The sequence below is a fragment of the Amphibalanus amphitrite genome, unplaced genomic scaffold (genome assembly GCF_019059575.1).
Source record: "Amphibalanus amphitrite isolate SeventyFive unplaced genomic scaffold, NRLGWU_Aamphi_draft 001403F_arrow, whole genome shotgun sequence".
Lineage (NCBI taxonomy): Eukaryota > Metazoa > Arthropoda > Thecostraca > Balanomorpha > Balanidae > Amphibalanus > Amphibalanus amphitrite.
Genome location: NW_024882896.1, coordinates 1 through 72089, shown reverse-complemented (window position 1 = coordinate 72089; position 72089 = coordinate 1). Strand labels below are relative to the sequence as shown.

At 49.4% G+C, this 72089-nt stretch overlaps 2 protein-coding genes across 3 annotated transcripts; both read right to left on the bottom strand.

Moving 5' to 3' along the window:
- Positions 1–40609: 40609 nt before the first annotated feature.
- Positions 40610–66791, bottom strand: LOC122372811. 2 transcript variants are annotated; one of them, XM_043350405.1, is made up of 4 exons: positions 66678–66791; positions 43897–43931; positions 43258–43500; positions 40610–41435 (listed from the first exon to the last, which is right to left on the bottom strand). In XM_043350405.1, exons 1-4 carry the CDS (start codon positions 66679–66681, stop codon positions 41355–41357), a joined length of 363 nt encoding a protein of 120 aa, XP_043206340.1. In that variant the 5' UTR covers positions 66682–66791; the 3' UTR covers positions 40610–41354. The 2 variants fall into 2 exon arrangements, with proteins under 2 accessions (XP_043206340.1, XP_043206341.1); XM_043350406.1 differs by lacking the exon at positions 40610–41435 and adding an exon at positions 42052–42121 and having other exon boundaries at positions 66678–66744.
- A 2828-nt stretch (positions 66792–69619) lies between these two features.
- Positions 69620–72083, bottom strand: LOC122372812 (hepatocyte growth factor-regulated tyrosine kinase substrate-like). The gene is made up of 2 exons (XM_043350408.1): positions 71713–72083; positions 69620–71509 (listed from the first exon to the last, which is right to left on the bottom strand). The coding sequence occupies exons 1-2, from the start codon at positions 71917–71919 to the stop codon at positions 70850–70852; spliced, it is 867 nt and encodes a 288-aa protein (XP_043206343.1). The 5' UTR covers positions 71920–72083; the 3' UTR covers positions 69620–70849.
- Between the last annotated feature and the right edge of the window lie 6 nt (positions 72084–72089).

Here is a 72089-nt window from a genome sequence, read left to right as displayed (position 1 = left end):
TTGTTGTTAGAAGCATACTAAGCATCATTTATGCTGTAAACAATATAAATTGGGCTTATTTAATACTCGAAATTCAACAATTCATATTTTGAAGTAATTTTATCCTGCCCTTCAATTCCCTCTTTAAGCGACAAATAGGGGAGGATTTGGTAGCGTAGCGCCTTTCCAAAAGCTGCTACGCTACCATATCCAGTGGTTCTCAAACTATCACATCACAAAAGCGGCGTGCTGATTGGCCGGCAGTTCCGAATCGTCCGACTGGTGGTCCCCGACTCGACAAGCGCACGTGCGCCGACTGAGGATTTTTAAATGCCAGTTAATGGTAACGCCGCATCCTTGCTCAAACGCGTATCCGCGGTTGGCCTCTAGAGCCGCGCCGGCCGGCACTGTCGAGCGGTGTTCCGACCTGACCTCGCCGGAGGGTTCGTGACGTCACCAGCGGGCCGCCGTGAGCGGGACGGCTGGGGTCCACTCAACGCGGCCCGGGCGAGTGAAGCGGACCAGCAGCGGTCGCTGCCGAGCACGTTTTCTTGCAGTGCAGTGATTATCAACGTCGGAGGTGACGGGACGACGGATAGAATCTGCTGCCGTCACAGGTATCGTGCGTGCTTCACCTATCGCACCGCTACGGGTGTCTGGAGCGAGGAAACGGCTGATGGACTCTGCTGCCATAAAGGTACCGTCCCCGGCTGGCCGATCCGCCGGCCCGACCGTTAGTGTTGCTATGCTGTGAGTCAACCTGGCGACCCGGTTGACTGCAGCGTGTTGAACAGCTGCAGATGCTACGATCGAGCATGAGGTACTCATATGTATCGTGGGATGCCCCTTAACGCACCGACTTGCGAACCGCACGAACGCTGCTACACGATGACTACACGATCAGGATGGTACCGCCTTTAGGCAGAGCCAAGGGTCCAGAGCACCGCGGTGGCAAGCGTCATCCTTTATTACGAGCGAGCGCGAAACGAGTCTTTCATCATGACGAAAATCTCAGTATGAGTGATCCGGCTGGCCCGGCCCGGCCTGTAACGATTCTGAGAGGCCTATCTCGGCAGCCGCTGGGGCGATTGACATGCGGTAATAATGTCAGGAAGTTGCGTTTGGGTCCCCCACTGCACGTGCAAATGCAAAGAACAAGTGTCAGATTTGTTCCCATTACAATAACTCGGAATCACCGGCGCGGTCTCGCTTAAACTTGGCATGTAGGTAGGCAGTAGGCACCCACCAGGCAATGTTTTCCCATGGGTTCCGGACCGGTCGGTAGGGTGCCGCTTCCAGATCTCTGGAACACGGCTGAGCTGATTGCCAACAAATTTGGCACACTGCTAGTGACTGGTTAGTAGGGTGCAGTGCACAAGCCAGTTGGAAGTACCCGCTCGCCATTCCGCACGTGCAGGGCTCACTCTCTCATACGCTCGTTATTCGCCCAAAAAGGCGTTTTTGGTGATAATGGGCTAAGTTGTACCTATCTCGGCCGGCACTTCGTCTGCCGTATCACTAATGATCACACGGTATTCACAGCAGCAATCGTCTATCTCGATAGTTCGGTTGCTGAATCGGTGCGTGTTTCAGTAAGTGACGGTGGTTCCTTACTCGTCGGTAATGCCGCTCGGGAGACCTTTAGTCCGTAAATGATCCCATGTGCATAATCCTGCTTTCGGGCAGCTTTTGGACGGCGAACGCGATCGCGACTACCCGGACAGCAGAGGCGATGCTGGAAGTTGGATCCATTTTCCAGTTCGGCGTCTTAGATGGCTAGGCCAACGCGTCTTAGCTGCTTGAACGCTTAGGCCGAGTGTCGCCCGCACGGGTCAGTCGGATGTCTCGCATCGTACTTTCGCGCGTGTAGGGCTTAATGTACGTTCGCTCGTTGTCATTCAAATCGGCTGTTTACTGGCTTGGTATCTTGCGCTTCTAAGAGTACATGAAAGTATTTATAGTCACCGTGGCCGTAATGATGTCAAGTCTCATTCTCGTCAACGCGGATAGCCGGCTGAATACGGCCTGGCCACCCAACCGCTGCCGTTCCAAATCGCCGTCCGTATTGTGACTGCTATACTAACGTTTCCATCACCGTCCGGGCGTACTTAATCGTTTCCCACAGTCTGGCTCCCGACCCATGCCGTTTAGCGACAAGACTATGATCGTTTCACCGTCTGGGTGAGCTCAATCGTTGTCGTCTCATCAGGCTATGCCACGGGGCGCATGGTCTTGCGACGCGGCCGCTTACGTTTCCGATCGACCGCTTCGACGTGTTTAATGTAGTCTAGTTTAGTTTATTGATAAAACATCTACGGGCATGGTCACACAATGACGGACACAGTCTTAATTAAAGATGGTAGGCATGGTACGGATAAAATCATGGGCTAAGGCAAACCAAGGTTTATAAGTACAATAAAGGTGACACAGATATGGTTATATGTGTTGTGACACAGGTATAAAAAGGAAGATTTAATTATACGACGGACCAGGTGACGTTCGAGTGGATACGCAGCTACCCGGTTTCGTCAATCTGCACAGCAACTGAGGCGGTCTGCTAGCCCCAATGCTAAGTTTCTAGCGCCCGCAAAAACGCTTATCGCTTAGTCAGTCTGGCTGTTCGACTGGTAAGCTCTGTCCATCCGATTGTTAGCGTTTTCGACCACCGCCTCTGGCGGCGTCTCGTTGTCCTCGGTAGTCCAGCTATGCCACGGGATGGCCGAACCAGCGCGGGCTGGCGGCTCGGCGGCGCTGCCGGAAGCGGGTTTTGTCTGAGTGCGTGGACGGAGGTGACAACAATGGATTCAGCAGCAATCCCCATGCTGCCATAACAGGTGCCGTTTCCGTCAGGGTATTCCGGACGTACCGTGAGTATCAGACTGGCTACTCCGCTTCGCAGTCCTGGCGAACCGGCTGTCGACGTTTTCTAACCGACCAGAATGTATATCCGACCGACAGCACTGCGCCCCAATTGTGAGTCTTGTCAGACCGGCTACTCAGCATTGCAGTCCTAGCGAACCGGCTGCCGACGTTTCTTACAGACCACACTGTTTATCCGACAGACAGAACTGTCTCAATCGTGAGTCTATCAGACTGGCTACCCAGCATTGCAGTCCTGGCGAACCGGCTGCCGACGTTTCTTACCGACCACATTGTATATCCGACCGACAGCATTGCGCCTCAATCGCGATTATCAGACCGGCTACTCAGCATTGCAGTCCTAGCGAACCGGCTGCCGACGTTTCTTACAGACCACACTGGTTCCGACCGACAGAACTGCGCCTCAATCATGAGTATCAGACTGGCTACCCAGCATTGCAGTCCTGGCGAACCGGCTGCCGACGTTTCTTACCGACCACATTGTATATCCGACCGACAGAACTGTGCCTCAATCATGAGTATCAGACTGGCTTAACAGCATTGCAGTCCTGGCGACCCGGCTGCCGACGTTTCTTACTGACCGCCTTGTATATCCGACCGACAGAACTGCGCCTCAATCGTGAGTATCAGACTGGCTACTCAGTATTGCAGTCCTGGCGACCCGGCTGCCGACGTTTTACCGACCACACTGTTTTTCCGACCGACAGAACTGCGCCTCAATCATGAGCATCAGACTGGCTACCCAGCATTGCAGTCTTGGCGAACCGGCTGCCGACGTTTCTTACCGACCACATTGTATATCCGACCGACAGGACTGCGCATCGATCGTGAGTCGATCAGACTGGCTACTCAGTATTGTAGTCCTGGCGAACCGGCTGCCGACGTTTTCTTACCGACCACATGTGTATCCGACCGACAGAACTGCGCCTCAGTCGTGAGTCTATCAGAATGGCTACCCAGCATTGCAGTCCTGGCGAACCGGCTGCTGATGTTTCCGATCGAACCCATTGCGTACGACCGGCCGCACTGTGTGTCAACTAGTACGGTCAGCCGTTGGGGTGGTGGCTGTCTTGTAAGCCGTTATGACCGATCGTAGACGGTCACGTGCTCGTTCCTGTAACCGCATTTGGCTCAGACCTCCATCGTTCATCTTCCCGATGGACCGGCAGCACCAGACTGCCATTTCCATGATGCTGGTCGAACAGAGTGGTCCAGTCAGCTGCGCTGCAGTGACTGGCGATAGATCGTGGCCCGTCCCTACAGGCGTTTATCAGTAGAGCCGGTAGTGGCGACATCTCGTTCTCTACGATGCGTTCCGACCGCCTGCCCTTCATATACTTAATCGCTCCGTTAGTCTGGCTATGTGGCTGATTACGCTCTCGGATGGCCTGACTGCACGTTCCCGGAGCGTACATGCATGTTTTCTGGGTGTTCACAATGTATGTGCAGGTGTCCCGACGCATACGCAACAATGTGATCCAGCTGCCGCGTCCACAAATGCGTGGCTGCTGTTTTGATAGTGCCTAATAGTTTTACCACCCAAATACTAGCATTTTGTCTCGACCGCCCGTGCTGATAGTTGGATGCTCCGACGACTAATATTATGGACCGACCGCCGAGTCCGACCGATAATCCGCCACTACCTAGCGTTATATACAGCTTACGATACCTGTGTGCAACTGCGCGGGGGATGTTTAACCATCCAATGCAGTCCAGATCTCTTACTGACTACCGTTTCTTTAGTCGCTGTTGTCAGTCCGGCTCCAACTAGCCCAGTCCGGCACCGAGACCTGGCTACTCTTCCGACCAATCCCATGGAGTGTTTCACAGACTGTTTCATCGGTCTCGACAGGCGGAATCTTCGACTCAACAGTTTGGCTATTTGACTGCTAATGTTGGCCTGACCGACGTGTTTACTCGCTCAGTATTTTAGCCTTCCGGCTGCTATACGATCCCCGCCGACCGCGGAGTGCGTCAAACTGTCCCCCCTGGCTCTCCGTGTGGTCGCAGCCTGGTTTGCCCACTTCTGTTCTGTTTCCAACAGACCAGAACAAATATGCATTAATCGTTCATGCAGTCTGGCTCTGCTACTATCACGTGTAGGCCGCCCACATTGTGCGTTTCATTGGTTTCAGACGTTTGAGAACAACGACTGACGACGCCGTCGATCGACTACGGTGTGATCAACTGTATCATTGTCCGGCTCGCAGCGGCTTGTGCTTCCCCCTATGATTATTTTACGATCGATCGTGGTGGATTCACAGTTGCCGGCACCCTGCATCCATCTCACTGCAGTCTGGCTCATCATCGACCACTGATGCCGGTGTACCTTAACCGGTCTTCAACGCCTGAACCTCTGACTGCCCACAGTTTTGCATTTGTCTGCTCGTGCCTGACACCTGCACGGCTTCGAATCGTCGGCTCGTCTGTCTGCAATCTAGTAACCCACTGCACCGTTATTGACCGATCGTTGTGTGTTGCACTGTTCTCGGCAAGCTGGTTTCGACCGATCGCAGTGTAGCCAGCCGACTTCTAGGCCGGCCGACCGTAACTGGTGTTAATTCAGCCTATGCAGTTGTGTGCTCTTGACTGACGAACAGTCTGCTCTCCGACTGCTAACGTTCCCGACTAACCACAATGGGTGGTGACCGTTCCCGGCCGCCCAGCTCTTCAACTTAAAACAGTCTGACCATTCCACAGCCACCGCAGCGGAGTAACACAAATCGACGCGCCACTACGATGCCATCTGCTTGTACCCGCGCGGCAATGTGACATGCGTATCTATGACAGAAATGTTCCCGACTCTCGTCACGCGGCGACTCGCGTTGGTTCCACCTCCTGCAACTGAGCACTCAGGTTTGATGGCCAATATCCGGCGTGGTTTCTTCTACCATGTTTCGTCGTGAAACAGGCGGCCCCAATCGGGTCCGAAGAAGAATGTGAAACGGACGAAATGGCTTATACGGTACGTACCATTGGCTTATAACATACGCGTTTATATGCCTACATATATACCCGCGCACAGTCTCGCAAACATTCTGTCCTGTCGGGTGTCATTGGCGCCTGGAAGGTGAATAGGATATAAGGGAGAGAGAGACGGCCGGCCGATAAACAGCCAACACATGAGTATGCTATGGAGCATACGATGCCGAAGCGTTACGGGATTAACTAAAGATAACGCCAGTTATATGCCAGTTAATGGTAACGCCGCATCCTTGCTCAAACGCGTATCCGCGGTTGGCCTCTAGAGCCGCGCCGGCCGGCACTGTCGAGCGGTGTTCCGACCTGACCTCGCCGGAGGGTTCGTGACGTCACCAGCGGGCCGCCGTGAGCGGGACGGCTGGGGTCCACTCAACGCGGCCCGGGCGAGTGAAGCGGACCAGCAGCGGTCGCTGCCGAGCACGTTTCCTCCACCCACCCCTCCAACCATCTGCGTTGGTTTTACTTACCTTCATTTCCTTACCTCGTCGACCGTCTCCTCTCTCTCTTAACGATCGCCTGGAAGGTGAATAGGATATAAGGGAGAGAGAGACGGCCGGCCGATAAACAGCCAACACATGAGTATGCTATGGAGCATACGATGCCGAAGCGTTACGGGATTAACTAAAGATAACGCCAGTTATGTGGCATTAACGCATAAACGGCAGAAAGTCAAGGCGGAAATTCGACAGGTGCGGTGTTCTGATATTGCCGTGGATGTGATTACACCTACTTGAATAATAGCTCAGCCGTTTAAAGTATGTTAAATGCCAGATAGTTTTCTGATTTTTCTTGCTTTGAGCTTTCATGTGCTATCACTTTTACCTCAGTGTCTAGTCTGGAAGCTATTTGGGAGAGCCCTAAAGTTTAGTTTAGTTTAAGTTTAGATTAATGGACTGTCATTAGACTAGGTCTATTCTTGCGTCCATTTCATTGTCTTGTATCAAGTCTTCATCTTGGGTCTTCAATGACTCGAGCATATGCAGACGAGAGGGAGCGTGGGATACTAAGCACTAAGCCAGGGTATAGAATGCTTGTTTGCGCAGGGGTGTGGGAGCCGGTTTTCTAGCATCTATGTACTTTTCACATTACACATTTAACGTCATATAATTAGCAATCTTGATGATGACCAGATCATGACCATTGACCAGTATTAGTAGCATGGGGGAGTCTCAGAGGCAAAAAGGTGATCTAGCTGATTTTTAAACAAGTTTGTTGATGCAGCTTTGACTGTTTCTTCTGGCAAGCCATTCCAAACATTCACTACTCTGTTGCTGAAAAATTTGGTCCTGAACGAGCGTGCTGACCTCCTCTTCTTCAATTTGAAGCAATGACCCCTCGTTCTATCTTGAGTAGCAACTTCAAAGAACTGGTCTGGATCTACATCTGCTTTTCCCGTCAGGATTTTGAAAGTTTCTATAAGATCACCCCTCAGCATCCTTTCTTTAAAACTTGGAATCTTAAGCTTCTTCAGACGTTCTGAGTATGGCATGGTATTAACTCCTCTGACAAGTTTTGTTGCCCGACGTTGTACTTTCTCAAGTGTTTCAATGTCTTTGGCTGTGTATGGTCCTGCAGCTTGAATGCAATATTCCAAATGTGGTCGGATATACGTTGTGTACAGTATCTTGAAATTGGTTACATCAATTCTGTCAAATGTCATCTTCAGCAGCCTAAGAGCCATCATCCCCTTGTTTGCTGCTTTTTGGCAATGCAATGAGGGCTTTAAACTGTCACTTATGTATACTCCCAAATCCCTCTCTATGCTTGTTTTTTCAATGTCCTTCCTTTCTCCATTCTTTTCTTCCATAAAGTATTTTGTTTTTGTGTTCCTAGATCCACAGTGCATTACCTTGCATTTTGAGAGGTTGAAGGAGAGAAGCCACTCTCTGGACCATTCATTAATGGTTGTTATATCACTCTGAAGAGTTACTGAATCAGTTTTTCCTGTTATCTTCTTGAATATCTTAGTGTCATCTGCAAACATTTTTATCTCGCTTGACACCAGATTCGGTAGTTCATTCACATATAATATGAACAGAATTGGCCCCAAAACTGAACCCTGGGGTACTCCACTGTCCACTTCACACCAACTAGAATGTCCTGATCTGACAACTACTTGCTGTTTGCGGCCACATATAAATGAGCTAATCCATTCATTGACACTCCCTTGTATTCCATATCTCTTGAGTTTCATCAGAAGTCTTCTGTGAGGCACGCTATCGAAAGCCTTTTGAAAGTCAAGATATACAATATCCATACAGTTTCCTTCATCTACACTCCTTGTCCATTGTTCAAGAGCTTCCAATAAATTTGTTTGGCATGACTTGTTTGATCTGAACCCATGCTGGTGTTTGGAGAGCAGGTCATTTCTATGAAGATGGGCTGCTATTTGTCTTTTCACTATTTTTTCCATAACCTTGCAAGCTTGACTTGTCAAACTGATTGGTCTGTAATTGTTTGGTTTTGTCTTTGGACCTTTCTTGTGGATTGGGATTATCTTGGCTCTTTTCCAGTCTTCAGGTAAGTTACCTTCCTCCAGTGTCTTGTTAAACAATGTTAACAATGGAAAGGCTAAAGTTGCAGCACACTTTTTCAGCACGATGCTTGGTATATTGTCAGGACCCATTGCTTTATTTTCCTTCAGTTGTTCAAGCTCTTCCCTCACTTCTTTGAAGGTAATGTGAATATCTTGTAGTGGCTCGTCATACTGTTGTTCAGGGAAAGAGGGAAGTGTGTCGTCGGGTTCCTTCACAAACACTGATTTGAAGAAGGATTGCAGAACTTCTGCTGCCTCACTATCTGATTCTGTCTGAGAGTCACCTAGCTCAAGAACTTGAATGACAGGTTTCACCCTTTGCTGTGTTCTTACATATCTATGAAGTTTCTTTGGGTCTAGTTTAAGATTTTTTACTAGATCATGTTCATAAGCATGCCTTGCGGTCCTGATGACACTCGATGTTCTATTTCTTTGAGAGGCATACTTCTTATAGTCATCTATAGACTTTGTTTTACAATATTGTTTCCATGAGGCATGCTTCTTTTTAATCTCTCTGGTGAGTTTATTGCTCCACCATGGTGCAGAGGGTTTGGTCTTCTTGTGGTTCTTAATGGGTACAAATGAGTCGATAGCTGTTACTATGGCTTTCTTAATTTCTTGCCACATGTCTTCTACTCCTGCATAATTGAGAAAGCTCCAATCTGTTAAGTTCAATGCTTCACTCATGCCGTCGAAATTGGCTTTCTGATAATTGTATCGTTTCTCTGAGCTTGTCTCTGCCATTTCACTTACAGAGGCTCGAAATGTGAAGTCCCACAACAACACTGCATGGTCGCTTTTACCAAGCGGTTCACAAATGTCTATGCTTTCTATCATGCTTTGGTCATTTGTGAAGACTAGGTCCAAAAGGGATGGGGCTTGTCCTTCCCTAAAGCGTGTTGGACTTTTCACATGCTGGTACAGGTACAAGTCTTGTACTGTTTCTAGAAACCTTGAAGGATCAGAGTTTTCTGTACCATCATATGTTCCAATCTCCCAATTAATTCCACCATAGTTAAAATCACCCATGATCATAACATTTCTGCAAGAAATTCCGACGTCTTGAGTTTTCCTGAACAAATCATTTAACATATCATTTTGCTCCCTTGAGTTTCTTGGAGCTCTGTAACAGACGCCCACAAGTAACTTTTCATATCTTGCTAAACGTAAGGAGCACCAAACTGCTTCACCAAAGGGATGCTCATTCAACTCCTTACATTCCACCACTTCAAATTTTTCATGAACTAAAATTAATATACCACCTCCAGACTGACCTAATGGCCTGTCCTTACGGAATGCCGGATGGTACCCTTGTACAGCGAATTCCACCTTCTCCCAAATTTCAGTGATGCCCACAATATCAGGCTGAATTATATCAATTCTCCCTTGAAGTTCACTATGCTTGTTACTCAAACAATCTGCATTTGTGTACAGACACTTCAATTTACTGAACCTTTCTCTAGGCCTGCTTGGATCACACTCTGCTTGCCCATGGTGCCTCCTCCTTTCGGATGATTGTTCCTCGAAAAATGCAATGTGTATCTTTCCCTTTTTGTTCCAGTTCCTTTCGCAAGTTTCGCTGTTTTTCCCTCTCATCTCGTGGAAGATCTTTTGTGATGTATGTGTTGACAAAGCCAAGTTCCTTCAGTTCAAACCTTTTTCTGTACATAACCTCTACTTGTTCACTTCGTTCAAGTGTAACCAGCAAGAGCCGAGGCTTCAAGTCTGCTCCTTCATACCTTCCTAGTCTTGTGACACGTACTACTTTCACAGGGTTGTTCTCCCTTAGCAGAGTTGAAATCATGGTTGTCACCACTTTTGTGTCTTCTTCCTTCCTCTGTTCTGGGTTCTTTGCTTTGCTTTCTGTAATGTTGTGTATGATGTTCATTTCCTTTGCAGGTGTACTTGATCTGACCTTTCTCGGGTTTACTTTTGACTTTCATTCCTTGAGAGCTCACAATGGAATCTCCTTTTTCACTTGCATCACACTTTTTTCCTTTTTTGGTCCTTGATCTTGCTTTCCTCACTACTTTCCAATCTCCTTTTCTTTCTTCATCGCTGCTACCAATGGTGTTGTCATTGTGAAAAATGGAGTCTTTTGGAATTTTATTAGTTGAGATTTTAACCCCTCTTTCCATAGTAACCTTACCTCTAAGTCTTCTCAGTGTTATCTTTGATAGCTTGAATTACTTTGAACTCACCAAATCTACCATAAGATCAATTTGTAAGATTATTTGTTCAATATATACTTAATTCTGATTTGTGGATGCGCCACAATTGTGTCCAGTTTTCTATTCTCTCAGTTATGCCTTCTCATATTTTAAACTCTTTCAAAATTACACCACATAGATCAATCAGCCAAAGGGAATCCAAGAAAATCAGGTCTTCACTCCCTCTAAGTCCTAAATTAGAAAATACTGGCAATATAACCAAGAGCCAATAGACAAGTTGTAAACAGCCTGGTTGCCATGACAACACATTGTTACTTACACATAAAGGTAAGTAACAATTGCAAACTGCTTCTAGAATGACTTAGTTGCGCCATATTTGTAGTGAAGCGAGGTAAAGGAGACAGAGGATTCCTTTATAAGGGACATTTAAGAGACAAATAGGGGAAGATTAAGGGAACCCTATGTAAACACGGTTATTGTCTTCTCAGAGCCTCGGAAGGCACAGAAAACAGCTGAGCCGAATCGGCACGTCTTAACTACACCGCTGAACAACGTCGGACTAACACTGGTACATCCTACTGACATCCGAGGGGTGTTCACGGGCACCGCACACTGCTGCGTGCGCTGTGTGCGGTGCGTCCAGCAGGCGTGGGGGTAGGGGATGGGTAGGCGGTTCTGACGTCACGGCTGCGTGCGGTGGACGGTCCGCTGTGGCCAGTCCCGACCGGCCACAGCGATCGCTGTGTGCGGTGACGGAAGGCTGACGTAGGGACGCAGTGGGCGGAGCTTGGAGGCTGTGTGCGGTCCGACCGCACACAGGGCCCGTGAACAGCCCTCGGACCGGCCGGACCCCTATCATCGTGTGAGAGCCGGGCCTCGAGGAGGGTGCGAGAACCTACACACATAAAAATATTAACACCGTTAGCGGTGTAATTGCACAGTACATATCTGAGCACTTGAGGAAAGTTAATTTAGTCCCTTCCCCGCTTAAATTACTCGCGCTTCTAAATGAACACCACGAAGAAGGTAATAGAACACTGTTAGGAGGGTTGGGTGTTTTGCTACATGTAGTAAAACACCCAACCCTCCTAACAGTGTTCTATTACCTTCTTCCTGGTGTTCATTTAGAAGCGCGAGTAATTTAAGCGGGGAAGGGACTAAATTAACTTTCCTCAAGTGCTCAGATATGTACTGTGCAATTACACCGCTAACGGTGTCAAATTTTTATGTGTGTGTAGAACGGTCGTCAAGTTAGATGTAAATGAATCTTAATCTATAATCTTAAGATTCGGAATCAGGCGAGCCCCTACGATTTCGACCAAACTTGGTCAGTGGATAGTACGTAACGTCCAGGTTACGATGAACCCAAAATCTGAGCTCGGCCCGCCATATTTACGAAGTTACGGAAGTAAGTTTGAATTTCAATGTCATTTGGGCGAGCCCCTGCGGTCTCCGTCAAAATTGGTATACGGATATACTACATCCTCCTTATTACAAATATCATAAAAGTTAAACTCGGCCCGCCATATTTAAGTTACTAACAAAGTTACGGATTTTCAAGGTCATTCGGTGAGCCCCTCCGATTTTCGTCAAAATTTGTATGCGGATACATTACATGCTTCTCATTACGAATATCATAAAAATTAAGCTCGGCCCGCACTATTTCAAAAATTGCAGGTGTTTGAATTTCAGTGAGTTTCAAACCTCAGTAACTTTTGAAATAGTGCGGGCCGAGCTTAGCTGCGAAGTCCGCAGCTTACGCTATGTTATGTTTGCGCGTTACCTATGCGTGTCAAATAAAGCGATAATGTTGTTACGGGTTCCTTGGACTTTATTTAAACTACAAGGTAGCAATGCAAACGATCTGTTTCTCCCTAGGCCGGCAACCCGCCGCCACCAAGGCCGTCACGAGAAGCACCATCAGCGCCTCTGGCGGCTGGCCAACGAACTACGATCAGCTGATCACAGAACTAAGCAGGTCCACCGGGCCGGCGCGTGGCGGCCGATCGGCAACCGCGGCAGGCGAGCCACAACAATGTGTTGCCACGAATCGCATAGCACAAAATCATAAAATCAGGTCATCATATAGAATAGGTATGGAACGCATGTAAAAACACATCCGTGCTGTATTCAGCCTGACATGTACACACCTGAAACTCAAAGAGGCCCTTTGGGGGGGGGGGGCTGGAGAATCACTGCCTTGAAGTCAGCCACAACGATTCCCCAGAGTTCACGCCTGACCGCTGCGTAGCACGCCGCGGTCAGGTGCATCCCGTCACTGTCGTATGCATCAGACGATAGTGACGGGGCCGACACGGACACGGGAGAGGGACGACCCGGGACCCAGCCCGACACCCACGGTTCGTTCACCGTAGGGGCAGCGGCGGCGGCGGCAGCGGCAACAGCAGCAGCAGCAGCAGCGGTGGCAGCGGCAGTTGTAGCGGCGGAGACGGCGACGGCCGCGGCCTTTACCGCCTTCCCGGTGGCCCTGGTAACGTCCGCGGCGTCCCCTGCCACGCGCACGACCCGGGCTGTCGTCGTGTTTTCCGAAGCATTTAAAAGCGCTTCCGCCACCTCTTCTGCTGAAGTGGCCGCCACTGTGGCAGAGATGTGAGCCGCCTCGGCGGCAGCGAGACTGTCCTTAGCGCCGCGGCGTGTATGGCCGCAGAGGCATCTGGGCCGCCACCGCCGCCACCGACCTCCACCTCCATCGGTGGAGCGGCTGGACCCGCGGCCGACTCCGGCTGCGCCGCCACATCACCGGCAGGTCGTTCGCCCGGGCGCTGAGTGCCGCCGGCAGGGCCACCCGCGTTGCCATCCGCCAAGGTGGCGACGCACAATCACCTCTGTATCGAGGAACAGGGCCCCGTTGTTTTTAGCGACCAGTCGGAGGGACTCCGACAGTTCGCGGCAGGCCATGAGGCCCGCCCTCGACGCGTCCTCCAGGGGGATCACACTTTCGATCACCGGGCGGATGCCCGGGATCTGAAGTTGTAGCGCCCTGACGAATGTCTCCGTGCTGCCGATGACGGTGGCGGCGGCGGTCGGGGCGTTACGGGACGGAGGCACCGGAGACGGATCCCGATCCTCCTGGCGACGCCGACGCCTGGCCTGTCCGTCCGGCCTCGGGAGCAGCGCCGGCCCGCCAACGCTGACGACGGCGTAGGCGGGCCAGACACTCGCCGTCTTCAGCCGGACGGCGGCGGCCATCATCTCCATTCGTCGGCGGAGTCGCCGCCCATGCCGCCGGCGGTATAGCCTTGCACGTAATGCAAAGCGACGGTGTGCCGCCCGAGCATAGCCCCGAGCTCCAGGTCTCGGCCCAGGGGGAACGCTCGCGCGGCAACGTGGCTGTTCTCAAACAAGGCCACCCTTGTTTCAAAGTACATCCGCGGCGGCAGCGACTGGTCCCGCCGGCCGCGCGCCCGCTCCGGTATCCGCCTGGGACTATCATTGCGGGCGCGGCTGCGGCTGCGACTCAGTGAGCGGCTCCGTCGACGGCTGTAGTCGCGCCGCCACGGCCGGTCACGATAGCCCTATGCAAAGGGACGAAGTTACCCAACTGTATGTGACAACGAACAACCTTAAGGCAAAAACGAACAATAAAGTGATACACATGGAAAATGCCGCTTTCCTAATATCAGCCTGTTAGAAGGTGGCTTCCTTACATTTAGTTACAATGCGCAAAACAGATTTTACGTTCAATTTATTAGTTATTTTAACCCTCGCCGGCACAGGCCATTTCGAGTCCTTCGACGGCACGTACGACCCCCCCCCCCCCTCGCGTTTGGCCCCTGATCGAGCTAGAGCTTCGCGGAAAAAAGAGCGTGTTGCCCGTCACGACAGGAAGCCAATGTTCGCGGAAAAAAGAGCGTGTTGCCAGTCACGACAGGAAGCCAATGATACCCAATTTTAAGGTCCTAGGTCATCGGTTGACCTTCCAGGTCAGGTCAATGACCCAAAAATCGGGAAAATCGGGACCTGTTAGAAAGTCGTAAAGTGTGGCTGCTAAGGGGTTTCCTATTTGAATTTTTATCTGTGTCGCTTACTATTTTGACAACTTTGATGCTTAGGCGAATTATTTGCAGTGACTTTGTCTTTATGGCTTGAAAAAGATTAATATCGAAACACATGTGCAGCCAACTTAAAGTAATATAACCCAAAAACGTTTCCATTGTTTTCCAATTAAAATTCAAAAAAAAACATTCCAGCCTCACCTAACCCCACCTACTAACCTAAAGCCTACCATCCTTCAACCTACCAATATTAAAAATCATACAGGATAATTGTTAGATGTTAGCTCCACATTGGTCCACTCAGAAGCCTTAGAAATGGTATCTGCTCAAGGCTCAATCCATCACAATAACACATCACAAAATCGCAAAGAAACTGAATGAGTCAATGCGGTGGCTCAGCTCAAACGCTCTCCTCACATTTCACATAGTTGCCCGCCACCAGTTATTCACTCAAAGCGGAATTAACCACGATTGGCACTGCCCACTAGGATCGGGTCCCCATGTTCTTCGCATCTGCCAATTAGCACTGGAGGCCTCTTATACGGCCTTGACTGGAGGATGCCATCCCGTTTCGGCCGTATATGTTACCGACGCACTTATCCATCGCACGAATGCGCACGGCTTCGTCATTGACGGCGATCACTAGTTAAAGGGACTATCCCACCTTTAACATGGGGTTTGAGTTGAGATAGCCAAGTTTGCGGCGAGGTTCAGAAACCACTATCTATCTAGGTTGCAACCCCCGCGGCCTCTTGGTGTTAAAGAAATTCGTTCCCTTCATATGAAAATGGGCCTTGTACAAGGCCCTATCTTCAACATGGAGCGACCGTTAGTGTGACGTCACCTCGTTTAGTCATTCTGATTTAAATGGGTTTGTTCGTTGAAAAATCGCTTAAAACTTGGTCTGAACTTTGTTGTGGGGCCTACAGAGTAAAAAGAATCAGCTTTATGACAGTAATGTGGCCTGGGGAAGGAGGTAATTTTGGGCTGTGACGTCACATATTTGAAAGTTTGTGTTTGGAATATGGGAAGCCTAAGATGTTTAATGAAAAATAAATGCCAGAACCGTGTTCCTGGTCATCCAATCTATTAAGTCGGGCACAATTTAACTGGTTTTATCAACATTTTAGAAGGTGGGATAGTCCCTTTAAAAGCTAGTCCAGGGGGCGGCAGGAAAATCTGGCAATCCCCGGCGTGACGTAACGTCGGGGATGACCGACGGCACCTTGCACTGAAAGATACGGCAGAACGGCCATTTTTGAAAAATGATTAAAAATACTTTTGTGCTGGTATGACATAAAACGCTTATCAGCATGTTCCTCATCATGTGATAAAGCCATATCCGTGGTCGAAAATAGCCGAGCCCCTCCCATTTTCCAACCATCGACCTTTAAGCAAAGGATGTAATACATATCCGTACATATGCGTCTTTATGGAAATCGGTAGTGTGGCGATTGGCGACGCGCGCGACATCTGTTCGGGGACTGTAGCGACACCTGGTGGCTGCTTTTCTGCTGTATGTAGGCATTTGGGTTTTGCCAGATATGGTTCCTGCTGCTACACCATTATGTTGACCCAATACCAGAAAGTTATTTTGCTAGTAAAAGGCAAACAAATTGAAAGTTAATTTATGAAATTGCTTATATATGATAACGAGATAATAATAAAGAAATTTTGATTGAATAATTATTTAAATTTTCAACAGTTAAACTATATTCTGGTAGGTTTAGTAGAAATTAGTCCGTGCAACCTTGTATTTAGGGCCTTGGGCTAGTCTTAGTTGGCTCAAAAGCATATAGTTGATACTAAGGTGGGATTGCTTGAAACAGAAATGGCGCAGCGGTGATATTGCCCCAAACGTGTTCGTGAGCGTGATTCACGTGATGCCAGGGAATCTTGAAAAGTACACAAGAATGCCGATTGGTTCATTGAGATCATGAGTGGTATACTCGCCTACAACGTGCAAGGCTGCGGCAATGCGCGCATGCGCAGAAACTTTGGCCTTATCGAGGGGCCTTTGGAACATCGGGCAGCGCTGAAAACTTATTGAACCTGTTCTGGCCTTCGCATGGAATAACGCTAAAATTCATCAGAAACGGAGACACTCAAGACAATCCGACATGTCGAAAAAGAATAATCAGGTTGTAATGAAAGTTTTTGTCTACCTTACCCCACCAATGGTTAAGCGTTTTCTCTCGTGTTATACGAGAGGCTCGTTTGAAAGTCTATTTAACATGGGAACCCAGTGTGATAGGTAGTAGTTTTAGAGCGCCCATCTAGTCTAGTGCTACCAGCTGTTTCAGGTTACCCCTGGTCAAGGCCGTATATAGGAGGTAGAATTGTTAACACCGGTCACCTTGAATAGATGGTTGTCTGCCAGTTTTCGCCAATATTTATCTTCGAGGATTTTAGCCTCTAAGGCAGTTTGATTTAAGTCTTCGGGCTTCTTTCGACCCTACTAGAATCGCACATCACGCAATCGATATATAAACACCATTAACAACTTACTTCCATGAGTTGGCGAAGGCGGAGCTGTGTATAAGCCTTCCGCTCTGACTTCATGTCGCGGTACACCTTTTCGACTACCGAGGTTGATTGACACCGCATCTCGGCGATGTCCATCTCGGTTCTGTCTTCCAGGAGACCGCAGGCTCGCATCTCGTTTGCCTGGAATGCATAGTTTGACATCAATATTCTTGTGGACAGATGTCTGATTAGTACCCTGGTTGGTAAGGGTGGCGTACGTAGAGTACGTAGAGCAAGCACCTACCGGCCGAGGCCGTTTCATCTCCGATGCGTCACGGTTGGGGTGCTGCACCGCACGTATGGACGTGCAAGGGCCGTCCACACATAAACCGATTAAGATCAAAGTTTGTACGCTGTTAGGGACAGGCTTGATGGGTTAGCCGCACAAGTCACATGGGGTCTCATTTAACACTTACCCAGACGGCCGAGTGGATCCGGATTCTGTTCCCTCGGATCTTCGTGGCCAGGGCTTCCGTAATCCACTGAGGCCGTCTCGATTCCAGTGCCCCCCCCCCCCCCGTCTTATAAACGTCGAGCTTAGGTAGGACGTCATCGTTAGCTTCGTCTGTGAACAATGTTATTTCATTATATTTGAGCCAGCCCAGTGAAATTTCTCTCGCTAGTTTGAATGTCTTCTCGCTAGTGAAATGTCTTCCAATGAAACCGGAGAACTTTGTAAGCACGGGCACGGTGCACGTAAAATTCATATGGATTGACCTTGGCCACGCCGTTGACAAGCTCACCGTGCATGCACACTAGGGTGTCCCAAATTTCACGAAGTTTTCCAATTCACTTAGGATACACCGGGTTCCCGTTCCTTTGTTGCACATCAATGTTTCTTAAATCGACGAAGCCTTGAAACCCCATAACGTCATTTGTCTCCCGAGCCGTCCCTACTTGGCAGCTTAGAATCGTAAGCCCCTGCTCTGTCACCTCCCTCGGGGGTCCTTCCTCGCCATTGTCAGAGAACCTTTTGTCAGTCTCTAGCTTTGCCCACTAGTAAACCTTCGACTTCGAAGAACTCCTGCTGTCAGATACTTCCGATTGCGTTTTCAGTCAACTTCGTCTCAACCGCTGGTTGTCGGGGCAGTCAGGGTCTGGTCCACGCTTTTTCTCGAGATGCTCCAGAAGGTTCCGTTTGATTGGCGCTCCGGCAACGGCTGGTTCGACTGGGGCGGATGGGATGACTATCAAGACCTTGTCCTTGTCGAGATGTGCTATTCCACATGCACAAAATCCTTTGGATGTTGGCATTCACGCGTATTTATAAATTGCAACCGTGCTCCGCCGTGGGATATTTTACTTCCGCCGTAAGAATTTCATTTTGGATGTTTTACCCGACAGTGGGCAGAGCATGGTTTGTCGATCACATTTGTAGTTACTAAGCAAGGATTGTAGGTTAGTGTGTGTTTGTGGAGGGAGGTGTAACTAAATTTTAAATGTAGAATTTCTCAATATATTCACGGTTGAGTTAGCACAAATTAGCACCAAAATAGGTCAAGGTAATCAGAAAATCCATTTTTGTATTTAACAGAAACAGCTGCTTTTCGCACAAATGGCTCTCACAGCGACTCGAGAACAAAGCGTCAACACCACGGCGAATCTCTGTTGCAAATTGTATATACGCATATTCAGGACGGTCCCATCTTCATTATTTGCGTCGGCGCGGCGCATGTTCATGTGCTAAATATAGTCTGGATTTGGAATGTGAGCGAAATCTCTCAGGTTAAGGCAGATGCCGGGCTGATACACGGTGAGCAATCATACGGGCCGCGAAGTTTAATAAACCCGGGTCACGGGTGGCAGGGTTACTTAATATAGTTACTTAATATAGCGTTACTTAATATAGCGTTATTTCTATACACACGGGGAACAAATGAACAGTTCGCAGGCTCTGTTCCAGAAATCCCCAGGGCTATGAAACCCCTACAAACGCGCTTTGCCCCGCCAGTCCCAAAGTGACCTATTACCGGCCAAGAGCGCGCCGCACGGCTACACACGATGCCAGGGAGTGCGGGGCCGCAGAACGGCGGCGGTCAGAGGCACTGTATCCGTGCTCGGCCGTCCGTGAAGCCTTTGTGGGCCGACCGGAGGGAACGCGACCCCTTCGGCCTACCCCGCAGCACGTCTGAACGCCGCCGAGCGGTGGCGGTGGGCTGGACGCCGATGTGGGTGCCGTACCGACCCCGGACCGGCGCGGCACCGTGGAGCAGGGAGAGCTTGCCGGCGGTGGTGGAGTCATGCCGGCGGCGCATAAACGTTGAGACCGCTGGCCCAGGCATCCTGGTCGGGACGATCGCGGAGTTGGTGGAGCACTTCATTCTCGAAGGCCACCAGCTGCTCCTCCATAGCCGCCCGCGCCTGGCTCGCGGAGGGCGCGAAGTGGATCCTTCGCCATGGGGCGTCCGAGGCGCAGCATCATCGTTGACGGCCTCGCACCCGCTGTGCGCAGCAGGGCCGGCGGGCGGGGCTGGGCCAGTCCCGGGCTTTCCCGCAAGAGGCTCAAACCACCCTGCAGGCCAGGCCCGGTGACCAGTGGCAACTGTCATCAGGGCCAGCCTGCCCGATTCGGCCAGGGGAGCATTGGGCAGCTCGTCGCCCCTCTGCTCCAGCACCGCCAGGAGATGTTTGCACAGCACTCTCTCCCATCGGCTGCTGGCGCAGGAGCAGGAGGCGATGACGGCGTCCACCACGTACGGCGTCTCGTGGGCCTGCTGGGACGACTGCACCTCGTAGATATCATCGGATATCTGTGAAATAAGTTACAGATGGGCTCATTGACGAACAGGATGAGGTATGCTGAAGGATGGCTCGTACAAAACACCACGGTGACTATAAATACGGTGATCTCATCTGGATTTGGTCACGTGATCATTTTCGAGCGCAGCGCACGTGCAGTTGTGGCGAGGGCACTTCCAGAAATTCTGGATCCATGCGATTTTGGAGCCAATGTAAAGTCTATGGGAAAATGGGTCATTTTTATTTGTTTTTCTTATCACACCTAAACTTTCAAGTTTTTCTCAAAGATTCACCTTGATTCATGTGTAGAATTGATTGGTCTTTAATATGGTATCAATTTTAGATTTTTATCGGATAATTTCAAAAATTACTTACCATTTAAACTACCAAAAGAGGTGATTGCGGCTAAGCATTGTGACAGCCATATCATGTCATTGGGAAATTACGCTTTCTTGTGCATCTTCATTTTAACTGTTCTCGAAGTTAGTACCTACTGGATGATTTATGCGTGGAATTTGTTGAACTTTTGTCTTGTGTCACTGTTAATGCCTTTATGAAATAATCATTTAAGTAATTTCGCCCCGGCCGACATGGACGCCGTTGTGAGCCGGTTTTGGCGTCGGGGAGAGGGAGAGAGAGAGAGAGAGAGAGAGAGAGAGAGAGAGAGAGAGAGAGAGAGAGAGAGAGAGACGGAGACGGAGACGGAGACGGAGAGAGAGAGACGAGACGAGACGGAGACGGAGACGGAGACGGAGACGGAGACGGAGACGGAGACGGAGAGAGAGAGAGAGAGAGGAGAGAGAGAGAGAGAGAGAGAGAGAGAGAGAGAGAGAGAGAGAGAGAGAGAGAGACCAGGGGCCAACGGTGAGGCGGCGTGCCCGCGCGGGAGCTCCACGACAGGTACTGGGAGCGGGCTCGCCTTTTCCTCGTAGTGACCCATCAAGGCTGGGCGGCGGCGGTACTAGTTTCGCAAGAGACAGACATGGAGCGACTCGGGACTCGTCTCAGTCCGGCCGCCACCCAGCCGCCCGCCGCGCCTGGCCGGGCTGCTGCTTCGCCGGCCGGATGGCGCGGGCGGCCCTCCCGGCTCCTGCCCGTCTGGGATGCGCTCCCCATCCGCAGGGCGTCAGCGGCGCCCAAGAGGCACAAGAATAACGGCGGTGCTGCGGGCGGCTTGTGGGGTGACGGTGCCGCGCTCCTTCCCCGGCTCCTCGCCGTCCGTCCCCCTCCCCGGTGCCGTTTTCTTCCAGGGGAGGTGCCCCGGCCGCCGTGCCGGGGCGTAGCGCAGTCCGTGCTTTCAGCACAGCAAAATATCCACCCAGGCTAGATTAAGGTAATGACAAACTAGGATTAAGAGTGGCTACAGACTTCAGACTTTATGCAGACTTAACATTAAGATATTATATATGCAACTAAATGACACACATGGTGTTTGTTCTAACCTTCTCAACAGAAAGTGCACATGTCAGGACAGCACCCCTTGGTGACCATTATACTCAAGGGGTGTAGGCACTGATACCCCAGGGGTGAAGTGATAGGAGCACAAACATGAGTCACTAGTTAGCTCTGTGTCTTTCCTCCTGCAGGAAAAATATATATGTGTGATGCCCAATGTGACTGGTAACTGCATATTATAAAGCTGGAAATTTTGTACAAAGTTATGACAACACAAGCAAACAATGCATGTTACTGCTCTTGTTATTCCTATATGAGACCTCACAAGACACAAAAATATGCATGGTAAAAAAGGGAGCAACAATACATTTCAAATGTAGCTTGTCATTAAAATGACATTGGATTTCACTACATCAAAAGTGAATGAAATTAAGTGATAATCAAAGACTCGGGAAAAGAAGATCAGCATAACCATAGATATGTAGACTACATATGTCTTGTTTCCAAAGCCAAAGTATGATCCTCAATGTTGTAAAAGTTGGTTGGCTTTTACAATAACTTTGAATAAAAAACAACATATGGTAAACACAATTCAAGGAAACGCCAAGATCCATCCAACCTTTGACATGCCCTGTTTGGAATGCTGTTAAACATGCTATGATCTTCTCAGAATAGGAAAAATCAACTCAAAATATTACCTTCTTTTATTACAAATAAAATCCCCATGAATTTCACTATTGTGACTGCAGAGCTCATTCAGTCAATCAGAGACTGTGCAGACACTTCATCATTCAAACAGAGAATCAATGTGCAGAGACTAACACTTTAAAATCTAAGACTTTTCACAAACATCTTTCATGCTACAAGCTTATGCCTACTCAACACTTTTTTCATGACTCGAATATGGTGGTGTTAATTTTAAGTGAAAACATTCATCCAGCACTAAGCAGATTATTTATAAGCTCCACTAAGTCCCAATTTCTGCTATATTTCGCTTGGAGTCACTTCATAGTTTGCATTCAAGGTGCCGTGCGGATTTACCTCAGTTATGTAGGTAAATACACAAGGATTTATGGGCTTTACCTCAGTTATGTAGCTGCTCCCTTAATTTAAGTTTCTTGTTAAATTTCATTGAGGCGTTGCAAGATGGGCTGTAGCCGAATTCTCTTTCCTGTTTAGCTGATGCTCATAATACCTCAGCATTTTTCATTCCAATTTTTGTAGCTGTTAACAATTGATAAAGACCCATCTACCTAGACAACAATGACGTTACAGAGGAAACCCCTGGCTGTGTTTCACGGGCGCGCTGCCAGCTGCTGCCAGCACATTCCGTGAGCTAGCATCAACCTCCGGTAGTGTTGGAGGTATAGGCTTGTTGATGTCTCTATGTAAGCCAAAAATGGCTGTCAGAGTGCCGCGAAACACCACCCTTATTTTTGCACAATAATGGTGTGATAACTGTTCCTGCAAGAAAATACAAGGTGAAATGAAGTAAAATCAGGTCAAACATTAATATATACCCAAAAGAAGCAGTGTATGGAGTACCTATGTTCACATTACCAATAATATGATGCACAACAGGCCATAGAAAAACCGGTGAATGTTGAATTGTAACCCAATTTCAATATCAATATGGCACTTGGCATTAACAGTAAAACATACCGTTTTTTGATGTTAAATCAACAGAAGAAACTCCTGAACATAAACAAAATGATCAGAATATATAATAAGGATAATAGTATAAATAAAAATCGACGAATCGGCCTATCATCGCCCATAACATTCACCACTCCCCAATCCCCATTCCACGCACAGATTGTTTACCCTTGGTTTACCCCGTGTTCGCAGTCTCCCGGATGACGAAGATTCTATACGTCGTCCGACCAATCACATTCAAGATCAGCGGGGCTTGGCCCCGGTTCTCGAACGCCATTGGCCAGATCACGCAGAATCTTCGTCGTCAGGAAAACTGTGAACACGGGGTTACATTTTTCGCTATGGTAACAAAAGCGCCAGAATTGACTACCAGAATTGGATCCGAAGGTCAAATGGGTCACGTGACTGTCAAGTTCAGATGGACAACACCTGCAAAACACCACCACACATCACTAATACTTTTATTTTCGCATTTCTACTCGCGCCCTGCTGGGAAGCGGTGCTTGAATACACGCGCTTGCGGTTTTTCACGAATATTTGAAAAATAGCAGCGAGTTAAAGTACCTACTGCTGTTTTTTGCCACGCCTCGTCATTAATATTCTCTGCACAAGTCAATTTTAGACCACTTTAAACGACATACACCAGGAAAAGTTTCAATGACAACCATAGCTAGATCGACCCAAGGCCCTAAATAAATACGGATCGACCGACTTTGTAACTTCCAGCGATTGGGAAGGACAACAGTGTATGAAATGACCTCTCGGAAAGTTGACATCGAGGTCTTGTCAAATTTGGCAATTTCTCCGTTCTAGGTCAGTAGGAGCAAGTAGGAGACAAGGATTAGATAGCATGGCACGTGAGTTCGATTCCCACGACTGCTAAAGGCAGCTATCGATCAGGGATGGTTCAGCTGTGCAGCGTTATCTTCAGTTCCATCTCCATGTGCATCTCTTCTTCTAATGACCAATCTTCACCTGCATTCAATCATAAATCTGTGTACTTTCTTCATCCTTTGCGCTTCAACCTCCCTCCTCTCTTCACCGCAAGAGACATTTCGATTATTCAAGAATCAGACACATTGACCCTAAAGGTAAGCTTGAAAATATAAGGTCAATCGGCATTTTCGCCGAAAAGTCATGATGCGTATCGCGTGTCGAGTTGTATTGTTGAGCTGAGCATATCTAAGGACGACTTACCGATTTGTTCCATTCCAAGGACGATTTGTTCCACGACAAATCGACAAATAAAAAATTAAATTTGCACCTGTTAGGATGTGAGATGACGTCACCGGTGACGTCATATGATGACCTATGACGTCACCGGTGCGGGACGGACGGGGATTGGTCGCCTGCGGCTGTGCGGTGACCGGCCGAGATGGTCTGGGCCAAATACACCAGTTTGGATCGAGCCAGCGTGTGTGGCGGACGTCACCTCACGTTACAACAGTGGCGACGAGACTGAACCCGCGCGGCGTGCGCCATGGCCAGTCTGAGTGGTTTGGTGAGGGAGTTTGATCCCAGTCAAGAGTCATTTGGGACATATGCCAGATGGCTGGAACAGTACCTGGTGGCTACGGGTGTCTCTGGCCAAGCTAAGAGACGTGCGACTCTGCTCAGTGTGGTAGGGCCTAAGACATTTGCACTGCTGGAGGATCTGGTAGCGCCGCAGACGGTCAGCGACCTGGAGTACGAGCAGCTAGTCACTGTGCTGCAAGGTCACTTTGAGCCGAAGTCATCTGAGATCGTCGCTCGGTTCCGGTTCCATTCGTGCTGCAGAGACGAGAACGAATCGGTCACCGAGTACGCAGCCAGGCTACGCAGGTTGGCAAAGCCGTGTCAGTTTCCGTCCGAGACCCTGCCGGAGATGCTCCGAGACCGACTGGTGTGTGGCATTCGGGACACCAGACTGCAAGCCAGGCTCCTCAGCCAGACGAGCCTGACCCTGGAGTCAGCTCTGGCGCTGGCCTGCACCAGCGAGGCAGCAGAGGCTCAGGCGCAGGAGATTGGCCGCGCTGAGCCCGCCGCTGTGCCGGCCGCCCGGCCGCTGGCGGTGGTCGGCCGGCTGGAGCAGCGCAGCACGCAGCGCGCAGCGCCGCCTCGGGCAGGTGGTGGGCGTGGTCCAGCGCCCGGCGGTCAGGGCCGGCGCCCGGCCGCGATGGACTCGCCCAGTCGGAGGGGAGGTACCGTGACACGGGATCGGCGGGGACCGAGGGAGCAGCAGCAAGGCGCTCCTTGTCACCGCTGTCGGAGCCGCCGACATTCGCCGAGCAGGTGCTGGGCGAGAAATCGCCGCTGCTTCCAGTGCGGTGAGATGGGACACGTTCGAGATGCATGCCGCGCAGCGGGTCGCGGCTGGGTGGATCAAGTGGAGGACGATGAGTTCGGCGCTCCGGCATCACCAGCGGAGGGAGCGGACCCCGCAGACGACGCTGCTGAAGAGGTCTACACGCTGTTCTACCAGTCACCGCAGTCACCGCAGTCAAAAAAGAGCCGCCCGCCCCTGTACGTGGATATCAAACTAAACGGCCGTGCAGTGCGGGCGGAGGTGGATACAGGCGCCGCGGTCTCTGTGTGTTCGGAGGAACAGTTTAACAGGCTGTTCCCAAAGGGGAGTCCGGCGATAGCTCCTTCGCGGCGTAAATTGTGCACGTATGGTGGTCAGCGGTTGGCCCTACGGGGCGAGGCGATAGTGTGCGTGCAATATGGTTCTGTTTCGGTGAACCTACCGCTGATCGTGACGGAAGGCACCGGCCCGGTGCTCTTCGGACGTGACTGGTTGGCGTACTTCAAGTTGGACTGGAATGCTATCTGCCGCATGGCAGACGTGTCTCCACCCCAGCCGATGGGTAAGTCCGTGATAGCGGACCCTGCGTTAGCCCCGGTGTTGACCGAGTATGCAGAACTGTTTGATGACGAGTTGGGGTGTTTCAAGGGCGAGAAAGTGACCATCGCTGTTGACCCAGACGCGACACCACGCTTTTGCAAAGCGCGCCCTGTTCCCCTGGCGTATCGGGCGCGAGTTGACGCTGAGCTGGATAGACAGTTAAAGCTAGGTTTGTGGGAAGAGGTCAAAGACAGTAAATGGGCGGCGCCAATGGTGGTGGTGCCCAAGGGGGACGGTACGTTGCGACTCTGCGGTGACTACAGGCTAACCATAAACCAGGCTGCTAAAGTGCATCAGTATCCACTACCGCGTGTGGAAGAACTCCTCGTAAAATTAACGGGTTGTCAGATCTTCTCGAAGGTTGACTTAAAGAGTGCCTACAATCAGCTAGTGCTGGACGACAAATCGAGAGAGTATTTAACTCTGAATACTCCTCGCGGCCTGGTCAGACCCACTCGGTTGAGTTTTGGGTACGCGAGTGCCCCGTCTCTCTTTCAACGCACGCTTGACCAGGTGCTGAGCGGCTTACCTGGGGTGGCAGTGTTTCTCGATGATGTGATCATCGCGGCGCCGTCTCGGGAGGAGCATGAGTCTCGGTTACGGGAGGTTCTCGGCCGTCTGGCCGCGGCTGGATTTCGGGTAAATAAGGCAAAGTGTAGTTTCGGGGTAAGCTCCGTTACTTACCTGGGTTACACCGTGAGTGGAGACGGTGTTCACACGACGGAGCAGAAAGTCACCGCGATACGAGCGGCGCCTGAGCCGCGAAATGTACAGGAACTGCAGGCCTGGTTAGGGCTAATAAACTATTACAGTAAATTTCTTCGAAATTTATCGACTGTTCTGGCTCCCCTTTATCGTCTTTTACGTAAGGGTGAGTCGTGGGTGTGGGGAAATGCCGAGTCCGAGGCATTTGGGAGGGCCAAAGCGCTTCTGTTGAAGTCGCCGGTCCTGGCTCACTTTGACTCGCAGTTACCCGTGATACTGGCTTGTGACGCTAGCCCGTCAGGCATCGGTGTCGTGCTGAGTCAGCGCACGCCACAAGGAGAGCGCCCTGTAGCCTTTTATTCAAGGTCTCTGAATCCCACCGAGAGGAGATATAGTCAGACGGACAGGGAGGCATTGGCTGTCGTGAACGGCGTGAAAAAATTTAACTACTATTTGGCAGGGCGAGATTTTGTGATCCGATCTGATCATAAGCCTCTACTGGGTCTTTTGGGTGAGCGAAAACAGATTCCGGTGATGGCCTCGCCGAGAATGGTAAGGTGGGCATTAATGCTCAGTGGGTACTCGTACAGACTAGAATACACGCCTGCTTCGAAGCAGACCCACTGTGACGGATTGAGCCGTTTGCCGCTGCCGTGCAGTGCAGTGACATCACCGACGCCAGCAGAATTCGTTAATCTGTTGGAGTTTCTGGACGGGTGCCCCGTAAAGTCGGAGCAGATACGGGGCTGGACGGCCCGTGACCCGGTGCTGGCCCATGTACTGCAGTACACACAGCAGGGTTGGCCGGCCGGTGGGGAACTGCCGCATGACTTTCGCCCCTTCCAGCAGAGAGTCGGGGAACTTAGCTGTCAGGGCGGTTGTCTGATGTGGGGAAGCCGCATGGTGATTCCTACACAGGGCCGGGAGAAGGTACTGCGCATGCTGCATGCAGGCCATCAGGGGGAGTCACGGACAAAAGCATTCGCGCGGTCCTATGTGTGGTGGCCTCACATGGACGAGGATATTTCCCAGATGGTGAGAAAGTGTCAGCATTGCAATGAGACTCGGAACCAGGTATCCAATACTCCGTTGCACCCGTGGGAATGGCCCAGGGGCCCTTACGATCGCGTGCACATCGATTACTGTGGTCCGATAGACGGTCACATGTTTTTTATCATTGTAGATGCATATTCAAAATGGGTGGATGTGTACCCAACCAAAGGGTCCACAACAGCAGTGACAATTGAGAAATTAAGAGCATCGTTCGCCACATGGGGCTTACCGCGGGTGCTGTGCTCGGATAATGCCAGTTCATTTGTCTGCCCAGCATTCCAGAGTTTTTGCGTGTCACTGGGAATTGAGCATGTGACGTCACCTCCGTTCTCCCCAAAGAGCAATGGTTTGGCCGAGCGTTATGTGCAGACTTTTAAAAATAGTTATCGCTCGTTACAGGGCCCGGTTGGATACAGGGTGGCACAGTTCCTGTACCAGTACAGGAACACGCCTCATTCGACCACTGGTCGATCACCGGCGGAGTTATTTATCGGCCGACCAGTGCGGACTCACATGGATCTGCTGAGGCCGGATCTGGCTAGTCAGGTAGAGACCCGTCAGAGAGCTCAGAAACAGTACGCGGACAGAGGTGCCAGGTCCATGTCGGTACAAAAAGGAGACGCCGTGTGGGTCACATCGGTAGACAGACTCCAGGGGGTAAATGGTAGGAACTGGCTTCCTGGTATTGTGCTAGAAGTGTGTAGTGTGAAAGTGACTGTCATGTTATCGGATGGTAGAGTGATTTGTCGGCATGTCGATCACGTCAGAAGGCGTGCAACGGAGACTCCTCCGGAGCGTGCCGCGCCACCTGATTATCGAGAGGGGCTGGTGTGTGAGGGTGCTGTATGTCCGGCGGAGCGGCCGGCGTTAGATAGGGGAGAGCGGTCTGGGAACGAGGGTAGAGGTCAGTTGGAGCGGTCCGCGTCGGAGGGTGTGAGGCGTGCTGCGGAGAACCGTATTCTCAGGCCACGGCCGACGGCGAAGCCGGACCGTTTTGCTGCGGTATGGAGAAATACCGGTACCGTGACTTAAGTGTTACGTGTTGGTGTGTTGTGTTTGGAAGAGCGTTTGTGTTCGGGTGGTTTGTGACTGTGGTGGAGGTGTTAGGATGTGAGATGACGTCACCGGTGACGTCATATGATGACCTATGACGTCACCGGTGCGGGACGGACGGGGATTGGTCGCCTGCGGCTGTGCGGTGACCGGCCGAGATGGTCTGGGCCAAATACACCAGTTTGGATCGAGCCAGCGTGTGTGGCGGACGTCACCTCACGTTACAACAGCACCCACATATTTTATTTTTCGTTGAAAACTGGTGTAAGGGGTTGTGATGGGCGGGGAAGCCAGCTGTGGCAAGGATTTTTTTCTTCGAACAACGGTTTCCGAGATATAGCCTCGGGCAATTCCTGGAGGTCACGCTGTAACCCTATGTTTGGCGGCTTATAACTCAGAAACTATTGGTTTTCTATGATAAAATCTTTATATGACTCAACTCACAATCAACAAAACAACATTTTGGGTATCTCGGATTTACAATGTTTGAAAATTTTGATCACGTGACCTTTTGACATATTTGTCGAAGAGTGACCTTGATATTTTCCCCACTGAAAGTTGCAATTTTGTCTGATGACGATTAAAGCCTTATCAATTGTCATTCATATGCGATAATAAAAAAGCGGTTATCGCCCTGCGTTGTCCTCAGGTCAGGTCATTTTTATGACGTGTCCATTATTACGAGCGGGAGCGTCAGCGAGATCTCGAGAACAAAGCAAGATAGCGGCAAGCGGTAAACGGTACAGGGTACACACGGATAAGGTCTATAATTTTTATAGAGGTCATTTTCAGGTCAGGTCAAAGATGACGTCACAGGAGCAAAAATGAAGTGAAAACAGCGGCACTACATATAAATATGAAGTTTTTCTCGAATAACTTTCAAGGTATCCCAGCTAGGAACAAAATAATAGCACTATCGTGATCCTCTCGTCAATCCGCATCGAAACATATGCATGTTGACCTCGAAAGGTCGAAAGGTCAAAAGTTGACCTCGAGGTTACGTGACCTAAGGTCAACTTTTGACCTTTCGACCTTTCGAGGTCAACATACATATGTTTCGATGCGGATCGACGAGAGGATCACGATGGTGCTATTAGTTTGTTCCTAGCTGGGATACCTTGAAAGTTATTCGAGAAAAACTTCATATATATGTAGTGTCGCTATTTTGACTTCCTTTTTGCTCCTGTGACGTCATATTTGACCTGGCTTGAAAATGACCTTAATAAAAATTATGGACCTTATCCGTGTGTACCCTGTACCGTTTACCGCTTGTCGCTATCTTGCTTTATTCTCGAGATCTCGCTGTCGCTCCCGCTCGTAATAATGGACAGGTCATAAAAATGACCTGACCTGAGGTCAACGCAGGGCGATAACCACTTTTTTATTATCGCATATGAATGACAATTGATAAGGCTTTAATCGTCATCAGACAAAATTGCAACTTTCAGTAGCGAAAATATCAAGATCACTCTTCAAAAAATAGGTCAAAAGGTCACGTGATCAAAATTTTCAAAAATTGAAAATCCGAGATAGCCAAAATGTTTGTTGGTTGATTGTGAGTTGAACCATATCAAGTTTTTATCGTAGAAAACCAACAGTTTCTGAGTTATAGGCCGCCAAACATAGGGCTGCAGCGCGACCTCCAGGAATTGCCCGAGGCTATATCTCGGAAACCGTTGCTCGAAGAAAAAAATCATTGCCACAGCTGGCTTCCCCGCCCATCACAACCCAATAGACAAATTTTAAGCAAAAAATAAAATATGAGGGTGCAGGGCACTTGTCGATTTGTCGTGGAACGCCCCTTACACGGCTACCGCTGACCTCATTTCCGACTTCACGGCTACAAGGAGGGGTCACGGGTGCAATTTGAAGACTTCAATTTTTTTTTGCCCTTGCACGGCAGCATGGGTTAAACAACTGAGTCTTACTGGTTTATACAAAGTCACAACATGCTAACAATAGCTGGAAAATACGTCATCATAATCATGACTACCCTCCACATGCTACCAATTCACCCTTTTAACATGTTGCAAGACATACACGATCCCCCGCGACTCGGTAAGTTGCAAAACAAGTCTAAAAGGTACACTTTAAGGTTACGAGGCCACTGTAGCATGCAGAGCCCACTCAAACCAGTAACATTGCACAAAACCCATCTACGATGCACAAACCTGCTCTGCCAGTTCTCCGCCAGAACCACTCTCCGGACTTTTTGAGTCTCAGAATGACGGAACACCCGGTGTCTCGTGGAGACCTCCCTCTTGCGCCCTCCTTGGTTCATGCCACCCGTACAATGTCAGGAGACAGGCAGAAAGAAAGAAAAAGGGAAGAGTCTAAATAAAATGTTCTATGCCGTTAGAACCCGCAGGCGCTTCCGCCCCGTGTCGAAGATTCGAAACACTAATAACATCTGGTATCTCCTTATCGATACATGACCGAAACTCCTTTATCATGCCGCTCAAAATATTGGCATTCGATATCAGCATTTAAGTTTGCCCTTATTTGACACTTCATCGTCTAGGTTACAGGTTACTGGCCTGGTTTAACCTACCTCCAGATGGGAATGACCTTCCCCAGAAAGATGTGACTCTTCCTTTTTCTTCCAGCTCATTCCTGAGTTTCCTTTACTCCTCTCTTTCTCCCGATGTCAAGTCTTGAGTCAAGTAGACATAACTTTCAATTTGCTTGCCTTTTACTGGCAAAATAACTTTCTAGTATTGGATCAACAGAGTGGTGTAGCAGTAGGAACCATATCTGGCAAACCCCAATACCTACATACAGCAGAAAAGCAGCTACCACGTGTCGCCACAGTCGCCGCACAGATGTCGCGCGCGTCGCCAATCGCCACACTACCGATTTCCATAAGGACGCATATGTACGGATATGTAACGGAAAGTAGCCCTTAAAGGGACTATCCCACCTTCTAAAATGTTGTTAAAACCAGTTAAATTGTGCCCGACTTTATAGATTGGATGACGAGGAACACGGTTCTGGCATTTATTTTTCATTAAACATCTTAGGCTTCCCATATTCCAAACACAAACTTTCAAATATGTGACGTCACAGCCCAAAATTGCCTCCTTCCCCAGGCCACATTACTGTCATAAAGCTGATTCTTTTTACTCTGTAGGCACCACTACAAAGTTCAGACCAAGTTTTAAGCGATTTTTCAACGAACAAACCCATTTAAATCAGAATGACTAAACGAGGTGACGTCACACTAACGGTCGCTCCATGTTGAAGATAGGGCCTTGTACAAGGCCCATTTTCAAATGAAAGGAACGAATTTCTTCAACACCAAGAGGCCTCGGGGGTTGCAACCTAGATCGATAGTGGTTTCTGAACCTCGCCGCAAACTTGGCTATCTCAACTCAAACCCCATGTTAAAGGTGGGATAGTCCCTTTAAGGATTACGCTTAGATCCTTTGCTTATAATGTCGATAGTTGGAAATTGGGAGGGGCTCGGCTATTTTTGACCACGGATATGGCTTTTTCACATGATGAGGAACATGCTGATAAGCGTTTTATGTGTCATAATAGCACAAAGGTATTTAAAATCATTTTTCAAAAATAGCCGTTCTGCCGTATCTTTCTGTGCAAGGTGCCGTCGGTCATCCCCGACGTTACGTCACGCCGGGGATTGCCATATTTTCCTTCTAGACTTCGACGCCCTGAGTCTATCATCGCTTCTCACTTTGTTTGACATACATACTTCCACATAAGGTGACGTCCAGTTTTATAAAATAATTAAATTGATCAGAACCTGAAAAGTTGGCAGGGCCAGCCACCCCCCCCCCACCCCCCCACCCCCCCTCACACACACTCAAGTAAAATGATTTTTTTTTTTAATATTTTTGGTGCCCGACCCGGACTTTTGTCGTTAGTAGCACACATTCATACTGGGTTAGTACACTATATACACGGCAGTGGTACGAATCGTTTTCGGCACCCGCTACGCGCGAGACCCTAGACCGCACGCTTCCTGTCACGCACCCCAGGTGGCACCGCACTGGTGCGCACGCTGGGGCTATCCCGATTTCTCGGGCACGGCAGGTCAGAGGGCTGCTCCGGGACATGAAGCGAGGCCGTGCCCTCGGGACATGTCACCGGACCGAAGGATCTGTTTAAAGGCGGATCAGGCCCGTGTACCTGCGGCCGGGGGGGCTGGCTGGCACAGCGGTAATCCCCACGACCGAGCGAACACAAGTAAAGTGGGGTTGGCCGGCCCCTGCTGGCTCCCCCGGTGGCGACGCCTATGGACGTTGGGGAATCCTCATTATTTCGCGTCGTTCTTTGTTTAATAAGCATGTTAACTTTTTCTTTATCTTTGACCGTGATTGACATCAACCTTGATCTACTCCTACCATTCGAGGATAGGTATGCCTTTTTTCTGATTCCCGGATGAAAAGTCAAAACGTTAAAAGTAAACGGATAAAAAGTCAAAGGACATTAAGTCAACAGACATAAAGTCAACATCGCAAGAAGTCAAAGGACGAAATGTCAAATGAACAAAAAGTCAACCTGCCAAAAAGTCAACACGCCAGAAGTCAACAAGCTAAAAGTCAACACGCAAGAAGTCAAAAGACATAATGTCAAAGAGACAAAAAGCCGACATGTCAAGAAGTCAACGCGCTAAAAGTCAACACGCTAAAAGTCAACACGCATAAAGTCGACACGCAAAATGTCGACGCGCAAAAAGTCAAGACGCTAAAAGTCAACGCGCCTAAAAGTCAACACGCTAAAAGTCAACACGCGAAAGGTCAACATGCTAAAAGTCAACACGCTAAAAGTCAACATGCTTAAAAGTCAACACGCTAAAAGTCAACACGCTAAAAGTCAACACGCTAAAAGTCAACACGCTAAAAGTCAACACGCTAAAAGTCAACACACAAAAAGTCAACAAGCAAATAGTTAATAGGTGCGCGAAAAGTTGATGCGCAAAATGTAGTCAACAGCAAAAAGTAGTCTTTAACAGCAGTCGTTAACTAAGTCGGTACAAGTACGCCGCAGCCCGCGTCTCCGGTCGGCGACTGACCCGCGCCGGGCCACCTGATCCCCGGCCGCCGCCCGCTGGGCGCCGGCTGCACCGCATAGCGCGTCTCGGCGCGTCCCCGTGCGTGCCCCGACACTACAGATAAGAACGCTCCTACCTATTTTTACTTTGCTTTAAAAAGTATATTGGGAATGTGAACTTATCTATATAAAGTTGGCGTACTGTGCCTGCTGGTGGCGGGGGGGGGGGCAGTTCCGATAAGGAGACGTAGGGCGGAGGCGAAGATGAAGGAGAGGGACAGTAACTGGTGGCCACAATGCGCTATACTTGTCACCTCTCTTTGGACGTCACAGCTCCGAGGTCCTAAAAAATTGTGTTTTAGCAATCGCATCTCGATAACTTAAAGGGACTATCCCACCTTTAACATGGGGTTTGAGTTGAGATAGCCAAGTTTGCGGCGAGGTTCAGAAACCACTATCTATCTAGGTTGCAACTCCCGCGGCCTCTTGGTGTTGAAGAAATTCGTTCCCTTCATTTGAAAATGGGCCTTGCGTAAGGCCCTATCTTCAACATGGAGCGACCGTTAGTGTGACGTCACCTCGTTTGGTCATTCTGATTTAAATGGGTTTGTTCGTTGAAAAATCGCTTAAAACTTGGTCTGAGCTTTGTTGTGGTGCCTACAGAGTAAAAAGAATCAGCTTTATTATGGCAGTAATGTGGCCTGGGGAAGGAGGTAAATTTGGGCTGTGACGTCACATATTTGAAAGTTTGTGTTTGGAATATGGGAAGCCTAAGATGTTTAATGAAAAATAAATGCCAGAACCGTGTTCCTGGTCATCCAATCTATAAAGTCGGGCACAATTTAACTGGTTTTAACAACATTTTAGAAGGTGGGATAGTTCCTTTAATTGACCTATACATTTCGATGAAAATTGGTCACCTTAATTGTATGCAGTCCGTACCTTTCGATGAAAATTGGTCACCTTAATTGTATGCAGTCCGTGAATATTAACAGGTTGTTGTCTCAGTTGATGCTGATATGAGCGTTCCTTTCAAGGCAGGACAATCCGACAATCACACAATTGCCTCTCGTTACAACTTCCACCTATCTAAAAGAAACGACGCGCTTTACTATTAACTATTGAACCAATTGTACCATACAATACGCTTGAACTATAATAAAAGTGTGAAATCGCTAATAGAACCCGTGACGGAATCAACTGATGAGAAACCGTTTCTCAGGGAGACGTTTCTCAGAAACGTCTCCCTACACAACATAGGAAATTTGAACAAGCGAGCCTTTCGTATCGATAACATTCCGGCTTACTATATTTGTTGAAATAATTGCAGTAAACTGCGCCTGGGACAGCCAGTTGTCTCGAAGAATCATGTAACGCTGCCTCATGACAACCTTACGATGCGAGCGAGCTCCCACCTAGCACGTAAGTGTCAACGGATGTGTGTCAGATTTCAGCCAAGCATGCCCGTGTAACCAGCTGAGTCGCGGTTGCGGGCCATGGGAATCCCCATCAGTCGCGCAATGGAGGTAGTCTCGCTTCAATGTCCAATGATGCAGGTTATATTGTGCAGCATTCTGCTTAATTGGGTACAGCTGTTTGTAAATGTTATCTCATGTACATATGTAATGACTGATGATCCAGGTGTCATTGACTTTGTCTCTTTGACTTGTCCTTTTGAGTTTTTGGATTTTGGCTTTTTTTCCTTTGGATTTTTCGTAATTTGACTTTACGTCCTGTTGACTTTTCGTCTTTTGACCTTTGTCCTCTTCACTTTTTGTCCTTTTGACTTTTTGTCCCCTTGATTTTTTTGTCCTTTTGACTTTTTGGACTTTGACTATATGTCTTTTTGACTTTTTGACCTTTTGACTTTTTATTTTGACTTCATGCCCGGTTGACTTGTTGTTTTTTGACTTTTTGTCCTTTTGACTTTCTGTCCTTTTGGTTTTTTGGATTTTGACTTTATGTCCTGTTCACTTTTTGTCTTTTGACTTTTGTCCTTTTTACTTTTTGGCAATTTGACTTTTTGCCGTTTTTACTTTTTGTCTTTTGACCTTATGTCCATTTGACTTTTTGTCTTTTGACTTCTATGCTAGTTGACTTTTTGTTCATTGACTTTTTGGCAATTTAACTTTTTATCTTTTGACGTTTTATCCTTTTTGACTTTTTGACTTTTGACTTTCCTCTTTGTTGACCTTTTACCTGTTGACTTTTAAGATTTTTGACTTCTTGCTTTTGACGTAATGTCTGTTGACTCATCATCCTTTTACCTTTTATCATTTGACTTTTTGTCCGGAACCCCTTTTTTCTTTCCCAGTCACACCTAAATTGATCTTTCTAGACCAAACACGTGCTCGTATGACTAAATGAATGTCACCATCATAGGCGTCGCCAGAGATTTTCGGTTGGGGGGGAGGCAAAATCAACTTTTGTGTTAAATCTTGCCTTTCTCCAGTCGTTACTCATTCATTTTACATATCATTCGACGCGTATTGGTGCGAGGAATACGATGGTGACAAGGTTTTCCTTCTAGCTATGTCATGTCATTTTTTACAGAAAATTCAAAATTTTGAAATTTTTGGACAAAAACACTACCGGTAGAATCACAATGGCTGCGATTGCCGACGCACTCTAGAGAGCCCCCGTTCAGACGCTCGTCGCTCATGATCATCACCCAGAAAAAAAGGTTAAAAACGCTCAGTAGTCGAATCACCTTGCTGAAACCTTCATTCACGCATGCTGCATGCATGCAGTCGCAGAGGTTCTACGTGAAATGCATAGGGCTCATCCCAGCCGCCGATAGCTAAGTTGGGCTTTCGGCGGAGATTGAATGTCGGAAGTGTGGATCGGAAGTACCTAATTCATCTTTGCTTCAGTGAGAGGAGGTATTTTGTTGACACGGGAGTGTGAACAAAAAGCTTCTCGTTTTTCGTGTGTAGGGAAGCGCTGCAAATGCGAAGAAAAGATAACGGAACCAAAATTTCGCACGGCATAGCGGCAAGGGATCCCTTAGCGACAGGCTTGGGACTTCCAGGCCATTTTAGGCTACTCAGGGTCAGTGTGGGCTCTCAGAAGCCTGCTTAGGATCCTGAAGATCGGCGTTGGTCACCCCAAATGGTTACGTTATGTGGTGCTTTAGGGCTTTCCGACCCCAAAGTGGGGTCCTCAGAAGCCAGTGTGGGCGGCGGGCGCGCCGCTAAGAGACCTCAGACCAGGCCCAGGGTGAGCCGGGAGCCCTCAGACAGCAGTGTGAACCCTGGAGGTCTGTGTCGAATCCCTAAGGACCCTACATAGGGACGTAAGAAACATGTGCTGGGACCCTCAGAGGCACACGTGAGTTGTGCAAAATCTGTCGCCTCAAAAGCTCGGCTGAGCTATCAGAGGCCTAAGTTCTCAGAAATTTTCGAAAGTATTCTCAAAGATCCGTTTGGCCCTTCAGAGGTCTACGCATGTGTAAGGTCCTCAAAGATCCCTGTGTGGGCCCTCAGAGAATATGGACACCAATGGGACTCTCAGAGGCCGGTTTGGGCCCTCTGAAGGCTTCTTAGAGCTTAGAGCTCAGTGGAGCTCCTTCGGAGTCTGTGTGAAAAGCAAGCTCATGAGCCCTGTGGCACTTGAACGGTACTTGATTCTGTCGCAGACATTTGACAAGAGTTAAGAAGGCCCGAAGATTTAGTGTCACACTTTGAACGGAAATTTTGTGTCAGCACTTCAAAACTTATGAAAATCGGCTATAAAATGTAATAAAGAACCAGCTAGGAACATGGAATGAATCACAGTATTGACATTCCCGAGTCTGGAATCGGCGTCGTGAAGATTTTGGCGACTGCGACTCCGACTCTGGCCTGAACTGCACCCTTCAACCGAGTCTGACCTCACAGGCATTCTCAGAAAGGTACCCCTATTTTTTCTCGACTCCAAAATCTCATCGGATCTGTATCGATCTCAGGGGGTGCCCGGTCCGAGGTTCCTCGGACCATCGGATTCCTCGCACCATTGTGCGTCGAATGATATGTAAAACAAGTGAGTACCGACTGGGGAAAGGCAACAAGGGCCCATACAGGGATCTTTGAAGACCTTATATATACGTAGACCTCTGAAGGGCCACACGAGTCTTTGAGGATGCGTTCGAAAATTTCTGAGAACCTTAACGGAAAATTACTGATAGGTCAGCCGAACTTTTGAGGCGACAGAATTAACTAACCCCAAGCCGGCATCTGAGGGGTCACAACTCACGTGTCCCTCTGAGGGCCGCAACACATGTTTCTTATGTCCCTACGTAGGGTCATTGACTCCTTAGGGATTCGACACAGACCCCGAGGGCTTACACTATCCGAGGGCTCCAGTCTCCAGGCTCACCCTGGCCCTAGTTTCAGTCCTAGCGCCCGCCGCCCACACTGGCTTCTGAGGGCCCCACCTTGGGCTCGGAAAGCCCTAAAGCACCACATACACGTACGTACATATTTGGGGTAACCCACGCCGATCTCCGAGATCCTAAGCAGGCTTCTGAGAGTCGACACTGACCCTGAGTGGCCTGAAATGGCCTGGAAGTCCCAAGCCTATCTCTAAGGCAGGGGTCGGCAAATGGTGGGGCATGCCCCCTTTGGGGGTAATGGAGCCCTTTCGGTGGGGGTAATGAGGGATTCTGAGAAAGCCTATCTTTTTAGAGTTTGTAGCTCCAGTGATGTAGCCATCGTGACTGTTGCATCCCAGGGTTCAAAGATTAGCCCAGGCCAAAGGCACAGCACACTATTGATTAGATACCAATTTTCACGTACCTGCTCGCCTCACCATCTCACCCCTCCGTACAGTCGTTCAAAAGCAGCTGCAACTTTTAACCGTCGCCCGTCTGTTGGCGTTTCAACAGCTGCTAACGTAAGGGGGAGGAGTCGATCGGACCCCCACGGCCTCTCGGACTCTGATATGGAGCTGTGCATAAAAAAAGACGAGCGTGCTACCCGTGACCATAGGAAGCCGCTGCTGCCCATTTTTAAGGTCCTTGGTCATTCCGTCTCGTTCAAGAGGGCAATGATAAGTGTCGAGAAAATCGGGACCCGCTATAACTTCTTGAAGTGAGATTTTATGGCTCAAGATGATCTCCAGAAAAAGCTCATAAGCCAACGGTCATTATGGGTCCAGAGGCCAGTTTTACCAACAGAAAAATAGCCGCCTGCCGGAATTTTTGCCTAAAGATCGTTTCACATATGGAGCGTAAACGGTAAAGCCCTATCCGCTTACGAGCCCATCGCGTTTACGCTCCGTATGTGAAGCGGTCTTGAGGCAAAAATTCCGGCAGGCGGTTATTTTTCTGTTGGTAAAACTGGTCTCAGGTCATGATATTTTCCGGGCTGGTGAAAAAAAAATGATGGGCTCGAGGGTACAATTTGGTCGTGATCCAATGCCTTTTACGTGAGCTTTTAACGAAAAACCACCCGCCGCCCCTGTACGTACAAGGGTTAAATGGGATATAGCATAGGCGGCGGAACGGGGAGGGCACCGGGGCACCGTGCACCCTTTGATTTTTGCATTTTAACATTAGCCCTATGGGCGTTGCATGGAAAGAATGGGACCAAAAGTCGGCAGTGCTCCCCCCTCCCTCTTAATTGAAGGTGATCCGCCGCTACTGGGATATAGGGATTAAATGTTTTGTGGAGGAAGTGTCATGTTTTAAATTTGATGCATTGGAAATGCACAAATACCCAAAGAGTTCCAGGACGGTATGGAATTTCAGTAAACATAGTTGTGTCAGCAATGGGGTCTGGTAGGTGGGGGTAATGGCCCTGCCTGGCGCCCAAAAAGGGGGCACGACCCCGAATGACCTGCCGACCACTGCTCTAAGGGATCCCTTGCCGCTATGCCGTGCGTAACTTTTGGTTCTGCTAAGCATTTTTTGATCACATTTGCAACGCTTCCCTTCACACGAAAAACGAGAAACTCTTTGTTCACACTCGAGTGAACAAAACACTTCCTCTCACTGGAGCAAAGATGAATTACTTCCGATTCACACTTCCGACATTCACTCTCCGCCGAATGCCCAACTTAGCTACGATCGGCGGGTGGGATAAGCCCTATGCATTTCACGTAAAACCTCTGCATGCATGCGTGAATGGAGGTCTTAGCAGGGTGATCCGATTAAATGGAGCATTTTTTTCACATTTTTCTGGGTGATTGATCATCAGCGGCGAGCGTCTGCACACGGGCCCTCTGCAGTGCGTCGGCAATGGCAGCCACTGAAATTTTACCGGTCGTTTTTGTCCAGAAATTTCAAAATTTTCGAATTTTTAACAATTATATCATAGCTAAAAGGAAACCTTTGTCACCATCGGATTCCTCGCACCATTGTGCGTCGAATGATATGTAAAACAAGTGAGTACCGACTGGGGAAAGGCAAGATTTAACACAAAAGTTAGTTTTGATCCCCCTTCCGAACCGAAAGTCTCTGGCGACTCCTATGGATTTGTGCGATTCTGCTGTTAATAGTTAGAACTTTCCGTAATGTTTGTTCACCCAATGCCTCATTAAAACTGCGGTTTTTATGTAAAGATTTTATGCATTTACAAAACCCAACACGTTCCTAAACACATGACCACTAAATTTCAATTATTCAAGGACTTCAGAGTTCACAAGTTCAGCCTGAATCCTATGACTATTAACTATAAAGCAGGAATGCCCACATTTGGGGAAGCAGACAGTCTGTAAAATCATTCAGAAAGATGCATGCAACATACCTATGATCTCTTCAAAACTTGCATAGGTAAAAAAGAACTTTGTCTAAGATATACCATTCACCTGTAGTGTGCTTTGTTGCGAACCATACACAAGGTCATTAAAAACTATTGGCCTGGATAACCACATTAAACAACTAACAAGTAACAGCTCCTAACACTACTGATCATAATTGGAAAAGTGTTACCGATCAAACCGTGTTATAATACATATAACAGGATGTTCCCTAAACTTGCTTTGCATTTGTTGGGCAATTTTTAAGTCCTGTCCAGCTGTAAGTGTACGTACTGTTCGAGGCATAGACAATTACAAATATTTATTGGTGTCATAAGCGAATCCTATCCAACACGGCATTCAGAAGTAACATCATTTCATTGCACGTGCAATATTCATATTATCAACAGTTTATAGCGCTGATGGTAAAAAGTTATAAATGCAAAATACAAGGTCACCACCAATCAAGCAGCACGCTTGACATCGACAAACACAAACTCATCGGGCGCCCGAACGTTGATCAGCGTTCAACGGAGAAACAACTCTGGTTCGCGGTAGGTAACACGCCTGGCAGTTGCTGTTACCGATGCCAGCAGCAACTAGCGCTTCTAGCGCTTTCGGTTTTCATGGAAGAATAAAAACTTCATTGTGCTTGTCCTGGTTTGTTAACGGTTCCATGTTTGGCCTGGTTTGTTGACGGTTTCATAGAAACAGAAAAGGCTAGTAGCGCGCCGTGAAACAAGGCCCAGATTGAGCGCCATTATGAAGCTGTATACCGTATACATAGATGTCGCTGTAAGAGCCGTCTGACCTATATAGGTGTCTCTCTAGTAGCCATCGGACCTGTATAGATGTCGTTAAAGACCTATTGTTTATTAGGTCTTTAGGGCGCGTTGACTTCGGTGGTGATTTGCAAAAGCCGTCGGACCAGTGAGACGTCGCTTCAGAAGCCGCCGAAGCTGTAAAGATGTCACTCTAGTAGCCGTTGGAGCTGTTGGCGGCTTCATCTAGTGCGGCTGCGATCAAAGCACACGATCACTGCGGCAACCTTAGAGCCACATGTGCAGACTTCTGGCCACGTGGGGCCCCAGGTCGATCGAGTTGTCCAGCCCCGGTGGCGACAGGCGGCCCTGGGGAACAGACCAGCGCCGGTTTCAGCTGGATGCAAAGCGAACACTGCAACCCAGCACTGCGGAACACTGGAGGCTCTGCGTAGGATAAAGGACCCCAAAGCAGAGTACTGAGCCGTCATACCGAGGGTCCGAGTATACCGAGGGTCAATGCAGTGCTGTCGTGCGAGACTGAGGTGGGGTGAAAATTGAAGGATTGAGGAGGCCGGGTACCGGACACAGACCAGATATATAACTTGCGAAAAATCACTCGTGTGGTTATTAGTTAAAATTCTGTCATGCATCTCAAGGTACCGATGTGTCACACATGCAAGAGTGTACCAAGATAGCAATGACAGCGTGAGTTTAAACATTATATGGCAGCGACAAATGGCAGGAAGATGCCTGTTTGGTTGAAAGAAAGTGCACAGAAGAAATATCAAACACGAACAGTCGTTGCCTAGTTAAGTACGAGCGTACGGGTAAAAGAGAAGTTACCAAGGTACGAAATAAAGTTATTGCTGTAAAAAAAAAAACTTCAGTGTTTCAGAAGCATCACGCTGAGGATTAAACATTCACCGTAACGTTACGCTGCCAGCACTGATGTTCGACCTCGAGTTGGGCGCGGTGTTAGTTACCCAGTTAGACGGGTCAACGGGTCAGTGCCAGACGCCATTCAGCTGATCCTCCTCCGACCGGAGCCGCGGCTGGAACGCCAGTCACGTGACGGTTAGCACAGCTCCTAGCCGAGCTATGCGACAGTTAAGGCAGCTGCGTGGTAAACCACGTGACAAAGCAGTCATTGGGCTAGTCACGCAACGGTTACAGTCTTCAAGCGAGACGCAGACACCTCAATTGCAACACATCAATCATGTGAGTCAGAGCAGCTCTGGGTAGACAGGTGACGGTTAAAACAGCCCTAACATGAAACGCAACAGCCCTAACGCATGCCTACCGGCTCACTGATGTTAGTTGTCGGACTTTCGTCCCCGTCTTGAGTTGAGATGTTAGTTTCACAACGTTTCGGCCAGTTACTTCTCCGGCCGTCGTCAGGTGTTCTTTGGCCCTTAGAAGGACCTGGATGTTGGTGGCGTTGCGCCGTACGCGTCATACCGTTCGAAAGCTCCTGTAGTCAGCGGGAATCGAACTCGGGTTTCCCCGGTGATAGTCCACGGTTCTAACCACTCCACTATCGTGTCTGCCTCGATAGTGGAGTGGTTAGAACCGTGGACTATCACCGGGGAAACCCGAGTTCGATTCCCGCTGACTACAGGAGCTTTCGAACGGTATGACGCGTACGGCGCAACGCCACCAACATCCAGGTCCTTCTAAGGGCCAAAGAACACCTGACGACGGCCGGAGAAGTAACTGGCCGAAACGTTGTGAAACTAAACATCTCAACTCAAGACGGGGACGAAAGTCCGACAACTAACATCAGTGATACTAACACCTCGTCTCAAGCATTCAGAAGCCTACCGGCTCGTTTACTGTATGTCTGGCCAATTCAAATATATTAGCCGGAGAGTTGTAGTGTAAACTGGAGTAAGCAAGGTGACCACGGTAAAAAAAAAGTTTGCATTTAAGTCAACATTTTCGGATGGTCTCGTTCAAAAGTCGGCTAAAAGCTAAAAGCTTAGTTCTAGAAAATGAATCTATAATTGACATAACATAAAATACATACCAAACTCGGCCGGTGATAAAATCTTAAAACCCCACTCCTTACTATTTTTTTAACTCGATCTTAGACCTCTTTCAAAAATCCAGTAAGGACCTCGGTCTTGAAAATATATTAACACCGGCCTCGTTCAGTGTTATATGTTACCGCACTTTGCCCCTATCTTACCAGGATGCGGTGTTTTTCTGCGCAGGCGAACTCAGTCTCGTCGACGTCTCCATAGCAGTCCGACTGGTGACCGGGCGGCAGAGGTCGGCCCTTGAACTCGCAGAGTTTGCTCAGCGGCCGAGACTTGACCAGCATGTCGTCGAAGGACTTGGGCTTGTGCACCGGACAGTAGAAGACGTCTGGCGTCCGCGGGTTGAACACGATCGACTTCCGCAGCATGTCACCGCCCAGAGCAGAGCCGATCTGGGGGGACGGGGTGGGGTCGGAAGTCAAAATGGGTGCCCCGGGTCATAAAAAACGCCTGAGGGACAAGGCAAGCAAGGTATGAACGTTCCCAGAGGGGTGACATGTCACGAGTCACGGTTGGTCGCAGGTCAAAATGAAGGCATTTGATTATGCAGGTGTTACATTTTGTTTTGGACAGAAACTTTGGCCGTGAGTCTCCTAAAAAGTACATAGCTGGATACGTCAGTTCCCATTAAATGTCTACGCTTATACATACTCCGAAGTGGAATGTACGTACCTACTTCAACAATAAAAAAAGTTTTCAATTATTACACTGCATATGATATGAATAAACACGGAAATAAGTTTTTAAAAACGGAAATTAAATGCTCAATGCTCATCCATTTTACTCACCAGTAACAACAGGCATGTGATGGATCCAAGGTTCCCTGTGAAAGGACAATGGTTGTAAGGGTCTAACATGCCACGAGTTTTGAAACGATTAAGGAACCATGCACCTTTCCGCTACTTATACAGTAGGTGTACCAGGCGTGCACCGTGAGCAGCGTCACCGGGAATGTGGCGTCAGCTGATTGATGCGTTTGCTGCTTTTGAACAATTGCGTACGGTACATATCGTTCACATTTGAAATTAATTAATGTGTCAAATTATATTATTTTATATTGACACTGTATATTATTATAATGTGTCAAACTATTATTATTACAATGTGTTATTCAATGTATAATCAAGTCATTATTAAAAGTCTCATATTATAATTTGAGTCTTGGCGAGTAAATAGAAATAGCATATGATCCTCGTAGTAAAGCATACACGTATTTGTGAGAAAATGGATAGAATCAAATATAGCAGCGATTCCCTTTCCTGGTTGGCATCGCTTTTTATTTTACATACGCAACCATATATCCCTGATGCCGAATATCAGGCGCCGCCGCGCCGGGCATGGACACACACTTGAGATCGGCACGGACTCAGCCATTGTCAGCCCAGCTTGATGCAAAACTGCTTCTGTAAATAAAATAACACTGAAGTGGTGCTGGTTGTCCAGCCATTATATCCAGCGCAAATGAAGGCCGAGGGTCGCGCCTTCGTTTTTTAAAGTTATAAGTTCTCTAAGCTATACGACATCCCGGCGTACCACGTCGTCGTGGGCGGTGTTTCACGGCCGCTGCTAGCACACTGCCACCACACGCAGAGAAATCGGTTTCCACAGACCGACAAACTCGGACGCTCCAATATTGAATGGCGTTAGTTAGCTGGTCTCCAAAGTCAATGCAGTGATTTGACATCGACGTGACCCGTGAACCTACGTGCGGAAAATGTACCAAAAATCCGTCTCGACCATCCGTTCGGAAGCTGGATGAAGAGCCAAAAATCTGCATCCCTCCCAGCGATTCGTATATTCGTCCCCATACTTCAAGAAGTCCGGTTTAAAAAATATGCCAACAAAACGCACATTAACGGATTTAAAACGGAAACAAGCTTCACCACTCACACGCAAAACTGAGGCGAAACTTGAGCTGTCATTCAATTGTATAAATGATGTGAATTTACCACGAGCACAGCGCAGAACCAACATGCTCGGTCCGAACTCAGCTTTGCAGATACCAGCTCTCACCGCGCCGAATAGTCTCACAAACGGCAAAAACAGGTCTGATGCGTGAAATTCATGGCATTCTAATCGTTATATCAGTAATATCGCAGTAGGGGAAGCACACAGGTCGTGTTAAATATACAGAAAAGTCCGCCAAACAATTACATCCATCATGATAACGAATGTCAGTTAAAACTCACCGGAACTATCGTTCTCATACATACGGCCACGGGAGAGGGGGATGAACGTCACAATGACCAATTGCACAGCAAATGAATCGTAGCGAATGAATCGTACAATTATCACAGTTATAATTTGATCATAACGAACTTAACCTAGCACCGGTGTAATTCCTCCCCGCCTCCCGCTCTTGTCTATCATCTGATCATCCTCACAACTATCTCATTCAAATCACCCCGACCCGCACCATATTTCCACCGAAGGGTTCACTCTATGCAAAACTGTCAATCCCGTGACAGACGGTGCCGCGCCGAATGTCCTTAGCACCACCATGCCTCCGTTAAACTTTGGGTGACAAGCCACTATTCGCGCCAGCGCCGGTCGGGACGCCTCGGTGGCTCGGCGCCGCATCGCCTCCGCATGGGCAAGACTCGGTAGGAAGCGCATCATGAGGTCTCCGTCACCCGGGTGGCGGACGAGCCGCCTACCGCGCAATCCACGCAAATGCTTCGCTATCTTCGTTCACAGGACGCCGTCAGACTGTCGCCCACGAGTCTGGAAGGGAACAGAACGGACGGTCAGACGATCTAAAGGCCGCCCCACACTGGACCTCGCATGCCGGTTGCGAGTTTTTGGGTTTTCGGGTTTCTTCAAAATCAAATAGGTAATACAATCTAAGCTGAGTCACCCACACTACCATCTAACAGGCGAGTCTGCATGTTTTTAGCTTGCGAGCGACCTTGCATCGCATTCCAAAAGTTGGTTTTGAGTCAACTTTCGAATTTCCTCGCTGCGAGGTGTGCGAGTTCTGCGAGGTTTGCGGATTTTTCGTTAGAGTCTAATTTTGGTTCGTTGCGCTGGTATTGCGACTATATGTAAGTTTCTGAAGGTGCACCAGCATCACTGCATCATGAAGTTACCATAAGGAAGCGATCTAATCACTCTATGAATTAGTATTATGCCCGCAAACTCAAAACCCGCAAACTCGCAACCCGCATGCGAGTTCCAGTGTGGGGCGGCCTTAAGGCGTAGATGTAGGTAACGTATCCTACACTGTTAGTGTAGGATACGTTATTGATGACTAAAAAAATCGTCAAAATTTAGCACTAACATTTTAACTGTGCAAAGGAACGTTATTTCATTAATAGACAACTAGAGGTACAGGTTTACGCGATAACTGTATGTTTTGAGTTATGTTATGTTACGGGTACATTCGTTTGGGTGATTGACTTGCATTTTTAACTGTATTATTTGGGTAGATTTGGGTAGCTGTTTTTAATTGAACTGTAAGGGATGGTGATAGTTGCGGAGTGTTCAAGTGTTTTGTATGTTGGGCCGTTTTTGAACACAACCCTACCCCTACCCTACCCCTACCCTACTACCCTACCCTACTATCCTACCCTACCCTACTACCCTACCTTACCCTACCCTACTACCCTACCCTACCCTACCCTACCCTATCCTACCCTACCCTAGTCCCTACCCTACCCTACCCTACCCTACCCTATCCTACCCTACCCTTACACTACCCTACCCTACCCTACCCCTACACTACCCTACCCTACTCCTACACTACCCTACCCTACCCTACCATACCCTACCCCTTCCCCTACCCTACCCTACCTACCCTACCCTACCCTACCCTACCATACCTAACTCTACCCTACCTAACTCTACCCTACCCTACCATACCCTACCCTAGTCCCTACCCTACCCTACCCTACCCTACCCTACACTACCCTAACCTACCCTACCCTACCCTACACTACCCTACACTACCCTAACCTACCCTACTCTACCCTACCCTACCCTAGCCTACCCTACACTACCCTACACTACCCTAACCTACCCTACTCTACCCTACCCTACCCTAGCCTACCCTAACCTACCCTAACCTACCCTACCCTACCCTACCATACCCTACCCTACCCCTACATTACCCTACCCTACCCCTACACTACCCTACCCTACCCTACCCTACCCTACACTACACTACCCTACACTACCACCGACAGTCCAAGTTTCAGCTAAATCGGCCCAGAAACGGCTGAGATATTGCAAAAAAAAATTTATCGTATTTACTGGCGAATCCCCTTCGCGAGGAGTGCCTTGTGTCGGCCTTCGTTGTCAAAGGTCAACGACCTCCCGGCTCTGATGCTTTTCACTCAGTTTTCTAAGCGAACAACTGAGCCTAAGGCACGTGCCTTCTGCTCGGCGCCGGTCGCGGCCGCACCACGTGCACACCGCTGAACCCACACCCTCGAAAATTTTATACGACAATTGAGTGCACGCGTCCGACTTACAGCGAAAATTTCACCCCGGTAGCCCTTACCGTTCCCGAGCAATAGCCTGTTGCCGATTCTAGTGTAAACCCTATGGCACACCACATGAGCACGCGCTACGCGGCGCACCCCCGCCCGCATCGTGCCCAAAATTTGATACGACCTGTTGAATGACGTGACCCACAAGCCGTGAAAATTTCACCCTCCTGCATGAATTGACGGCTTTGCAATGAGCGTTTTTGGGCGTAACCCCGACGGCGGACTTTTTAGGATTTATAATATAGACTAGAGGTACAGGTTTACGCGATAACTGTATGTTTTGATATGTATGATTAACGGATGCATTAGTTTGGGTGTAGAAACTTGCATTTTTATTGGTATGATTTTTGTAGAACTGGGTAACTGCTTTTAATTGAACTGTAAAGTATGATGGTGATGCATGCGAGTTGTTCGTGCCCTTTGTAAGTTAAGATGATACTGAACGCAACCCTACCCTACCCTACCCTACCCTACCCTACCCTACCCCTACACTACCCTACCCTACCATACCCTACCGTACCCTACCCCTACACTACACTACCCTACCCTGCCCTACCTTACCACTACCCTACCCTACCCTACCTACCCTACCCTACCCTACCCTTACCCTACCCTACCCTACCCTACCCTACCCTACCTTACCCTTACACTACCCTACCCTACCATACCCTACCCTTACACTACCCTACACTACCCTACCCTACCCTACCCTACCCTACTCCTACACTACCCTACCCTACCCTACCATACCCTTACACTACCCTACCCTTCCCTACCCTACCCTACCCTACCCTTACTACCCTACCCTACCCTACCTTACCCTACCCTACCCTACCCTACCTAACTCTACCCTACCTAACTCTACCCTACCCTACCCTACCCTACCCTACCCTACCCTACAATCCCCTACCCAACCCTACCCTACAATCCCCTACCCTACCCTACAATACCCTACAATTCCCTACCCAACCCTACCCTACAATCCCCTACCCTACCCTACCCTACCCTACCCTACCCTACCCTACACTACACTACCACCGACAGTCCAAGTTTCAGCTAAATCGGCCCAGAAACGGCTGAGATATTGCAAAAACAAATTAATTGTATTTATACTGGCGAATCCCCTTGGCGAGCGGTGCCTTGTGTCGGTGTTAGAGTGAGTTTGCGAAATCGGTGGATCCGCGGAGTCCCTAGGGAATCCACGGAGTCCCTAGTGGCTCCGCGGATGAACATCAAGTCTAGTATATTCGCGGATAAACGGGCGGAGATCCGCGGATGAACAAGACTCTTCAGGATAACCGCGAACTCCCTGAAGAGTTGACGAGATCCGCGAATCACCTGGGGAATCCGCGGAGCAACGATTCATTCTAATGAGTTTGCGAAGTTCCTATGCGTTTCATGCAGCTATCTTATGACAAGAATGCAAGGCATATTGGATAGATCGTCTGCGACTTAACCCTCGCCCGTATTGGTGTTTTCCCAGTTGCTGTTGGAATTCACCGAGTAGGTGCCGATTCATTCTAGTGAGTTCGCGAATTATTCTTTCATCTCGCTTAGACGTCGCTCGCAAATATTAATATGCAATTAAATAATGGACGGTAAACCATTTTTGGCGTGGTTGAACTTCTGCGACCAGTCTGCTTACTTTTCTCCCAACCATGAATGGAAAGCTGGAAAGGCTACCGCGCATCTGAGCGATCATGTGAATGTATGCAAGTATGTATGAATAACAGTAATGCTCACTCTTCCCCAGGGACGGAGCTTCCTGTACAGTTGGTGGGGCAGTTGCCCCCCCCCCCCCCTCCAACTTGCCCTTTTGCCACAGCCGACCTGACTCGACCGGTCAGCACTGCGCCTACAGACGCTCCAGCCCGGCGCCACAGTATCTATTCTGGGGAACATTTGGACTGGAGGGGCAATGGCAATGCTGAATTTCGATACGAGAACCCAACACGTACATATCAACCCGCCTTTGAATATAGTTATTTGACCCAAGTTGACGGTAATTGGCCGAAGCCATTGCGCACTTGCAAACAAACTAATGAAAACTTAATCACGCATTGGCATTAATTGAGGTTGTTGGCTGTTGCGTCTCAAAGGCGATTAAAAAGACAGGATGTCCCCTATGCTATTTGGAATCGACCTGGAATGTCAACCAAATACCAATGGCCTGGGGCCGTATGGTTTGGGTATCATGGGCTTCTTCTATGTAATCACGGAAAACAAGCTATTTTTTTTCCGCGAAAGGTTTGGCTCGATCAGGGGCCGCACAGCAAGGGTTCCAACGGAACCCTCCCCCGCGGACCCCTCCCCCCGCACACGGTAGCGTCCGAGAAAACAATAATACGGGCGAGGGTTAGCCCTCGCCCCGTTGGGGGAGGCAATTTGCCCCCCCCCCCCTGTGGTTTATCCTGAATGCCAAATTTTTAGTTCCTTCCCGGGCATCAATTTGACATCTTCACACAGAATTTCAAGTCTTACGTCACCTTAGGTCAGGAGTTATTGAGGTCAAACTGAGGCCATGTTCGAGCAAAAATGACCAAAAAACATGAAATCTTAAAACCATCACAAAAGCTACGGTTACCAAGCAATTTCAAAGTTCTTTATGTGGTTGTGTAGAAATAAAACGGCGCTAAAAAACTGTTATCTCATATTTTTAAAATTGTGGGATTTTAATCCCCCTAAAAAAGCTTAGTTTTTTTATAGAAAAACGCAAAATTATCCCAAAAAAATTCGCATTACGAAAAAAACCGGAGTATGTATGATAGTCCGTGCACTCTTCTATCTCCATACCAAATTTTAGATCGATATCTCCTTTTTTGGCCAAGCTATAGCGAAAAAACTGTTCAAAATTGATGACGTCGAATTGTTGAACTCAATTTTTAGCAATTCTAGACCATGTAGCGCAAAAGAAAGACCACCATTAGACTCCACGTGACGAGCTGCATCGAATCGATTACCATTTTATGCAAACAATCAGCTTAAATTTGTCCTAATTTGACCTGACCTTGACCTGAACTTCACCAGAACATAACCTTAAAGGGACCCTCCCACCTTCAAAAAAGTTAATGAATTGGCATGAAAATGATGTCGCTCGGTTCAGAAAGAGCGAAAACGAATATCAACCAAATTTCATCGAAAAATATTCACCGGTTTTCAAGATATTAGACTTTTACTATTGTTTACTTTTAGAGATCCCCGCTGTTCCAAGCGACTTTATTTGAAAGTGCGGCATTTGTTGCGCGCAAAGCAGCTTATACCACCGCGTGCTACCAAATGTTTTAGTAAAAGATTTAAAAATCGTTAGACCTCCGCTGACGTCACACATTCAGAGGGGTATTCAAAAGCATTAGCCCCTCTGAATCAATATTTCCGATTTAACCCTAGAACGCCTAGGGGGGGGGGGTTGTATCACCCCCCCCCCCCTGAGGTTTTTTTCGAAGTGCACGCTAAACGGCTTGTCGTAGCGGGCTGAAATTTTCAATACCCTCTGGGGCAACCTTTGCGCATCTTTTACCGAAAAAAATTGATCGGGTCATGTCAGGTCACGGAGTTATGACGTCATAAGAGGTACAGCCTCCGGCCGACAGTTACCAAACGTGTGCGCCGAATCCCTAGGTTTTCTGCCGGTGATACCCACATTGTTTGATGGATCATGATGAAACTTCAAATGCATGTTGGGGCAAGCATTGGCTATCGTGTGGTGCAAGAAAATTGACCGGGTCAGGTCAGGTCACGGAGTTATGACGTCATAAGAGGAACAGCGTCCGGTACTATTTTTGAAAAGCGCCCGAACCACTATTTTGCTAATTCTTGTCACCTCAATGGGAATATGCAGCAATATTAGCTTCTATAAGGAGCAAATGGACCTTCCAAATCCAAAAACACAATCAGATTTCAAAAATTTAAATTTTGATTTTTCGAATTTCTGCCGCCGACTGTGACCTTGCCGACTTCCGGCGCTCCCAACGCGCCATTTTTAGAGCTAGGGAAACGAAATACATACCAAACGATAGAGAATTGATCAAGGAACACGATAGTGAAGGTTTCAAGTCGATATCTCCCACCGTTTTGCCGCAATCGCCGCGGAAAGTTGAAAAAGTCTATTTTTCCGAAAATTTGACCTTTGACCGGTCAAAAGTAGGTCAAATGTTGACCTAGGACCAAAAAATATACCACCAATCGCGAGATCTCGTTGAGAGCAATCCGTTGGTTTTTTCCGCTAAGCTCTACGACCTTCCGTTTCGAAACGCCAGGGGGGGGTCGTAACAACCCCCCCCCCCTGGTCGTTCGTGTTATGAGAAATGGTCTGGTCGTGCGAGGGTTAACCCTCGCCGGCACAGGCCATTTTGAGTCCTTCGACGGCACAAGGGGGGGGGGGGGGTTGGTACGACCCCCCCTCGCGTTTGGCCCCTGATCGAGCTAGAGCTTCGCAGAAAAAACGAGCGTGTTGCCCGTCACGAGAGGAAACCGATGATACCCAATTTTAAGGTCCTAGGTCATCGGGTGACCTTCCAGGTCAGGTCAATGACCCGAAAACCGGGAAAATCGGGACCTGTTAGAAAGTCGTAAAGTGTGGCTGCTATGTGGTTTTCCGGGATGCTGATCACGAATATCGTGTTAGTTTTGATCAGAGATGATGTCTTTAAGTATTTAGACCAGGTCGGGTCAGGTCAGGTCAGGTCAACCAGTAGGGGTTGTGACGGGTATTCGTAATACGTGTCAACCGCCTCGGACAGCTTCGTAACATGTTACGAAGGCACCAAAACCACTTCGTAAATGTTCAAATGGTTGCTAAATTCGAATTCAGCTCCAAAAACTAGCCTAGAAACATGTAAAACTCGAAAAAGTGAACCGAGGTCACCCGAGGTCACCAAAGGTCAGTGACCTGACCTGACCTTCAGGTGACCTTGACACCCACCCAAATGCATGGGAGCAACATCAAATCACATGTTTGAACGTTTGAAACCACGAAAAGCTTGCAAACGCGCGGCTAATGCGAGCCGACATGCGCCGAACCGCGATTTCGGCCAAACATGGTCACAGAAAAGAGGTCACAGGTCAAAGGTCATTGGGGTCAGGGTCATGAAATTTTCAGGGTAGGTGTAAAATTGATCAGTGCGAGGGTACTGAAAGTTTCGTCGCGATCGGCCGCTTTTTACGCGAGTTATTCGCGAAAAACCTTAGGGGGGGGGTTGCATCAACCCCCCCCCCCCTGTGCCGGCGAGGGTTAAGGCATTTCTCGATGTTGTGAGTGCCGAAACCGGTAATTGTGAGCCAGGGACCCCATTTTGGCTATCTCAACTCAAATCTAATGTTAAGGTGGGAGGGTCCCTTTAACTGGCCCCAAAGGCTGCCTGACCCACATAATCGCATTTGTCATGTAAAATGGACCATAAAACATGCATCATATGATATTTTCATATTGTGACCCTCAGTGACCTGACCTGGCATCAGTGACTTCAACTAGCAAAATAGGTGTTAAACGAGCATTTTTTTTTTAATATGTGTTTAACGAACCCCATCGATGATTTTCAATGACATGCATTTTAATCGATTTTAGAACACATTTCTTGAAATGCCTGTAAACGGTAAAAATTCGACATTTGACCTGACCTGTGACGTTATCGCTTTGACCTAGGTCAATGAACTTGGGTCACAAGGTAGTTCTCCGCTGGGGCTACCCAACACTGTTTGCGGCTTGTTGCTATGTTGCGTGGTTCTCGAGATCTTAGGGGGAAGGGGCCAAAATGCCCCCCCCCCCCCCACAACAGGGCGCGTTGCTCCGGCAGACCCCAACGGGACGCGGGTTAAGTCGCAGATGATCTACCCAATATGCCATTGCCATGCATTCTAGTCTAGGTAGCTGCACGAAACGCATAGGAACTTCGCAAACTCACTAGAATGAATCGTTACTCCGCGGATTCCCCGGGTGGTTCGCGGATCTCGTCAACTCTTCAGGGGGTTCGCGGTTATCCTGAAGAGTCTTGTTCATCCGCGGATCCCCGCCCGTTTATCCGCGAATATACTAGACTTGATGTTCATCCGCGGAGGCACTAGGGACTTCGCGGATACCCTAGGAAATCCGCGGATCCACAGATTTCGCAAACTCACTCTAACATCGGCCTTCGTTGGCTCTGATGCTTTTCACTCAGTTTTCTAAGCGAACAACTGAGCCTAAAGCACGTGCCCTCTGCTCGGCGCCGGTCGCGGCCCCATCACGTGCACACCGCTGAACCCACACCCTCGAAAATTTAATACGACAAATGAGTGCACGCGCTCGACTTGGTGTGAAAATTTCACCCCTGTAGCCCTTACCGTTCCCGAGCAATGGCCTGTTTTTGTCGATTCTAATGCTAACCCTATGGCGCACATGAGCACGCGCCACGGGCGCACCCCCGGCCGCATCGTGCCCAAAATTTAATATGACCTGTTGAATGACGTGACCCACGAGTCGTGAAAATTTCACCCTCCTGCGTCAATCGACGGCGCCGTAATAAGCCTTTTAGGGAGTAACCCCGACGGCGGCGGCGTGGAACTTTTTAAGATTTATAATAGTAGACTAGAGGTACAGGTTTACGTGATAACTGTATGTTTTGATATGTATGATTAACGGATGCATTAGTTTGGGTGTAGAAACTTGCATTTTTATTGGTGTGATTTTTGTAGAAGTGGGTAACTGCTTTTAATTGAACTGTAAAGTATGATGGTGATGCATGCGAGTTCTTCGAGCCCTTTGTAAGTTAAGATGTTACTGAACGCAACCCTACCCTACCCTACCCTACCCTACCCTACCCTACCCTACCCTACCCTACCCTACCCCTACACTACCCTACCCTACCCTACCCTACCCTACCATACCCTATACCCTACCCTACCCTACCCTACCCTACCCCTACACTACACTACTCTACCCTACCTTACCAGTTACCACTACCCTACCCTACCCTACCTACCCTACCCTACCCTACCCTACCTACCCTACCCTACCCTACCCTACCTACCCTACCCTACCCTACTCCTACCCTACCCTACCCCACCCTACCTTACCCTACCCTTACCCTACCCTACCCTACCCTACTCCTACCCTACCCTACCCTACCCTACCCTACCCTACCCTACCTTTACACTACCCTACCCTACCCTACCCTACCCTACCCTACCCTTACACTACCCTACCCTACCATACCCTACCCTTACACTACCCTACCCTACCCTACCCTACCCTACTCCTACCCTACCCTACTCCTACCCTACCCTACTCCTACACTAACCTACCCTACCCTACCCTACCATACCCTACCCTACCCTACCCTTACACTACCCTACCCTATCCTACCCTACCCTACCCTACCCTACCCTACCCTACCCTACCCTACCCTACCCTACCCTACCCTACCCTACCTTACCCTACCCTACCCTAACCTACCCTACCTAACTCTACCCTACCTAACTCTACCCTACCCTACCCTATACCCTACCCTACAATCCCCTACCCTACCCTACCCTACCCTACAATCCCCTACCCAACCCTACCCTACAATCCCCTACCCTACCCTACCCTACCCTACCCTACCCTACCCTACACTACACTACCACCGACAGTCCAAGTTTCAGCTAAATCGGCCCAGAAACGGCTGAGATATTGCAAAAACAAATTAATTGTTTTTACTGGCGAATCCCCTTGGCGAGCGGTGCCTTGTGTCGGCCTTCGTTGGCTCTGATGCTTTTCACTCAGTTTTCTAAGCGAACAACTGAGCCTAAAGCACGTGCCTTCTGCTCGGCACCGGTCGCGGCCCCACCACGTGCACACCGCTGAACCCACACCGTCGAAAATTTAATACGACAAATGAGTGCACGCGCTCGACTTGGCATGAAAATTTCACCCCCGTAGCCCTCACCGTTTCCGAGCAATAGCCTGTTCAATAAGTGTTTATGCCGATTCTAATGCTAACCCTATGGCGCACATGAGCACGCGCCACGGGCGCACCCCCGGCCGCATCGTGCCCAAAATTTAATACAACCTGTTTTATTACGTGACCCACGAGTTGTGAAAATTTCATCCTCCTGCGTCAATCGACGGCGCCGTAATAAGCCTTTTAGGGAGTAACCCCGACGGCGGCGGCGTGGGCGGCGGCGGACTTTTTAAGATTTATAATAGTAGACTAGAGGTACAGGTTTACGCGATAACTGTATGTTTTGATTTATATTATGTTACGGGTGCATTAGTTTGGGTGATTGACTTGTATTTTAAGATGTATTATTTGGATAGATTTGGATAGCTGTTTTTAATTAAACTGTAGGGGTTGGTGATAGGTGCGGGGTGTTCAAGTGTTTTGTATGGTAGTACCCTACCCTACCCTATCCTACCCCTACCCTACCCTACCCTACCCTACCCCTACACTACCCTACCCTACCCTACCCTACCCTACCCTACTCCTACACTACCCTACCCTACCCTTCCCTACCCTACCCTACCTTTACACTACCCTACCCTACCCTACCCTACCCTACCCTACCCTACCCTTACACTACCCTACCCTACCCTACCCTACCCTACCCTTACACTACCCTACCCTACCCTACCCTACCCTACCCTACCCCTACCCTACAATCCCCTACCCTACCCTACCCTACCCTACCCTACAATCCCCTACCCTACCCTACCCTACCCCTACACTACCCTACCCTACCCCTACACTACCCTACCCTACCCTACCCTACCCTACCCCTACCCTACCCTACCCTACCCTACCCTACCCTACGCTAGCCTATAATCCCTTACCCTACCCTATCTTACCCTACCCTACCCTACAATCCCCTACCCTACCCTACCCTACCCTACCCTACACTTACCCTACCCTACCCTACCCTACTCCTACACTACCCTACCCTACCCTACCCTACCTTTACACTACCCTACCTTTACACTACCCTACCCTACCCTACCCTACCCTACCCTACCCTACTTTACCTTACCCTACCCTACCCTACACTACCACCGACAGTCCAAGTTTCAGCTAAATCGGCCCAGAAACGGCTGAGATATTGCAAACACAAATTTATCGTATTTACTGGCGAATCCTCTTGGCGAGCGGTGCCCGGCGCCGGTATTCGTTGTCAAAGGTCAATGACCTTCCGGCTCTGATTATTTCCAGTCAGTTTTTAAGCGAACAACTGAGCCTAAAGCACGTGCCCTCTGCTCGGCGCCGGTCGCGGCCCCATCACGTGCACACCGCTGAACCCACCCCCTCAAGAATTTGATACGACAAATGAGTGCACGCGATCGACTTACAGCGAAAATTTCACCCCCGTAGCACTTACCGTTTCCGAGCAATAGCCTGTTTTTGCCGATTCTAATGCTAACCCTATGGCGCACATGAGCACGCGCCACGGGCGCACCCCCGGCCGCATCGTGCCCAAAATTTAATACGACCTGTTCATTTACGTGACCCACGAGTGGTAAAAATTTCACCATCCTGCGTCAATCGACGGCGCCGCAATAAGCGTTTTTGGGAGTAACCCCGACGGCGGCGTGGGCGTGGGCGGCGGCGGACTTTTTAAGATTTATAATAGTAGACTAGAGGTACAGGTTTACGCGATAACTGTATGTTTTGATATGTATGATTAACGGATGCATTAGTTTGGGTGTAGAAACTTGCATTTTTATTGGTATTATTTGTGAAGAACTGGGTAACTGCTTTTAATTGAACTGTAAAGTATGATGGTGATGCATGCGAGTTATTCGAGCCCTTTGTAAGTTAAGATGATACTGAACGCAACCCTACCCTACTCTACCCTACCCCTACCCTACCCTACCCTACCCTACCCTACCCTACCCCTACGCTACCCTACCCCTACACTACCCTACCCTACCCTACCCTACCCTACCCTACCCTACCCTACCCTACCCTACCATACCCTACCCTACCCCTACACTACACTACCCTACCCTACCCTACCTTACCACTACCCTACCCTACCCTACCTACCCTACCCTACCCTACCTACCCTACCTACCCTACCTACCCTACCCTACCCTACCCTACCCTACCTACCCTACCCCACCCTACCTTACCCTACCCTTACCCTACCCTACCCTACCCTACTCCTACCCTACCCTACCCTTACGGGCGCATTAGTTTGGGTGATTGACTTGTATTTTAAGATGTATTATTTGGATAGATTTGGGTAGCTGTTTTTAATTGAACTGTAAGGGATGGTGATAGTTGCGGGGTGTTCAAGTGTTTTGTATGTTGGGCCCTTTTTGAACTCAACCCTACCCCTACCCTATCCTACCCTACCCCCTACCCTCCCCTACCCTACCCTACCCTACCCTACCCTACCCTACCCTACTACCCTACCATACCCTACCCTACCCTACCCTACTACCTTACCCTACCCTACCCTACCTTACTACCCTACCCTACTCTACCCTACCCTACTCTAACCTACCCTACCCTACCCTACTACCCTACCCTACTCTACCCTACCCTACCCTACCCTACCCTACCCTACCCTACCCTACCCTACTACCCTAACCTACCCTACTATACCCTACCCTACCTAATTCTACCCTACCTAACTCTACCCTACCCTACGCTACCCTACCCTACCCTACCTTACCCTACCCTACCCTACCCTACCCTAGTCCCTACCCTACCCTACTACCCTACCCTACCTTACCCTACCCTACCCTACACTACCCTACCCTACCCTACCCTACACTACCCTAACCTACCATACCCTACCCTACCCCTACCCTACCCTACCCCTACCCTACCCTACCCTACCCTACCATACCCTACCCTACCCCTACCCTACTCTACCCTACCCCTACCCTACCCTACCCCTACCCCTACCCTACACTACCCTACACTACACTACCCTACACTACCACCGACAGTCCAAGTTTCAGCTAAATCGGCCCAGAAACGGCTGAGATATTGCAAAAACAAATTTATTGTATTTACTGGCGAATCCCCTTGGCGAGCGGTGCCTTGTGTCGGCCTTCGTTGGCTCTGATGCTTTTCACTCAGTTTTCTAAGCGAACAACTGAGCCTAAAGCACGTGCTTTCTGCTCGGCGCCGGTCGCGGCCCCACCACGTGCACACCGCTGAACCCACCCCCTCGAAAATTTAATACGACCAATTAGTGCACGCGACCGACTTGGCGTGAAAATTTCACCCCCGTAGCCCTTACCGTTCCCGAGCAATGGCCTGTTTTTGCCGATTCTAATGCTAACCCTATGGCGCACATGAGCACGCGCCACGGGCGCACCCCTGGCCGCATCGTGCCCAAGATTTAATACGACCTGTTTTATTACGTGACCCACGAGCCGTGAAAATTTCACCCTCCTGCGTCTATCGACAGCGCCGCAATAAGCCTTTTTGGGAGTAACCCCGACGGCGGCGGCGTGGGCGGCGGCGGACTTTTTAAGATTTATAATAGTAGACTAGAGGTACAGGTTTACGCGATAACAGTATGTTTTGATTTATGTTATGTTACGGGTGCATTAGTTTGGGTGATTGACTTGTATTTTTAGCTGTATTATTTGGGTAGATTTGGGTAGCTGTTTTTAATTGAACTGTAAGGGATGGTGACAGTTGCGGGGTGTTCAAGTGTTTTGTATGTTGGACCCTTTTTGAACTCAACCCTACCCCTACCCTACCCCTACCCTACCCTACCCTACCCTACCCTACCCTACCCCTACACTACCCTACCATACCCTACCCTACCCCTACACTACCCTACCCTATCTTACCACTACCCTACCCTACCCTTCCCTACCCTACCCTACCCTACCCCTACACTACCCTACCCTACCCTCCTACCCTACCCCTACACTACCCTACCCTACCATACCCTACCCTACCCCTACACTACCCTACCCTATCTTACCACTACCCTACCCTACCCTTCCCTACCCTACCCTACCCTACCCTACCCTACCCTGCCCCTACCCTACCCTACCCGACCCTAACCTACCCTACCTTACCCTACCCTACCCTACCCCTACACTATCCTACCCTACCCTACCCTACCCTACCCTACTCATACACTACCCTACCTTACCCTACCCTACCCTACCCTACTCCTACACTAACCTACCCTACCCTACCCCTACCCTACCCTACCCCTACACTACCCTAACCTACCCTACCCTACCCTACTCATACACTACCCTACCTTACCCTACCATACCCTACTCTTCCCTACCCTACCCTACTCCTACACTAACCTACCCTACCCTACCCTACCCTACCCCTACACTATCCTACCCTACCCTACCCTACCCTACCCTACCCTACTCATACACTACCCTACCTTACCCTACCCTACCCTACCCTTGCCTACCCTACCCTACTCCTACACTAACCTACCCTACCCTATCCTACCCTACCCTACCCTACCCCTACCCTACCCAACCCCTACACTACCCTGACCTACCCTACCCTACCCTACCCTACCCCTACACTATCCTACCCTACCCTACCCTACCCTACCCTACTCATACACTACCCTACCTTACCCTACCCTACCCTTCCCTACCCTACCCTACCCTACCCTTCCCTACCCTACCCTACCCTACTCCTACACTAACCTACCCTACCCTATCCTGCCCTACTCTATCCTACCCTACCCTAACCTACCCCTACCCTAACCTACCCCTTCACTACCCTACCCTACCCTACCCTAACCTACCCTACCATATCCTACCCTACCCTACCCTACCCTACCCTACCCTACCCTACACTGCCACCGACAATCCAAGTTTCAGCTAAATCGGCCCAGAAACGGTTGAGATATTGCAAAAACAAATTAATTGTATTTACTGGCGAATCCCCTTGGCGAGCGGTGCCCTGTGTCGGCCTTCGTTGTCAAAGGTCAATGACCTGCCGGCTCTGATGCTTTTCACGGTATGCTTTTCACTTAGTTTTTTAAGCGAACAACTGAGCCTAAAGCACGTGCCCTCTGCTCGGCGCCGGTCGCGATTCTAATGTTAACCCTATGGCGCACATGAGCACGCGCCACGGGTGCACCCCCGGCCGAATCGTGCCCAAAATCTAATACGACCTGTTGAATGACGTGACCCACGAGTGGTAAAAACTTCACCCTCGTGCGTCAATCGACGGCGCCGCAATAGCCGTTTTTGGGAGTAACGCCGGCTGCGTAACCCCGACGGCGGCGGACTTTTTAAGATTTATAATAGTAGATTATGTACGCAAACTTTACAAATCTTGCCACTGTCTCCGAGCCAGAGGGTGCCGTGTGCCAATACTTGAGCAGCCCAATTAACTGCTAAAATAGTTAACACTGGCATGAGATATTATGCCTGAGCATTCGCTCGACCGCTCCAGCTGGTATTTTGCAGAGCGCCGCCGCCGCCGGCTCCCGCCACAGCCAGCGCAGCGGCGCGGCACGCAAACTGAGAGGCCACACTAAGGTCTTGCGGCTAGCCGCCGCTGCCGGCTCTCGCCACAGCCAGCGCAGCGGCGCGTCCACCGGATATCGCGGCACGTCGCTGCCGCCGGCTCCCGCCATAGCCAGCGCAGCGGAGCGGCCACTTGGTCTTGCGGCACGGCAGCAGCCAACAGCATGATCGCCGGCACCTGCGCATTGAACATTTTATTAATAGGTGACATTTTCTTAGAGGACCTGACACGCGACCCAGAAGAAATGCATAATATAATATATTCAAGGAAAACCTTGTTCAAAGAAATGTAAAGCATAAGTGCTTTCAAATAAAACACAAATTGGTCCATTAGAACAAACAGAGTCAAGAAGCCCAAAAACCAAACAATGTGTTCTGTATGTTAGCAGCCCGTGAAAAGGTAACGCTGTAACTTCTGAGCGGTATGACAATATAATGTTACGTTATGTTTAAAGATTGTTGTACACGAAAACAACACAAATCATGCCGTCAGCTCCAGCCGGATAATGTCGCGTGTATAAGCATTAGCAGCCCAATTACAACCATATCATAAGTTATCATACCTGAGTTACCGCTGCACTGATCCAGCTGGTGACCCGTCGCCGCCGCCGGCTCCAGCCATAGCCAGCGCACCGGCGCGGTACACAGAGTGCGGCCACGCTTGACGCTACAGTCTTGTTGTACGTCGCCGCCGGCTCCCGGCTATGATGCGGTGGAGAAGGCCCTTGTTGTAGTCGAGAAAGACGGGCTGCTTCCAACGACTGCACAAGGATCGGACCATCACCACCTGCATCTTGTCGTTGGGGCCGTAGACCGCGTCGTCCGTGGAATCGTACGCCACGCGGGGATCGATGGTGATCTCGTCGAAGGACATGACGAGCAGCCTCTCATGCGGCGTTATGGTGTCTGCGGACGAGCGCATGATCTGCAGAACTATGTCCAGGATCCTAGGTGACGTCCGGAAGCCTCGAGTCCAGCGGCGGAGGGTGGAGAGGCCAGGCAGCTGGAACTGGAACTTCTTCATGAGGAGCCGATAACATATTCTCCTTGAGCAGCAGCGAATCACCTATCTAGCGCGCGGAGGACGACCAGCAGCGTCACTCTGGCAGACGCCGCTGTGCTGTGCCCCAGACCGGCACAACAGCAAGGCCACACTAGAGTCTTGCGACCCGTCGCCACCGCCGGCTCCCGCCATAGCCAGCGCAGCGGCGAGACACGCAGACTAAGAGGCCACACAGCAGTCGTGTTGCACGCCGCCACCGGCTCCCGCCACAGCCAGCGCGGCGGAGCGGCCACTTGGTCTTGCGGCATGGCAGCAGCCAGCAGCATGCTCGCCAGCACCGCCGCGGCACCAGGTCTTGCGAATTGCAAATTTTATTAATAGGTGGCATTTTCTTAGAGGGCCAGACACGCGATCCAGATGAAATGCATAAAATAATATATTTATGGAAAACTTTGGTACTGGTAAGGTAAGGTAAGGTAAGAAATGTAAGGCATATGATTTCAAATGAAACACAAACTGGTCCATTAGACCAAACGGAGTCAAGACGACCAAAAACCAAACAATGTGTTCCATATGTTAGCAGCCCGTGAAAGGTAATGCTGTAACTTCTGAGCTATAGCAAAACATTTTAGCCCGCATAGTTTTATCAGTGTCCTCATCGATGTCCCAAAGCCGCGCGTGAAACCCATCGTTATCACATCTCGGAGTTTTAAGCATCTGGATGTAGCCGCTTTTAACCGTGATCTGTGCTCTGTAGATTGGGGGGCTGTGTTCGCGGCGCCGACGGTGGGTGAGCAGTGGGACGCCTTTACGACTCGCTTTTTACCGATTGTTGACGCACACGCACCATTGAAAAGACTGACAATCCGAAACCCCACCGCGCCCCCGGTCTCGCCGGCCACGCGTGACCTCATGGCCCGCCGCCGGGCAGCGCTGGCGCGCTCCGGCCGTGACTCCGCCGAGTATAGGGAGCTGAACCGAGCCGTCCGCTCCGCGGTGCGGAGTGACAGGCGCCGTGATATACAGCGGGAGATCGGCGAGCGCGGTCCGGCCAGAGTGTGGCGCTGTATCAAGTCTGTGGTGGCGGGTAAGAGGGAAGGGGGTTGTGTTCGGCCTGACGCCACCGCGGACGAGCTGAACGAGTTCTTTGTTTCGGTTGGCCCGCGGGTGGCCGCGGAGATTGGGGCGCGGACGGAGGGGGCGGGACCTGTCACTGACGCGCGTCTGCCCCGTGTTGGGGCCTGTTCGTTCACCCTCTCTCCCGTGACTCGGGAGATGCTCGGACACACGATCTTCAGCATGCGGAGCTCGGCGGCCAGCGGCGCCGATGGTATCTGTATCCGCATGCTGAAGATCGGCTTCCCAGCTATCGGTGATCCCATCCTACACATCGTCAATTCCTGCCTCACCCGTTCCGACATCCCTGCCCCCTGGAAACACTCCCTAGTCAGCCCCATTTACAAATCCGGTGACCAGTCTGACCCTTCCAACTTTCGCCCAATTTCCCTTGTCCCAGTTATCACCAAAATTGTCGAGCGCACCGTCCACCGGCAGCTCTACCGGTACCTCTCTGCCAACCATCTCCTCTCATCCAGCCAGCATGGCTTTCGGCCGCACCATTCCACGGAAACCGCACTCCTGTCCGTATCCGACCAGATCCTATCCGCCACCGATAGGGGGGAGATTTCAATGCTATGCCTTATCGATTTGAGTAAATGTTTTGACGTTATCGATCATGAAATTCTTCTCCAAAAACTCAGTCAGTACGGCATTGAAATCTCCTGGTTCGCCGCCTATCTTCAGGGACACACTCAGAGTGTGTCTCTGAACGATGGGTCCGGATGCAGGGTGCTGTCTCGGCCGCTCGCCAACAACATGGGTGTCTTCCAAGGTTCTGTACTGGGTCCGCTCCTGTTTACCGTCTTCTCTAATGACTTGTCATTACACGCTGAGGGAGCACTCGTGTACCAGTACGCCGACGACACCCAGGTGTTGGTGAGCGGCCCGAAGGACGACCTCAGGGGACTCACCTCGCGCATGGAACGCTCCTTAGAATCACTCAGTCGCTGGTTTATCTCTCATGCTCTCAAGGTCAACGCTAACAAAACCCAGCTCGCCGTCTTTGGCAGTCGTCAGAATCTCCGATCACTTCCGGACATTGAGGTAAATTTTTGCAACGTAGTCTTGAAACCACAAGCGGAGGTGAGAAACCTGGGTGTCGTCTTCGACAGTGCTCTGTCCTGGGAATCGCATGTGTCCGAGCTGAGCCGTCAGTGCATGGGTGTATTGATCGGCCTATCCCACTGTCGACACTACCTTCCCGATGGCGTCATCAAGGTGTTGGTGACGGCGCTGGTGCTCTCGCGGATCGGATACTGTCTCTCGGTATACGGAAACGGCACGCAAAAAAACTTAGACAGGCTCCTCAAGATACTTAACTTTGCGGTGAGAGTGATTTTCGGCAAACGTAAATTCGATCATGTGTCCGATCTGCGGGAGCAGCTGCGCTGGATGATGCCACGGCAGATGATGGAGGCGCAGACGCTGACTCTCGCGTACAAGGTGCTGCGGTGGGGCGAGCCCGCGTCACTGGCTGACGCGTTTACTCGCTGCCGCGATGTGCGCCAGAGAACGACCAGGCAGGACGGCCTCTTCCGCCTACCCCGGCCGAGGACAGAGGCCGGGAGGCGCCGGTTTGCGTACCGCGCGCCGTCCCTATATAACTCGCTGCCCGCCGGTGTCGCAGAGATGTCCCACCGGTGTTTCGCTCGAGCTGTGCGGGCTCAGCTGATGGCGCCGGGTGCGTGAGCGCGTTTAGCTGTGTGATGTGTGATGTGTGGTGTTTGTCGGCTTATGAATGTGACGATTCTGACCTGCATGCTTTTATCCATGAGCTTATGACTTGGGGCTGTAATAGCCACGATGCATTGTGGATTGCCCTGCAATTGTAATACAAATACAAATACAAATACAAACCTAGCTAACATATCTCGGGCAACATGGCGTCGGCGACGGAAGTGGCGCACGTCGCCATTGTTAATATACGGTTTATAACAAAAACGATATAGTTCTTGACAAATTTAGCCATTTTCCGTAAGACCATATGTTTAATGAGGTATATCATTCGAAACTCGATACGCCAATCTATCTAAATCAATAATTTGTAGAGGCCAGCTCCCTCTCATTTTTTAACTACCTCTTTACCATAGTGCCATTTTTCACACAGACATTGAAACCTTTAGGGCCGAATTTAGCCTTTTTCCGTAAAACCTTAAGGTTAATGGAAGCTAACAGCTAACAGACAATTAAATACTGGTGCTAATTTTAATTTTTATAGAGGCCAGCTCCCTCTAGATTTTTTATAGGGACGCTCTGTTTAAGGGCCATTACTTCCTATCGAGCACAAAATGACACTTCGAAGAGCGATGATTTAATGTTAAGCTGTTGTTTTCCAAAAAGTGCATATCAAGATGATGCAAAAATTAATTTCCTTTCTAAAAATATCCGAATAAAGAAGTTTTACAGCCTAGATACTGAGATATCCGAGGCTTCCAGAAGGCATGATATAATACCGTGAAATTACAAATTTCTTGGCAAGAACGAATTTAGATGAGGATAACTAAAAATATGTCCTTATTAAATCGTAAAACATAAGTAATAGCAAAGTATTAGGAAAATCTGTAAAGTAGTTACGTAGCAAGTATCTTGCAAATCATGCTAGCACTAGTTGTCAAGACCTGAACCCGTTGCCTTCATGTTGAAGGAATTTCTCGGTTTTACCTAGTGTTTTTATATACCTTGGGTGTACCTATGAATAATGTAGATAACAAAACATAGCACCGGTGGCATGAACAGTTCATCTCCATAATTATTCACAGTTCACACACCATTCATAACTAGCAGAGTCCCAACCACAGGCACATGATTTCTCCTCCACTGAATAAGTCAGAATTAAAAACGCAGCGATCAGGAGGTATACTTAATCAAATATCGCATGCAGGGGTAACCTTCTCCCTTCTCCAGGCATTGCGTTCCACTCCACGGAGTTCTATAGCCTTGCACTCCACAGACCAGTCGCCCTCTGGACACTGGCAGTAGCTACTATTCCATAGAACATTCGCCCTCTCTGAACACTAGCTAATATTTGATATAGCAATCGCCCTTTTGACAATAATAACTTTCCACACTGCACTGCATGCAACATACATAAGTGCAGTACGACCCCCCTCTTAGCGCGCCCCGTGGCCCGCCTGTTTCGTCTCGGCCACCGCCCGATCTTTGTTCAGGATGCAGCATCCAACAACCGGTTTTACCTGATTCACGTGAACCGGTATGACGTGGGCCAATGGACGCAAGGTAGCCATGATGTGTACTAGAAATAAAACGGCACGAAATCCTGCTATTTTCATGCAAATCTAACAAAGTTGAAGCGAGATACGAGAGGCCAGAAGCGAGTTCGATGACATCGATGCTCAAAGGACTGCTAAGGCCAATGCAGTTCCTGTTTGCTTTGTTGAGCCTGCTAGCCAGTATAGCTTCCCCGATCATTATGTATTACTCCGCCATGGCAAGCTTTCAAACCAAATGTTTCTTATCTTTGTAGATCGGACCCTCAGTTTCCCAACCCTATCAGTAACTTACCCATTGTGTCGGCGAGGCTGTCCTCTATGGCACTCGGTAGGTGTGTGGGGCTGCTCTCGGCACCGGCGGCGGGCGTGCACTGGGAGCGCCGTGCACGGTGCACGGGCTAATCCCGCGTGCCAAGGTCTCTCCCTCCCTCTCACGGCAGCGCCCACGCCATGTCCAGTCGGCCGGCCGGCGATACGGGCCACCGCACCACGCTGATCGGCGCAAAAACCGCCCTTATCGACACAGACTGGGTGGAGACTCTTGAGCGCCAGTATGGTTTTTATCCCAACGGAAGGGGCGATGGATAGTAAATAGCATTAGAGCATTGTTGTTGAGTTACGGATGTTTTGTTCCTTAGTAACAACCAGCTTCTATAAGAAACGCGATTATTTCATCTCATCATGTTCTTTGTCTCGCCCAGCCTCTTGGTTGCTTGGATAAAGTTATTCATATCAACTAATTAGGCAATATCATATAATTAAGTCCCTGGTGTAATATGATTTGGTAATTCGTGCCAGATGTAACCGCTTATATCACTTCTAACGAAATCAACGTTTAAAATGTGTCGATTTAATTAAGCAATACAAAGTAAATATCACTTATAGGCACCAATTCAACAGTATCACGAGATGCATGTTCCCATCCCACAAGCCTGCAACGCCGACCTCAGACGATGTCCTAATAAGGCAGGGGTTGCGTTTCAAGCTGCTCGGTCTGGCGGCGTCTGAAGCGTTGAGGATGAGACAGGGCCGCTGCACAGGGAGGGGGGGGGGGCGTTGATGCCGTGGTGCACGATAGGCTTAGATGAATCTCGACGAATGCACTGTTTCATTTCGCTCTATGTGGTGGCTGTGATGAATTTGACGACATTTGGAGGTTAAATTTAGGTATGAGTGCGTGACAGGGGATCGACCCGGCTTATCCTCACATCTGGTCTCGCCTGGATTACATACGGCACGGTCAAATGTCACTGCGGTCCCATCCGCCGCGCTGCCGCCAAATGTGACGTCTGGTAAGTACCGTAATTCAATGGTCTCAGAACCTGTTTTCGCCCTTCCGGACGGGCAAGGCAGGCTTTCCAAGAAGGGTCTGCCTGCCTGTGCCCAGTCCGGCGCCCAGACGATTAGCGGGAGGGGGGAGGGTCCGTTAGTCGGGCTGGGACTGGTCGCGCAAACAACCCTCCCGCACAGCGGGGGTCCGGCCGCGGCGGACGGATAATGGGTGCCGATGGGGGGCTGGGGAGGGGAGCACCAGACGCCAGATAAGGCGCATACCTCCCGGACAAGGCGTCACCGCTACCGTCACCGTACCATCGGCGAACGGCGCGAGCGCAGTGGCGGCTCAACGAAAATGTTACGATCAGGTGGGATATTTGGAACGGCCCCTTCTGATACTGAACAGGAGGCACGAAGTATTCAGTCTTCAGAGGCGAAATCAAAAGGTCAAGCGCTCATTGGGCGAGTGGGCTCCTCGGCAGATCAGAAGTTTTGTAGATCAGAAGTTTTGTGATGTGCTAAGGACCCCCTAATTAGCTCAGATTGAGATGGTATCTAACTAATTACCTACCGACTGTTCAGACGGCTTTGCCGCGTACTCATAAGGTCCGCTTTTGGGTGCTAAAAGTCGGTAGGTTAGGATCCGCCACACGCTCAAAGGTCCTTCAGAGGCTCAGATTGTCTCAGTAGTTTAGGGGACTCTACGATATATATTAGAAGGCCCTCTTGATAGCTCAGCGGGCCATCCGTACTCGGTAGCTGAAAAAGTGTATTGAGATCCGCTACGCACTCGGTACCTAACCAGATGCTTTACAGACTGAAAATAGATATGAAAATAGAATAACTAAGCGAGTAGCCTACATCCTTAGTAAACGATAGTTAAATGGAATTCACTCATATGATTTCAAGTGGCCCTGTGATGCCCGTACCACTTTTTGCTTAGGAAGATGTAACAACTTCAAATATGGGTCGTGAGAATCCGAGGGTGAGAGCCTCCATCGCGCCCTAGATTAGCACTGTTGCCTTTAAGTAGAAAGAAAAAGAAAAACAAAGGGAAACCCGTTTGTACTATTTTAGTCCTCATTCAGGACCTCAATCCATGTTTTCTTTTAACTACGAATTCATAATATCCAGGGCGTTGTATTATGCTACGAACAGGTTTGCTTTTCTTTGTATCATTATTATGTTGCACGAGTTATTGCGCAAATAATCATTGGAATCTATGTACGGACAATTAAAAAGTATATTCCAAGGACGGTGTGACGCTAAAAATTAGTAATACATTTCTAGACCGCATAATACACAGGTTATCTCACCAAAAGAGAAACGAAAGGGTAAGCATAGGGAAAGCCGTATATTTATTTTCAATTCAACGTATCCTGAATATGGCTCACATACAAATTCGGGGCACCCAGAAAACGGAAATAGTGCCGTCTGCCCTGGTTTACAAATCTTGTCACTTTAATCGGCTGACCTGACAGGCTGGATAGCCTGCTGTACGGTGGTGGTTAATAACATACCTGCGATATGTGCTGGAGACCTGAGGCCAGTTTTACCAACTGGAACACGGGCGTCACTTTACCGAAATTTATTGGTAGGGCTCTAATGGTTAATTTCGGGATACCAAAACCATTCTTACCATGCACCGCCATAGGGTTAATGTTAAAATTCTGAAATCATTGCTAGGGCTCGGGCCCTACCAAGCCTATACAAAACGACACCCATGAACTGGAAAATAGCCGCCTGCCAGCTTGTTTTGGCTTTTGCCTAAAGGTCGTTTTACATACGGAGCGTAAACGCGATGGGCACGTAAGCGGATAGGGCTTTACCGTATGTGAAACTGCCTTCAGGCAGACAATTCCGACAGGCGGCTATTTTCCTGTTGGTAAAACTGGCCTCAGCTTCAGAAAGCTCAGAAAGTACTGTCACCAGCCCTGAGTGGTTCTCTGGTCGGCCGATTGTTGAGGCAGTTATCACACTAGGCTGAAATAGATTATTTCCGCAGTCAGGAAATCGCATGCGAAAGTCTATTCTAGTACATTATTATGCTTCCCGCATCAATCGCATGCGGGAGGTGCGTTCGATTGATGCGAGCGTGAGTTAATGTATTTGAATAGGCTCTCGCATGCAATTTTCTGCCTGCGGAAAGAGTCTGTTTCAACCTTATGGCTGCTCTTTGTAAGTAAATAAAACATACAGAAGACATTTTGTAGTTTTTATTGATCGGTGAAAGCCGAAATGTCATTTTCTGAGCGTTTTTGAAGTTTTTTTTTTTGGGGGGGGGAGGGGACGTCGGGGAACAATACAATCACTTCGTCATGGCTAAGCATCGGTCAGGTGCAATGTACATAAGCCATCACCTGAGCTCACTTTCACTACACAACACTAGCAAACATCTACGAGTGAAACAAAAACATTGATGACAAGCAAATGGTTAACTAAATCTATCAACACTAAGTCTAACATGAAAAGCGATAAGCAGTCGCCTTTCAACCCGGCAGCGCGCCGCCGGGATGACAGGTGGTATGACGTGGCATGACAACAACAAACTACACTAGCAGCCTCTACGTGACTCTAGCCTCCACGGCTAGTAATCCCCTTCCCTCACCCTATCAACGTCTGGACAAAACTACATAACTTACTCACAAAATTATTGCTATTCTATTGCTCGATTAGCAACTTTACGGTCTGGCCGACCAGAGTTCAATGTAATACAATACTATTTACAATACAATACAATCCTATCTGTTCATTGTATCGCACAATAATACAATACAACGTATTGTACAACACAATGCACAGATCTGACAAAACACAACATAGCAATACAAGAGACATAAAAATGCAATAAATTACACTGGAAATGCATAAAACAAAACACAACACAAACAAATACAATTACAATACATCAAATGCAAGACAATGCATGAATGATGACATGGTGAAATGATGAAAGGGTGAAAATGGTGAAATCTGTCAATTTGTCAACGTAAGTTGACAAATGATGTTCATTCTCCTTGTCGTCGAACGTAAATGACCTATCAGATGTGTCTTTTAGACACTTGTATCCTTTTGCGCAAAGGTTGACAACTTGATTCCCTGACCAAGGTTGTCTCTTCCCTTGGCTGTCGATGTAAATAAACTTACTTATCGGTGGTGTCCTGAAGACATTTGTATCCTATCACCAGATCAGTGACTACGTTTGTTGACAGGTGCTCTGGTCAGATCCACGGGCGAGCTATCACAATAACAGTCGGTCGGCGCCCGGCCGCAGCCGCCGCAGACCTGGCGCAGACGGCGCAGCAGCTCGCTCTCCACCAGGCTCGCGTCGAGCTGCTGCGGAGCGCCGTGACTGCTGGGCCGCTGGACGGGCGACTGGCGGGGCATCTGGAGCTGCGGCAGCCGCGCCTCCGGAGCCCGCAGCAGTTCCTGATGCAGCGGCGGAACAGCTGGGACACGGGGCGGCTGCTCGCCGGGCAGCGGAGCCGACCTGCGGTGCGCCTGCAGCAGAGAGGGGTGAAGAGAGCCCGGCGGCGGCACGCGAAGGTCCAACTCATCCATGGGCGGAGACGGAGACAGAGGCAATGGGAAGGGCAGCATGCCCAAACGCTGGCTCAGCAGGGTGGTGCGCATCTCGTGCTGCTGCAGCAGCAAGTTGATCATCTCGGCATTCAGCGCGCGTGCAGCAGCGCCCGAGCCGTTGACGGCCGGAGCGGGGTTGGCCTGGCCGCTCGGTACCGGTCTGAACGCCGCCGGGGCGACCAGCGACGGATGGCCAGCGCTGGCCGCCGGACCGGGCCGCTGCTGGGGGTACGGCTGGTGCCGCTGGCCGGCAGAGCTGGGACGGTCCTGCCAAGCACAACAGAAAAAGCGCGTTAGTAAGAAGAGACCGGCATGTTGCACTAGCATCAATAAACGCTAGATGAGATCAACACCATATCAAGACCCACTGATGTATTGCACGTTGAGTTTCTATATTCATGTAATTGTCACCAAGTAAGAAGAAGGCGCTGCGATCAGATTCTGCCCCCTGCCCTGAACACGTTTCTTACCTGAACTCGCGACGGCTGGACCTCCGCCTGTCTGGCCGAAGAGGGGCCCGCTCCGCCGCTCAGACGCCGCGTGATGTGATCACGCTCCTCGGTGAGCTGCTGGATCCTCTCCCGGACACGGCGGGCCTCTCTCGAGCAGCGCAGACTCGGCCTCCAGATGACTGACTTCCTGGTCGATTTCCTGGCGCCTCTGCACTGGTTCAGCATCTCTTGCTCCAGCTGTCCTCGCTGCTGCTGCTGCTGATGCAAACGCTGCTGCTGCTCCTGTTGTCTTTGACGCTGCTGCTCCTGCTGCCTTTGACGCTGCTGCTCCTGTTCTTGCCTTGACGCTGCTGCTCCTGTTCTTCTTGCCTTTGGCGCTGCTGCTCCTCCTCATG

Excerpts from the sequence above, each read along its gene's own strand:
- LOC122372811 (XM_043350405.1), bottom strand. Across the intron at positions 43,501-43,896 it reads TCACATGCCTGTTGTTACTG|ATCGGCTCTGCTCTGGGCGG; the intron begins GTGAGTAAAATG and ends CCGTCCCCCCAG. Across the intron at positions 41,436-43,257 it reads CAGAAAAACACCGCATCCTG|GGCCGCCTGTCGCCACCGGG; the intron begins GTAAGATAGGGG and ends TCTGTTCCCCAG.
- LOC122372812 (XM_043350408.1), bottom strand. The coding sequence starts at position 71,919 with ATGCTGAACCAGTGCAGAGGCGCCAGGAAATCGACCAGGAAGTCAGTC. Across the intron at positions 71,510-71,712 it reads TCCAGCCGTCGCGAGTTCAG|GACCGTCCCAGCTCTGCCGG; the intron begins GTAAGAAACGTG and ends TGTGCTTGGCAG.